The sequence below is a fragment of the Pistacia vera genome, unplaced genomic scaffold, assembly GCF_008641045.1.
Source record: "Pistacia vera cultivar Batoury unplaced genomic scaffold, PisVer_v2 Contig692, whole genome shotgun sequence".
Classification (NCBI taxonomy): domain Eukaryota; kingdom Viridiplantae; phylum Streptophyta; class Magnoliopsida; order Sapindales; family Anacardiaceae; genus Pistacia; species Pistacia vera.
The window spans coordinates 303,315-375,403 of NW_022196548.1; the positions used below are offsets into that span (position 1 = coordinate 303,315).

At 37.6% G+C, this 72,089-nt stretch overlaps 1 protein-coding gene, 2 long non-coding RNA genes and 1 other non-coding gene across 4 annotated transcripts; 1 reads left to right on the forward strand and 3 right to left on the reverse strand.

Moving 5' to 3' along the window:
- The first annotated feature begins 18,681 nt into the window (after positions 1 to 18,681).
- Positions 18,682 to 19,155, forward strand: LOC116113895 (uncharacterized mitochondrial protein AtMg00810-like). The gene has a single exon (XM_031400055.1). It carries the CDS (start codon positions 18,682 to 18,684, stop codon positions 19,153 to 19,155), a length of 474 nt encoding a protein of 157 aa, XP_031255915.1.
- A 5,653-nt stretch (positions 19,156 to 24,808) lies between these two features.
- On the reverse strand, positions 24,809 to 25,611 carry LOC116113887. Its single transcript, XR_004125484.1, has 3 exons — positions 25,448 to 25,611; positions 25,115 to 25,308; positions 24,809 to 25,009 (listed from the first exon to the last, which is right to left on the reverse strand). It is a non-coding gene; the product is annotated as an uncharacterized LOC116113887 (long non-coding RNA).
- Positions 25,612 to 25,744: 133 nt separating this feature from the next.
- On the reverse strand, positions 25,745 to 27,090 carry LOC116113889. Its single transcript, XR_004125485.1, has 3 exons — positions 26,669 to 27,090; positions 26,209 to 26,270; positions 25,745 to 26,023 (listed from the first exon to the last, which is right to left on the reverse strand). It is a non-coding gene; the product is annotated as an uncharacterized LOC116113889 (long non-coding RNA).
- Positions 27,091 to 39,368: 12,278 nt separating this feature from the next.
- Positions 39,369 to 39,475, reverse strand: LOC116113952. The gene has a single exon (XR_004125491.1). It is a non-coding gene; the product is annotated as a small nucleolar RNA R71 (small nucleolar RNA).
- Between the last annotated feature and the right edge of the window lie 32,614 nt (positions 39,476 to 72,089).

The window sequence follows — 72,089 nt, forward strand, 5'->3', positions numbered from 1 at the left end:
ATAAATTGGAATATATGAAAGTAGAGGTACAAAGTACTATTTCATCATACTTTGGGTAGGAATATATGTAAAAAGTTTATAATAAATTTGTGCCATTTCGGTTTTTTTTTTTTTTTTTTTTTTTTTGCCCTTGGATCGGCTTGGTTAATAAATTATATACAATTTTTTTTTTATAATATATTCAAACAAATTTATAAAAAATTTGGGCCTCTTCGGCCCTATTTTTTTTTTGAGGCCCTAGGGCCGGATCTCATTTTCTGACATAAATAACAAGTGTTGAACTAGAGGTCTTATTAAGCTGATTGAAAAATTTGAAGTTCAGTCTCCAATTAATGCACCTCCTTTCCAAGAAATTTCCAGTTTCAAACTTCTGGTATAAAAAAAAAAAACCTTTGACTTTGTCCAGTTGACACGGGAAGCCGGCATATAGGCAATTATCTACATAATCAAGATGCAAAACTTATAATATAATATGACAGTTTCTCCAGTTCATCTATATGTAACTATGAAATACTACAAATTACACTTCAAGTCTCTGACTTACTCAAAGTCTTTTTGTATACTAAAGAAAATAAATAAAAAGTATATAGCACTCCAAGTTTCTTGTTTTCGTTGTTTAATGATTTTTGTACCATGACTACACCACCAATCCATTTGACTGACTTTGTTCACACATTCAACGAAGCATGGTTCCTAATTGTCCACTCCTATAAAATACAAGAAAACCCATCAACAAAACTCAATTCAATTATGAAGCCTTATTCTTTCTACTTCCCCTGCATCTTTGTCTTTCAATGTCTGCTCTATCAGCCATCAAACTGCCAACAACCATACCAAAAAAACCTTATAGATTGCTCCCAGAACCTTTCTACAACCGCAAGCTATTCGTGCAATATTTCTGAAACGTCATGTCAATCCTTCGTAACTTTTCGATCGCGACCACCTTATGATTCACCCATCAGTATTGCCCGTCTTTTAACCTCTGATGCCTCCGGAATAGCCCTCATAAACAATATCTCACCTACTAGTCATATACCTTCAGGAAAATTAATAATAGTTCCCCTTTCTTGTTCCTGCCCTCGTGGTTTCTATCAACACAACACCGTTTACACCATCCAGGACGGTTCTGAGACCGCTTTACTATTGCCAATGACACTTACCAGGGACTAACAAGTTGCCAAGCTCTCAACGGAGAATTCTTTGATCAAAATGTGTTCGTGGGTTACGAGGTGGTGGTTCAACTGAAGTGTGCTTGTCCAAGTACCAACCAGACAGCAAATGGGGTGATCTCCTTGCTGCAATATCTTGTAACGTGGGGCGATACAGTTGAATCAATTGCAAATGTACTTGGTGTCGATAAAGAAAGCATTTTCGAGGCAAACATGATATCTCAAGATAATATCTTCTTCGCCTTTACATCTCTTTTCATTCCACTGAAAAATGATAGTTGTTTAATAAATCCACAGAATTTCTTCTGCTATAATTGTCCTGCTGATTTTCCTAGAGATGCAAGACTACAGGCTTCAACTTGCGATCATGGCAAAAAGTTTCCAGTCAAAATAGTCACGCTATTGGGTATTACTCTTGCACCCAATGATACACAATCATTACAAGACTAGAATCTCCTAATTCCTGATCAGTTCCTTTTAGCATTAATGTCATTTTTAGAAATTCATCTAAATTTTCTTCTAGTGACTTAGAGGCATCCATTCTATAAGAAACAGAGCACCTTCAAGAATGCTAAATTAGGAGCAGATTTCAATGCATACAGAGTTTCGAGTTTACCCAGAGCTCTATTGGTGTGTCAAGCCATCCACTTTTCGCAGAACACTATCTGATAAATTCATGATTATCAGATTGTATGCTTCTTCATCCATCTCTGCTTCTTTTTCGTCTTTCTTCTGACCACTTGGTTTCATCTTTCTCCAGTACTATTCCCCCTTGTTTGGATAAAAGTGCCTTCATCTTTTCTTCCAGGTATGAAATCCATCTTCCCATCATATGGATATCTCTACACGCGTGGTAGTGTTCAATATTTACAATGACAAGACAGCAGTATAAGGAGTACGTGGCTTTGTTACACCAGAAGTTGCCAAATACTGCCAGGCAGTTTTTAAGGTGGTCACGGTATTCCAGCTTATATACCCTTAAACAACTCAAAAGATATTCAAAAAACCCTGATTAAAAGAGAAAACCCCTAAATCTTGACAAAACCCTAATTATGATTTTGCCCTATTTTCGTCGTCCCTTGTGTATGTGACCTAATCTCACGAATTACCCCAGACTCAAAAGATTGATAGCCTAATATCTAGGGACCTTTAAATCGAAAACCCCCAAAAATCTGACAACCCTAATTTTTGAGTTCGTCAAGAGTTGAACGATTTCTAACCCTAGATCGATTTAGACCAAAGGCTCTGATACCACTGTTGTAAATCATACCAATCCTTCAACCTGCAAGATTAGTCACAATACAAAACAGAAACTGCAAGAACAACAACAATCACACAACACAAGATATACCGTGGTTCGCTTGTTCAATATAGAACAAGTTACATCCACGTTGAACTCCAGAATATGGAGCTCCTGCACTGATATTGATCACTTCAAAGATTACAATTTACAGATGAATATTCTTCACTGTCACTCACCGAATCAAACACTCATTCACTTCCCTGTATCCCGCAAATCCTATCAAACCCTAGAGTACTCTATACCCTTTAGGAACCCCTGCCCTAAACAAATACTCAGAAAGATTCACACAAAGAAGACCCAGAATGGGCGTGAAACCTTACCCAGATGAACGATTTTCAGAGAAAACGAAACGAAGACCTAAAACTGAATCTCAACCAAATCGTGAATAGTCCCTTTTTATACTATTGACTTCTGATTGCATTTGAGCCATTGGATTCTCTTTAACTGTGATGGTTGTTCATTTGGAATAATAGACAAAACGACAACGTTTTGTTACGTGGCTAAACGACGGCATGCTTCACTTATTACACCCCCCTCTTAACCCAATAGGCTTGAGCATGCCTAGTCGATGTGGGACTTCAACAATATGTACAGATTTTGCAGACGGTTTGGGAGGCTGGTTTGTGGATGTGTCGCTTCGGTGGCTTGTGTTTCCGTGTCTTTTCTTTTGTTCTTTTGCTTGATTCTTTTGCCTGTCCAAGGATCTTGCCTTTGTAAGGATCTTCTTTTTTTGGACTCATTTTTTCGTTCTTTATAAATCACCTTTTACCCACAAAAATTCTTTGCATTTATTATCCTAGCAAAATTTACAGATGCTACATTGATTATTCTATTAAAAGAAATTTCGGTATAGTTTTATTATAAAGTCCTTCGTCCGTAGTTTTATTAAACAACCAAAAACATCATAAATTGTATTTTGTATTTAAGGAAGAATTTTTAATGGTAATACACATCAACTACTTACCATTTTAATATTCTTTGATTTTGATTCTTACATAAATGAGTTTTAGATTTGATTTTAGTATAATTGCCTCATCTCTAGTTTATGAAACAATCACCAAAAACACCATAAACTTGCTCTGTAATTGCTTCATAATGTATAATCATCTTTTGAGTTGCTTCTTTATTAGTTTCCTGATACTTCATATCTCCCAGGCCCCACACTTGCAATAGTTCTTTGTTGGAGGTTCAGAGTTCACATAATCAACGCTCATCTCATGACAATCTAGATATTCATTGTATTCCTTGGATGATGACTTGGAGAGCATAACCTTCAAGTGGGCGTGATTTTACGTTTAAATTTGGTGAGCATGTAATACATCATACTAGTTTTTTGGTGTGATATGAAGTATGGATCTGACCATTCTAAAACTATATATGTTTTACTGAGAAGTTTGGAGAAACCAGTGTTGTCATACTAGGAAATGTTTTTGGTCCATAAGAGATGATGGATTCTATTTCAGCAACAATAATCAATCATGGGTTAGATGGTATGATTGGTCTTCTGATGTTATCATTGAATAATATAAATAATAACTGTTCAATGTCCAAATAATATCGTTTCGCTTAATTGGTAAAATCAATTTTTTTATTCTGTCTTTTTACAACTTTACGTTTCATATTATAAGTTCGACCTCAATGTCATATCCTCCGCTACAGAATCATATATTGTATGTATCAAGCCGCTGACTTCTAAAACGAGTTGGACTCCATTTGTAAGGAAAATTCCAAGCTTTCTTCTATTGATATCTCCCCTATTCTTCGAAGTTTACAAGAAAGATATAATGGTCTGTTGTATCCGAAACTATACATCACTTTTTTTTTGTGTGAGTTGACTTGACTGAAAATCTCCAAATTTAAATACCCAAAAGTTTCTTGGACTGTTGTGGTTAAATGAACCCATCTTCATTAATATGTTTTCTCTCAATCTTCTCCTGTTTTGCCTAACTTTCAGCATAATGGTTTGCTTACAATTGAGTCATATAACAGACAAACTACATAAAATATTTAAAATACTATATAGTTATCATAATCAATTTACTATCCAAGTGCTAACGTTGATTTTGAAATTTTATTTTTAAGTTTTTAAATTGACATGAATAATAAGGTCTATCGTCAGTTAGTACTCGTATTATGTTTAATTTGTTATACTATATAGCAACTATTCAATAACTTTATGTGTGCATGAAGTGATTATATTTATTGTTTGATTTGTGTTTCATTAGTATGCTTTTGTAGTATAATATGACTCAACCTTTTAGCCATCAAACTTCCAACACCTTGGGATTGAAGTACATGGATAAATTGGAGTACATTATTAATATAGTTAGATGTTGGAGTGAACATGGGGATAAATATATATATATTATTTAAATGAAAATATATTATTTAAAAATTTTAATTAATAATAATAATTAAATTAGCTAGTTGTCAATGTCGAAAATATTTTTGGTGCGTGTTCGATGTATCGCCAACACCATTGGTACAGTGTTCGATGATCTACCAATGGTGGTAACGGCAAAGTCCCCTCGATAGTGTTTCGTCGAAAAAGAATCGGATGATATTTTTCTAGCATCCTTCAGTGAAAAACAGTGGATAGAAGCTTTCATGTATTAAACAAAATTCATAATTGATTAGTTCAAATTTCTCTACTAATTCTCTTGTTAATCTATTTGTAATTATTTTAAATTAGTATTTAATTATATTATTAAAAAAAATAAAGATAAGATACGGTTTGAATCTTAAGTGAAAGATTATGTCATATGCTAATTTAGTATTACATTATGAAATAAATATTTTTTGTATTTATTTAATTAAATATTCAGTTATTAGTGAATTATCAAATAAATATGACATTTTTATATATGCCTGAAAAATAAATTTTTATTGTTTTTCAAGAATTTATATTTCTTTTATATATTTAATTAATTGAAAATATATTTTTTTTTTTTTTTTTTAGGGCTATTCCTAGAAATTAGAATAATTTTGTTCCCTCGCACTATTTGTGGCATCAACCCGGGGGAAGAGGGCAGGGGCGGACGGGTTTGTCTTCCGTGATTTGAGCGCTATAGTAAATTGTTTAAAACTGTGGAATGCGAATATCAACCAAACATGAAAATTAAAAACCCTTATTGATCTAAACCCTCTAGGTGCCTGTTTGAGACCATACAGAGATTTATGCAACAAACATACATGGTCAGGGAACCTTTTATCTTTAAACCCTATAGGTTGACTCATATAAATCTGTTCTTCTAATTCGCCATGCAAGAATGCAGTTTTTACATCTAACTGCTCTAACTCTAAGTCATAATGGGCTACTATAGATAACATCAATCTTATAGTTTTGAATTTAACAACAGGTGAGAAAATTTCAGTAAAGTCTATACCTGCTCGCTAGGTGTAGCCTTTGGCTACCAATCTAGCCTTATACCTTGGTAGATCAGTTTGGTTTATGCCTTCCTTTAGCTTGTACAGCCACTTACAGTCCACGAGTTTGACATCTTTGGGTTTTGGAACCAGAATCCAGGTTTTGTTCTGCCTCAGGGAGTCCATCTCCTCATTCACGGCAGTGAGCCAATGTTTTCTGTCCTTTGAGTTGACTGCCTATTCATAAGAGTCAGGTTTTGTCATCTGGATCTCTACTCCAGCTAGCAGGGCTGTGTAGATAAGGTCTGCATAACTGAACCTTGCTGGTGGTCTTATGTCCCTTCTGGTTCTATCTCTGGCCAGTTGATACTAAGCCAGATCATTTTGTTGGTCATTGTCAATGTTTTCCTCACTTTCATCTTCACCAACAGGTTCAGTATTAGTTGTAGTGTGCTTAGTTTCATATTCTGGTTCATCAGTATTGGTCTCAGGCTCCTGTTGCCTTGTTGACTCCACCTCAAACCGAGTACTGTCTGTTTGCTGTGGTGTCGCCACTTGGTGGCTTGAGGTACCTGCACTGTTATTAGTAACCCTGCAAGGGAACATAGATTCATTAAAAATAACATCTCTACTGATGATAACCTTAACCCCTGGGGTTTCTCTCTCTCACAGCCTATATCCTTTGGTTCCTTCTTGATACCCCAGAAATACACATCTTAGGGACCTTGGTTCTAATTTTCCATCTACTGTATGTGCATAGGTTGCACAGCCAAATACTTTTAGGTGGCTAAGTGAAGGTTTTCTTCCTGTCCATTTTTCTTCAGGGCATATAAAACCAGTTGCACTAGAGGGAGTTCTATTTATCAAAAGGCAGCTGTGGTTAAAGCCTCTCCCCAAAAGGACTTAGGTAGTCCAGCTGTGAAGAGGAGACACCTAACCTTCTCTAACAGTGTCATGTTCATCCTCTCAGCAGCTCCATTTTGCTGAGGTGTTCTCCTAACTGTCCTATGTCTCATAATCCCCTGGTCTTTACAATATGCATCAAACTCAGTGTTATAGAATTCCAGGCCATTGTCAGTTCTGAGTGCTTTCACCTTTTTCTCTATTTGGTTTGCTACTAAAGTCTTCCAACTCTTAAATTTACTTAATGCCTCATCTTTGGTCCTAAGAAGGTAAACCCACACTTTCCTACTGAAATCAGCCACTATGGCTACAAAATAACTATTACCCCCATGAGTTTTGACTCTCTCTGGACCCCACAGATCAGTATGAAGATAATCCAAACATCCCACAGACAGGTGAGTTCCTTTTGGGAAGCTCAGCCTGTGCTGTTTGCCCATGACACAAATCTCACAAAACTCTAAGTCTGATACATTGTCATTACCAAAGTACCCCTACTGTTTGAGATTGCTCATACCAGTTCCATCCTCAGGTGCCGTTTTTCTGCATTTGAAATGTTAGTAGATATGAAAGCAGAATTAACATTCAACTGATAATATTGTCCACTCAATATGTACAGACCATGCCTTTTCACACCCTCAAACAGAATTTGATCATTCTTGTAAACAGTAATGCAACCATTTTCAGCTCTATAGCTACAGCCTGCTTCATCCAGTGTGCCTAATGAAATCAGGTTACGCTTAAGCTCTGGTATGTACCTAACTTTGGTTAACATTATTAGTTTGCCAGTTTTAAGTCTAAGGGTAATGTTACCAATCCCTTGAACCCTACATGAATTATTATTTTCCATAAACACTATTTCAGGTTCACTAGTTATCAGGTTTTGAAACCAGGTTTTGTTATGGCTCATATGAAAGGAACATCCTGAGTCTAGCACCCATTCATTAGCAATTTCAGAATTGGACACAGTAAGGGCTTCAGTGACCTCAAAGCTGTTACTAGAGGATGCTAGGTTACTCTCTGTACTATTCTGCTTTTGCTTCCTAATCCAATCATAGCAATTCTTTTTTATGTGACCAGGTTTGTTGCAATGGAAACACTTTCTAGTCTCTGACTTAGACTTATTGTTATTATAGCCTTTGCCTTTCTTCTTATTCTTAGGCCCGAGGTTTTGTTGAACCCCCTTTCCAGTGTCTTTACCAAAATGACCAGTGTCTTGTTTTCCTTTTACAAAGAGATTATTCCCATTTCTCTTTTGTATTTTTAGCTCTAGTTCTCTGGATTTTAAGCCAGCCATCATTAGATCTACACTAGGGACTGTACCAGTGTACTGTAATGCATTCTTTACTACTAAATATTCATCAGGAAGAGAATTTAAGAAAATCATTGCAAGACTAGAATCTCCTAATTCCTGATCAGTTCCTTTTAGCACTAATGTCATTTTTAGAAATTCATCTAAATTTTCTTCTAGTGACTTAGAGGCATCCATTCTATAAGAAAACAGAGCACCTTTCAAGAATGCTAAATTAAGAGCAGATTTCAATGCATACAGAGTTTCGAGTTTACCCCAGAGCTCTATTGGTGTGTCAAGACCATCCACTTTTCGCAGAACACTATCTGATAAATTCATGATTATCAGATTGTATGCTTCTTCATCTATCTCTGCTTTCCTTTTCGTCTTTTCTTCTGACCACTTGGTTTCATCTTTCTCCAATGCTATTCCCATCTTGTTGTGGGATAAAAGTGCCTTCATCTTTTTCTTCCAGGTATTGAAATCCATCTTCCCATCATATTGGGATATCTCTACACGCGTGGTAGTGTTCATCATATTTACAATGACAAGACAAAGCAGTATAAGGAGTACGTGGCTTTGTTACACCAGAAGTTGCCAAATACTGCCAGGCAGTTTTTAAGGTGGTCACTGGTATTCCAGCCTATATACCCTTAAACAAACTCAAAAGGTATTCAAAAAACCCTGATTAAAAGAGAAAACCCCTAAATCTTGACAAAACCCTAATTATGATTTTGCCCTATTTTCGTCAATCCCTTGTGTATGTGACCTAATCCTAATCTCACGAATTAGCCCCAAGACTCAAGAAGATTTGATAGCCTAATGATCTAGGGACCTTTAAATCGAAAGACCCCCAAAAACTGACAAACCCTAATTTTTGAGTTCGTCAAGAGTTGAACGATTTCTAACCCTAGATTCGATTTAGACCTAAAAGGCTCTGATACCACTGTTGTAAATTAATACCAATCCTTCAACCTGCAAGATTAGTCACAATACAAAACAGAAACTGCAAGAACAACAAACAATCACACAACACAAGATATACCGTGGTTCGCTTGTTCAATATAGAACAAGTTACATCCACGTTGAACTCCAGAATATGGAGCTCACTGCACTGATATTGATCACTTCAAAGATTACAATTTACAAATGAATATTCTTCACTGTCACTCACCGAATCAAACACTCATTCACTTCCCTGTATCCCGCAAATCCTATCAAACCCTAGAGTACTCTATACCCTTTAAGGAACCCCTGCCCTCAAACAAATACTCTAGAAAGATTCACACAAAGAAGACCCAGAATGGGCGTGAAACCCTAACCCAGATGAAATGCTGTTTCAGAGAAAACGAAACGAAGACCTAAAACTCGATCTTTACCAAATGCGTGAATAGTCCCTTTTTTATACTGTTGACTTCTGATTGCATTTGAGCCTTTGGATTCTCTTTAACTTTGATGGCTATGATTCATTTGGAATAATAGACAAAACGACAACGTTTTGTTACCTGGTCTAAACGACGTCGCATGCTTCACTTATTTAACAACATGTTTAGGTGAAATTCAGCTTAGATTAAGGTTGTATTAGTTGCCAACTTTGTTTTTAAAATTTTAAAACTCTGAATGGTTGTTGCAATTGGTAAAATAGTATGCCTTTGTTGTATATAATGCAAGCTGTAGTGTAATGAAAAAAACGTTTTTAACTCTTGTCATTCTCTCCTCGTCTTTTCTTAGAGTTCACTGGCTCTTAAAACCAACAAACGGTATCAAAGCCACACACAAAAACAACCTGAAATCTCTCTTGCATTCAATCTTCAACCTCAACTCAAGAACACCTCCCATCTCAGCCCAAAAACAGTCTGCATCTACCCTCTTATTTTCTTGCATCAGACAAAAAAATTGAAACAATGGCTGCTCAATCAGCCTTGATGTCACCCCCAGTTTTTAATGGGGAACACTACCATATATGGGCTGTAAAGATGAAAGCCTTCCTCTGGGGTCAGGGTCAGGGGCTGTGGCAGTATGTGGAAGAAAACAGGCAACCACCTACATTAGGACCAAATCCTACCCTTAATCAGATGAGTCTGCATGAGGAAGAAACAGCCAAAGCACCGAGAGCCCTTTCCCACATTCATGCTGCTGTAACAGACCTTGTATTCACAAGGATCATGGCATATGAGACTCCAAAAGAGGCATGGGATAAGCTGAGAGAAGAGTACATAGGCAGCACCACAACAAGGAACATGCAAGTGCTAAATTTAAGGAGAGAGTTTGAGATGCAAAGGATGCAAGAATTAGAGAAGGTTAAGGACTATGTTGATGATTGATGAGTGTTGTCAACAAAATAAGGCTGCTGGGAGTGGAGTTGACAGATAGGATAGTGGTGGAGAAAGTTTTGGTCAACCTACTTTTAAGATTTGAGTCCAAAATCTCATCTCTGGAGGACTCAAGAGACATGGGGCAGGTTACACTCACATAGCTGGTTCATGCACTACAAGCACAAGAGCAAAGAGGGCTCTTGAGGCAAGAAGATATAGGTGAGGGTGCAATGATAGCAACTCACAAAACCAAACCAGCTCAAGGGAACAATAAGAGGTATGTCAGTGAGAAGAAGGGGAAAGAAAGGAGCAATGGCCAATGGGGAAAACCAGGTGGGATGAAGGAATATCCATCTTGCTCCCACTGTAAAAGGAAGGGGCATTTTGAAAAGAGATGTTGGTTTAGGCCAGGAATACAATGCAGGGCTTGTAAACTATTTGGTCATATAGAGAAGGTATGCAAGAACAATGGATAGCAGCCCCAACAGCAAACACAAGTGACAGATGACCAGCAACCTGAACAAGGGGCAGAACAATTGTTCATGGCCTCTTGCAGTGCACCACCAACATGCTATGATGGCTGGCTGGTTGACAATGGGTGTACAAATCATATGACACCACATCTATAGGATTTTGATAGATTAAACTCAGCACATCGGTCCAGGATTAAAATTGCAAATGGTGACTATGTTAAAGCAAAGGAGAAGGGAGATGTTGCAATTCAGACCTCCACAAGTACAAAACTCATCTCAAATGTACTCTATGCACCCGAAATCACTCAAAGCCTTTTAAGTGTAGGATAAATGCTAGAAAATCATTATGTCTTGCATTTTGAAAATCATATCTACCAAATTCTAGATAGTAAGGGGTGTGAGTTAATAAGAGTCAAAATGGTGGGAAAAAGCTTTCCCATCAAGCTGAAAAAGATTGAACATAGAGCCTACAATGTAAGAGTGGATGAGTTTGTGAAATAGCATAAAAGACTTGGCCATATTCATTACCAAGGTCTCAAGGAAATTCAGACCAAGAAACTGGTCCAAAATCTGCTAGAATTAGGGGAGAGTAATACCATATGTTAAGCCTATCAACTTAGCAAGTTGTGTAGGCAATCCTTCCCTGCAAACAAAGCCTAGAGAGCAGTTGAAAAATTGCAGCTCATTCACACAGATGTATGTGGTCCTATGGAAACTTTGTCATTGAGTGGAAGTAAGTACTTTGTGTTGTTTATTGATGACCATTCTAGAATGTGTTAGGTGTATTTTTGAAGCAAAAAGAAGAAGTTGCTGGTGTATTCAAGCAGTTTAAGCTGCTGGTGGAAAATCAAGCTGGAAAAACTATAAAAATCTTGAGAAGTGATAATGGTACAGAATATACTTCTCAAGAGTTTGAACAAGTGTGCAAGGATGCTGGAATTAAGCATCAATACAGCAGCCCCTACACTCCACAACAAAATGGAGTCTGTGAGAGGAAGAATAGATCAGTTGTAGAGATGGCTAGAATTATGGTAGCTAAGAAGAGGTTGCCAAAGAAATTTTGGGCAGAAGCTATCAATACAGTAGTGTTTCTGCTCAATAGGCTTCCCACAAGAGCCTTAGATAGCAAAACACCCTATGAAGCATGGTATGGAGTTAAACCAGCAATGGATTGGCTCAAAATATTTGGAAGTATATGCTACATTCTAGTTCCAATAGCAAAAAGGTCCAAGCTGGATGAAAAGACCTTAATTGGCAATTTTATAGGCTATAGTAGTCAATCTAAAGCCTATAAGGTGTATGTTCTAGAAACTAGAAAAATTCAAATTTCTAGGGATGTCAAAATTGATGAGGATGAAGTATAGAGTTGGGAAGAAAATAGAGCTGATGTGGAGACAAAACCAGGCTGGACAAAAGCTGTAGATGATCAAATTTATGATGATGTTGAGAGTGATGCAGAAGAAGAAATTTTGATTAGATGTACCAGACCTTTAGTTGAGGTTTATGAGAGATGTAACGTAGCCTCACTTGAGCCAACATGTTACTTTGAGGCTGCAAAATCAGAAGTTTGGAAAGCTACCATGAAGGAGGAGCTTGCAATGATTGAGAAGAATCAAACTTAGAGCCTGGTGGACAGACCTTAGAATAGGAAAGTGATCCAAGTTAAATGGATTTTCAAGAAGAAGCTCAATCCAGATGGTTCAGTTCTTAAGCACAAAGCAAGGCTAGTTGTTAAAGGTTTTGCTTAGCAATATGTAGTTGACTTTCTGGACACCTTTGCACCAGTTACAAGGCATGACACAATCAGGTTATTACTTGCAGTGGCAGCCCAATTTGCATGGAAAATATTTTAGTTGGACATCACATCTGCATTCCTAAATGGATGGCTGAATGAGGAGATATATGTTGAACAGTTGGAAGCGTACAAAGTCAAGGGAAAGGAAGACAAAGTCTATCTCCTAAGGAAGGCCTTGTATGGCCTGAAACAAGCACCAAGGGCCTGGTACAACAAAATAAATGATCATTTGTTGAGTTTGGATTTTGTAAGAAGTCCAAATGAGCACACATTTTATGTTAGGGAGATTGATGAGGATGTTATGATCATCTCCTTGTATGTTGATGATTTACTTGTGACAAGGAGCAAACCAACTCAACTGGAGGAATTCAAGAGATCCATGCTTGATGAGTTTGAGATGACAGATTTAGGTGAAATGGCTTACTTTCTTGGAATGTAGGTTCATCAAAGCTCAGCTGGAATTTTTGTTAATCAAGAGAAGTATGCAATTGAGGTTTTGAGGAAATTCAATATGGAAAACTGCAAATCGGTAGATGTTCCTCTGGTTCCATATCTGAAGCTAACAAAGGATGATAATGCAGAGAGTGTTGATGAGGGACAGTACCGAAGCTTGGTTGGCTACTTGCTATACCTAACAGCAACTAGGCCTGATATCATGTTTGCAACTAGCTTACTATCTAGGTTCATGAATCAGCCCAAGGAAACACATTTTAAAGCAACAAAAAGAGTGCTTAGGTATGTGAAAGGGAGCACCAACTTTGGAGTATGGTTTAGGAGGTTAGAAAACTTTGGCCTAAAAGGATCCTCTGATAGTGGCTAGGGTGGTTCTATGCAAGACATGAAGAGCACTTCCGGGTATGCTTTCTTCCTAAATCATGGTGCAATCTGTTGGCTGTCAAAGAAACAAGAAATGGTTGCACAATCTACAGCAAAAGCAGAATACATTGCGGCGGCAGCTGCTATGAACCAAGCTGTCTGGTTGAGAAAAATCCTGGAAGATTTGAAGCTGAAGCAGAGGCATCCTACTGTGATAATGTGTGACAATCAGTCAGTTGTGGCTATGGCTAAGAATCCAGTCCATCATGGGAGAACTGAACATATAAAGATCAAATTCCATGCAGTGAGAGAAGCTGAGCAAGAAGGGGAAGTAAAACTGGTCCACTGCAATGGTGATGATCAAGTGGCTGACATCCTAACTAAGGGATTATCCAAAACCAAGTTTGAAGTCTTCAGGATCAGACTTGGTGTTTCCAGAAAAATTATCAAGGAGGAGTGTTGAAACATTGATAATTTGCTGGAAATTCAATTAAGAGTTAGTTTGGTTTTGAATATGTTTTGGCGCCAAACAGCTGCTGCATTCCTCCATGTCTGCCAAAATTAAAGCTGCTGTAGTAGTTGTTTTTAGTGACATGTTTAGGTGAAATTCAACTTAGATTAAGGTTGTATTAGTTGCCAACTTTGCTTTTTAAATTTTAAAATTCTAAATGGTTATTGCAGTTGGTAAAACAGTATGCCTTTGTTGTATATAATGCAAGTTGCAGTGTAATGAAAAAAAAAAAGTTTTAACTCTTTTCATTCTCTCCTCATCTTTCCTTAGAGCTCACCGACTCTTAAAACCAACAAAATGATTACATTTTATTATTATCCCTGATTTCATGTAATTATATTGATTGTATTACCATTTCTTACACTTGTAGACTTGTATAAATTGGATAGAATACAATACTGAAAATATACAGAAAATTCTTCTTCTCTCTTTCTCTTGGCATAATTTGGCGTCCCCGCCACTCTTTGCCTCTACCTCTGATCAGTTTCTTACATGGTATCAGAGCTTCTCTACTTAGCTTCCGCTCCTTAATTCTCTTCTGTCTCTACAAAAGCAAACAAAATCTCTATCAGTTTTCATTTCTCTCAAAATACAAGCCTTGGTTACTATAACCAATTTCCAGAAAGTCATCAACTAAACTACTGAAATGGAAACCAACACACACACTTCAGAGCTAGCCCATACTGAACCATTTTTAACACAAGAAATCCAGGCTTAGGCCACACTGATCCAAATTCAATAAATCGTCCAACCATTACAATCAACCCAAACCAAAACTCCACATCGACCCAAACACTACATCCGACCCACGCCATTTACCATTTCGGGTTACAACCCGAGATCCTACACTTTCCAAATGATTCTGGCCACCACTCTCACCCTGAACTAGGTGATGTATTATTCACGATGACTTCTGAAGGGCCAAATTGTACTCATCAGCCCGCTAACAGGATCTGAAAACTATAGTTCTTGGTCTCGCAATTTCTAGCAAGCATTAGCGCAAAGACAAAGAAGGCTTCCTAGATGGCAGTGTTCCGCTGCCACCAAAATTGCATATTTGCCGTCATTGGAAGAGATGTAACATGCTTGTGCGATCTTGGATAGGCAATTGTCTGTCCTCGGAAGTAGCGGCTGGTTTGCCACCCACAGAGATCGCATCTAAAATGTGGTGCAACATCCATGAGATGTATGGAAAACTTGACTTGGCCAAAGTTTTCACCCTCCGGCAACAACTCACCGAAATCAGCCAAGCAAACTCCACTGTTACAGCATACTTCAACCACCTGTCCACCGTGTGGAATGAATTAGATGCTGCTGAAGAAACTTTAGATAGGCCGCTGACGACTTTTGTTCAATATCAGCGTCTCTATGACCAGCAACGGTAGACCCAATTCCTCATTGGCCCGAATGAATCCTTCTTACCATTCAGAACACAGATCTTGGCCACCTCTCCACTGCCGGGGCTTCGCCAAATTTTCCAGTTGGCTGTCCAAGAAGAGAATCAACGGAAGCTTGCTGTTGATGGTACTTGTCCAGGGATGCCGTCGCATTTGTCGGTGAACATTTGCCCAATGTTGGTGAGCAAATGCCCAACACCATGCTGGCGGCTGAGAAAAGTTTTATGGGTAAGAAGTTTGGTTTGAATAATATGCATAATTCTTATTTTTTATATGATAATATGAAGGGCCAAGATCAAATCCTTAAATCCAATGGCCAACAACACTTATCTCTTCTTTATGGATCTAACGGACCATAAGCTGCCACCTCACAAACATGGTCAACCGGGTCAAATTGGTCCAATAGGCCCAATTTCAACAAAACCGTGAAAAACAAGTTTTTTTTGTGATTATTGCAAGAAACGCAATCACACCCAGGATAAATGCTGGAAATTACATGGGCACCCTACTGACAAATCTGGAAATCTATCCGTCCATCAAGTCAAGTCAATGTTGTTCCTATTGGAAATCAAATTTCTGCACCCATGATCAGCAAGGAACAATACACCCACCTACTTCAAATGATGAATCAAATTCAACAAATGCCCTCAGCTTCCTACGCAGGTACATCTTATTGTTTAAATTCAATTAAATATGATATTTGGATTATTGATTTAGAGGCTACTGATCAAATAATTTGTAACCCAAAATTTTTCACCCACAAATCAAACACATCATCTATCTCCGTTCGCATGCCGAACGGGAGTATAGCACCAGCCACACATATAGGGACTATTCAACTAAGTAAATGCCTAATCCTTAAGAATGTCTTGTTTGTTCCAGATTTCCAATTCAACCTCATTTCCATATCCAAAATTTGCACTGATAATGACTATATTCTAAAATTCCTTTTTAATACATGTGAATTTCAGGACCCTTTGACTGGGACACTAATGGGCTTTGGTAGAGTAACTAGTGGCCTATATTACTAGATTCTCAATGGTATTTCTAGTGAATTTCTCAATTGTATTACAAAAAATAAAATTGTTCAGTGTAATACAAATATCAATAAAAATTCATTTATTCTCCATCAAAGACTAGGTCACAGTGCTTCCATTCCATAACCAAAATGCCCAATATGCCCTCTACCAATGCAATCTTGCATCACCTTTCCCCATAGTACATTTACTACCACACAACCATTTGCTCTTATCCATATCGATATATGGGGTCCATATCACACTCAAAACCATGATGGGTCTAAGTACTTCCTCACCATTGTTGATGATTACTCGCGAGGCACATGGGTATTTTTAATGCAGTCCAAAACACAAACTCTTACTCACGTTAGTAATTTTAGGTCCATGATAACCACCCAATTCAAGTCATCAGTTCAACGGATAAGAACTAATAATGGTCAAGAATTTTTTAGTCATCAGTTTTCCTCTCTGTTTTTGTCCCTTGGCATCCCACACGAAAGCTCATGCACCTATACTTCCCAACAAAATAGGGCAGTAGAAAGAAAACACAAACATCTATTAGAGGTAGCCAGAGCCCTAAAACACCAAGCAAACATTCCAATTAAATTTTGGGGAGAATGTGTGATCACTGCCACATACCTGATCAATCGAATGCCTACTCATGTCCTTGGTGGAAAAAGTCCATATGAAGTATTGTTTGGCAAGGCACCCAATAATAGTCATCTCCGGGTTTTTGAATGTCTCTGTTATTCTGCAATTGTTAAGGCTCATGATAAATTCAGCCCACGAGCCACTCAGTGCATCTTTATGGGATATCCAATGTTACAAAAAGCATATCGTCTCTATGATCCCACAATAGACAAGTTTCTTATATCCCGAGATGTTGTCTTTCATGAAGATAGTTTTCCATTTATTACAAATGATATCACTCCGGATTTGTTCCCAAAGTCACCTATTTCTTGAAGATGAGGTTCCAACAGGTCCCCAGTTTACATTATTCCCTGCCCCTGCCACCAATCCATCATCACCAAAATCTACACCACAACAACAATAACACTACTTTACTTCCACATCTCCACAAACAGTTATCTCTCCACAAAATGACATAACCTCTACACTACAATCAGAATTTCCTATTCCACCTCCTGTTCATCCTCAAAGGCGATCAACTCGCTCCACTCGACCACCTATCTGAACATCTGATTATGTTTGCCCAACCATACTGAATTCCTCAGGTACACCCTATCCATCCTCCAATTATGTCAATTATGATCATCTTTCTCCCACACATAAAGCTTGCATCTATCAGATTTTTGCTGACCATGAACCCTCAAGCTATTCAGAAGCTATTCAGCATATTCAATGGCAAAAGGCAATGGCAGATGAACTGAATGCCCTAGCTCTTAATAACACATGGGATCTGGTACCTCTGCCTAATCACAAAAAACCCATTGGTTGCAAATGGGTATACAAGATCAAATATCGTGTAGATGGTTCCATTGAACGATACAAAGCTCGACTCGTCACAAAGGGTTTCACTCAATGGGAAGGTTTTGATTACCAAGAAACATTCTCACCCGTTGCCAAACATGTTACTATGAGGGCCTTTCTATCCATTGCCTCTACTCAAGACTTGTCTCTACACCAAATGGATGTTCATAATGTTTTTCTTCATGGTGATCTACATGAAGAGATATATATGGACCTTCCATCTGGACTTCACAGACAAGGGGAGAACACAGTATGTCGTCTGTGCAAGTCTCTATATGGTCTAAAACAGGCATCTCAACAATGGAACGAGAACTTCACAGAGGCTCTTACAAATATTGGTTTTGTACAATCCAAGCATGACTATGCCCTTTTCTCCTGGCACAAAGGTGAATCTTTTATTGCACTCATCATTTATGTCGATAATATTTTAATCACAGGAAATGATGAAGAAGGAATCAAAAATTTGAAAATACATCTCAATAGGCATTTTCAAATAAAAGATCTTAGAGAGCCAAAATACTTTCTAGGAATTGAAATTGCCAGATCTCCAACAGGCATTTCCCTAAGCCAAAGAAAGTATGTTCTTGAACTTATATCAGACTCTGGCTTAGTAGTATGCAAACCAAGTGTTATTCTAGTCAAGCAGAATATCAAGCCTGCTACTTAAGAGTATGATTAATGGGTGTCATCTTCTGAAATAGATCCACCACTACAAGATCCTTCACACTATCAAAGACTTGTTGGGCGACTAATTTACCTTACCATGACATGTCTTGATATCAGCTATGCGGTCCATATTCTCAATCAATTCATTCATGGACCAAAACAATCACACATGGATGCAGCAATGAAAGTACTCAAGTACTTGAAAGGATGTCCTAGTTTAGGATTCCTTTTGCCTCAAGATGGAAACTTAAATATCACAGCATATTGTGACTCAGACTGGGCCACATGTCCCATGATAAGAAAATCTCTCACCGAGCTTTGTATAAAACTTGGAGGTGCACTAATCTCCTGGAAGACAAAGAAACAATCAACGGTGTCTCTTTCATCAGCAGAGGCTAAATACAGAGCAATGGCCAAAACAACATGTGAGATCACCTGGATCCTTTGGTTACTAGGAGATTTGGAGGTTCATATCAAAACATATGTTCACTTATACTATGATAACAAAGCTGCAAACAATATTGCAGCAAATCCAGTGTTCCATGAGATAACAAAGCACATTGAGATCGATTGTCACCTCATCAGAGGAAAAATTCAAGAAGGTGTATCAAGACACTCCATATCCGCACTTCAGAACAACTAGCTAATATCTTTACAAAACCACTATACAGTAGACAACACTCTTATCTTCTTCACAAGCTTGGAGTTTATGACATTTATAAACCACAAGCTTGAGGGGGAGTGATGGAATGTGATAAATACAAAGTACTATGATCTAGGATTGATTACAGGTTACCATTATTCTTGGCTTGATTCATGGCATGATTCAAGTGATTACATTTTATTATTATCCCTGATTTCATGTAATTATATTGATTTATTACCATTTCTTACACTTGTAGACTTGTATAAATTGGACAGAATACAATACTAAAAATATACAGAAAATTCTTCTTCTCTTTTTCTCTTGGCATAATTTGGCATCCCTGCCACCTTTTGCCTCTATTTCTGATTAGTTTCTTACATGCCTGGTCACGAAGTTCGATTGAGAGTTCACTCATGACCAACCACTAGCATCTCCTTCCAAAGGATCACAATCACATTTCATATGAGCACCACTCTAAACATAAAAACAACAGTGTTCTTTTATGAATTTTATGTTTTTAATTTTTTTAGAATATTAAAAATGATCAGAAAATGGAAAAAATGAAAACGGATTCAATATGTTTGTCTGAAAATAGTACTTAAAAATGAAAAAAATGAAAAAGTGTTCGACATGTTTGTCTGAAAACACAAATAAAAAAATGAAAAATATGAAATTTAGTACCTACACAACCCATCAAACTATTTTAAAATACCACTTATTTTTATTCGTCTAAAAGAGTTTATCTCAAATATGTCAATTGTTGATTCTCGTTTGTAATTTTGTATTAAATATTTTAATTTGAAATAATTAATTTGTTTTGGAAGTAAGAAAGAGAAAATATAGATAAAAAAGATAATTAATAATATTTTATTTAAAAAACAATTTTAAAAAAAATTAAGGTTTCCACAATCTATATCCTTCCTAACTTTTTTCTAATTCTCACGGCTACAATAAGCAAAAAATGCTAAACGAACATGTTTTTGGCAAGTATCATTACAATGAAAATGAGAAGGATAATTAAAATTCATAAATGAACAGGGCCTTGATAACTTTGTTAGTGAGATTATAAGAAAACACCTGTACAAGCCGCCATGAAGTTCTTGTTTTAACGTCTAGGGTTTTAATGTCCAAGGAGATGGGCAAAGGAGAAGAAAAGAGAGATAAAAGTAAGAGCAAAAAAAAAAAAAAAAAAACAGAAAAAAAAAATTTGGATTAGGTTTATTTAATAAGACTATTACTTCACCTCCCCTTAGGTTTCAGCTTAGATTATTCACACCCAAAAGGTATGAAAAATTATCCAATACCTCTCACTTTAGTAGCTCTGACCTGCCCAAAATTGAAGGAATCGGAACCAGCCAATTCCTTCAATTTGGAATCGGAATCGGAACCGACAGTTCCGTTCCTAATTATTTGGAATCAGAACCGGTTCCGAGTACTTGGCAACTAAGAAATCTTTATTTGCCTTTTTTTTCTCTTAACATCAACTAAGAAATCTTGAGAATACATGGAAGTATTATTAATAAAATTGAGAAATTTTTAATAATTCTTTTTGTATCTTCATTTTCTCGAATTTTTTAACGTCTTTGTAACCTTACAATGTGTGTTTACAAATAAATGTTAGAAAAAACATGAGAAAAACTTCCCATCAAATCATATATATATATATATATAACATTATTTATTAAACATTATGTGATACCAGGTCTTTCTTTAAAAAAAATCTTATTTTTTAAAAAATCAATAAATATTTAGACATCAACATGATTAATTTGTAATCTCACAATTTTATTTAAGTCAAAATCCTCAGTGAATTAATACATTAAAATATGTAATTCTGAATATTATTAAATAAGATAAATGTATTTATATCTTGAGAAAATGAATAATATGTAATATGACAGCTTGTCATACTGTCATCAGAGATTTGGGAAGATTAGGTTAGGGGGAGGCTTAGTGGTAAGAGAGATAAGGGAGCATGTGAGGAACACGCACCATGCATTTTTTACATGACATGGAAAATTACAAAAGACCCCCACTCTTTAATGTTTTTCATATTAGTCTCGGTTCTCGGTTCCGACTCTGGTTCTTGACTGCAGGAATCAGAATTAAAACAGCATAGTGCCAGTTCCAAATTTTTGGAACCAGAACCAATCTTGTGACGGCCCACCGGTTTGGATTCCGATCGGTTCTTTTACACACCCCTACCCTTTAGAGGTTAATGATGGATTCTATTATCTTGTGAGTTTCATTTATACCCCTTTAAGATCAATTAGTATCCAACTCATCGACTTCGTTTCAAAAGTATTAAAAACACCCCTACTATTAATGATATTTTAGGGTTCCAAGCAATTTTAAAGTTAAAAGTCTAAATTACCCCTTCCATGACTTACCGACTTAAAAAATATTTTTTATTCCTCATTATTTTTATAAATCATTTAAAAATATTTTTTTTAATTATTGTTTAACTAAAAAACTTAGTTATACAAAAATATCGTTATTTTTATTTTGTGTTAATTAAAATTACTTTAAGTTTTGATTATAAATGATCTAGCCTTTATTTATAAATTTCAGAACATTCTATCACAATAAATTTGTTTTAAATAATTATTGCGAACTCCCTAGTTATTTCCTCTTTTTAAATTGCTACTTTTAAAAAGTTACAAGTTTTTTATGTTCTAACGAAAGTTTTTGAAAGGAAAGTGTACTCTTAGATGGTGAGGAAATTTAAACAGCATCATGTTAAGAGGAGGATTTTAAATAATTTTGTAAATATAGGAGGGTTTTTGAAATATACTCCTAAAATTAGGATGCCATTAAAATATTTGAAGGAGTATTAAGTACCTCCCCTGAGGTTTCAGCGATTATAAAGTCCCACCCAGTGTTCCAGAAATTCTCCACCACTTCCCCTCAAGTTTCCACTTTCCTCACCCCCGTCCCCTAGGCATTGTTTTCTACCGATATACTGTAACAGTAAATGTTAAAAGTCAATAATGCCCAAAGTGACAAAATCTATTTGGTTGTTATGGTTTTTGTTAACTAAATATATGACACTTTTTTCTTGAAAACTAGTAGATATAACCTTGAAAATAAACTGATTATATAAAAAGTAGTACGGGATTATAACTTTAAACCCCCTGAGGTTTGGTAAAGAAATGAAAACCCATTCATGTACCAGAAATTATGCAAATCCCTCTATTGGTTGTCAGTTTTGTTGTTTTTCACATAATAGGGGTAAAATGATAATGCCTAACTGACGATACCGTACCACCACTCAAACCTGAACCTAAAACACAAACCTGAGTACCTGACCCATAAATATTAATAATTAATGAAAATATTAAAAAGTCATAAAAGTAAAAAATTAAAGATTAAAGATTAAAAATCTGGTCACTCTCTCCTTCCCTAGTATTTACTTTCAAAACATTAAAATGCTTATATCACCCAACAAAACAACTCAAATCTATAAAATAATTTAAAATAAAAAATCATATACTACCATGTCCAACCGTGGCTTGGCACGCTCAGTAGCGTCGTGGTTGGCAAGATCGCAACCTGACCTAGTGCCGCCAGACCATGGTTGGCCAAATCGTGACAAGCCTTGTGTTGCCAAGCCACGGTTGGCCAGATCAAGGCTTGGCTTATGCCGCAAGGCCGTGGTTAGCTCCCTTTTTCTCCTCCACCCCTTGAACATTTTTTCTGTTTTTGTTCTGCATGTTAATATTTATTTTTTTTATTTTTTATTTTTTGCTATAACTGTTTTAATTGTGGGTTTATGATGAGTATTTGAAAACATATTATTGCTACTGGGGTTTTGAGTTGAAAATGTTGTCATGGTACTATGGAAAAAAAAAAAAAAAAAAAAAAATCTAATGATGGTTGTGATGGCGATAATCTACTGATGGTGGATGAAGAGTTTGTGATTGTGATGAATGTGCAAATGGGGTTGGATTAATTAATTTTCATTAATTAATATTAAGGTCAAAAATCATTTTCTCACCCTAGGTTTAGCGAAATCACTGTTTCCCACTCACTGAATTGGAGACTATCAAAGTTTCACTGAAAACCAAACACCATTAGTTTAAATGTAACGGTAGAGGGGCATAATGGTCATACTACATGTGGTCGCCAGAAGTAGTGTAGGGGCTGAATTTAGGGCTGTTGCTTATGGAATTTGTGAAGTATTGTCGATTAAAAGAATATTGGAAGAATTGAAGATCTCTAATCCATTACCTATGAAGGTGTACTATGACAAAAAGGCTTTTATTTCTATTGCACACAACCTAGTGCTCATGATAGAACGAAGCATGTTGACTTCGATAGGCACTTTATAAAAGAAAAGGTGGAGAATGGAATGGCTTACATTCCTACTAGTAAACAATTTGCGAACATACTCACAAAGGGATTGTCAAAGAAGCAATTCAAAATTTTAATTAGCGAACTAGCTTTGAAAGATATTTTCGAACCAGCTTGAGGAAGTGTGTTGGAAAATATCAAAGACAAAAGATTTGTTGTCTATAATTAGATTAGATTAAATGTAGAAAATTTGTATTTGCTAATTGGAATATATGTTATTATTATAGGGACTTAATAGTTGTACATGACCGTAGGATTTTTAAGAGGCTAGCTTTGTGATTATTTCTTCCCTCATTTGATTTTCCTTGTAAATCCTATAAAAACCTAATGTGTATATCAACTTTGAAGGAGAATCATATGACTTTGATTCCAATCTTATAGTCTTTAGTGAGGCTTTCAGTATTTTAGCTATTCCTTAAAGGACGTCAAAGAAATTTATTGTAATTTCTTAGATTAGTTTTTTTACCGTCCCACCTTCATCTAAAACAACTATTTAGATTTTATTTCGCCATTATGTCTTCGTTGCAGAAAAAGATTGGAGGACCTTTGGGGCTTTGTTAATGTAGACTACATTTTGTCTGTGATTCAACAAAAATGGCATATGGCCACTGATCCTAAGCATGGATTTGACTGTGCAAGATACTTTGTTCAGCAGCATCCTTACAGTTTTGCTGCCTGGAACTGCTATTACGGAGTAACCTCCAGGTATACGATAATGTAATATGTTGTTTTGCAATAGCTTGCTGAATTTTATCAGTTTAATCAACTTACATCAATGGCTCTGTCTACTTGTCCTTGTGATCCAAGTATGCTATTTTTTCATTTAGAGTGTTCAGATGTTATCACTACAAGAAAAAAGACCTTTCTTGAAAGGTATTACTGACAAAAAAGGGGTACTAATAACCCTTTTTGAATTGTCATTGTAACCTCTATCAAAAAAGGGCCATGATAGCGTTCGAACTGTCAAGGACCTTTTGACAATTCGATAATTGTTAAAGATTTAACAGAATTTTGACTAAATCCTTGACAGTTATCACTCTCAAAGATTCAGCCGAATTTTTCAATTTTTTTTTAGAATTTTAGCCAAATTGTTGACAGTTTTCACACTGTCAAGATTTCGTTTGTTAATATTTTTTTTTTAAATTAGTTAAATTTCTTTATTATTATGAATTAAATTATGGAATAGTCAAATGAAATGCTTCATAATATTTATTCTACCAACAATTATTACCACTCAACAATATGTAACAAGACATTGAACAATTGATCAAATGGTACATATATTATTGTTGCTCTGCATAAACAAAATTGAACAACAGTAACTATTTTACAATATTGCATACAACAATGAAAAGTAATCAATTCTGTAATGAAAAGTTTGATACATAGTTTTTGCCCTCATTGGTCTCTGACATCATTGAAACAACAATAACTAAAAAAGTTATTTGAATGTAGAGTATATTGAGAAAGGAATTGGCGTCTATCTTCGCAAGTGCACCTAAGTTTAAAACCATATCTACAAGTTAAAACAGGAATATATGCTGAATAATAGAACATACTGAAAACAGGATAGCAATATGCAAGAAAGAAAAACATAGCCAACCTTGTATAATCTGACACGACCTAATCACATACTCCCAGGGCGAGCCATCCGGAGCAAAGTTGTGATATACCATGGTCTCTTCATGTAGCCGCTTATTAAATAAAATCAACTTAGGAAGCACAGACCTTGGGAGATGGATACAGTGAACTACGTATGGAAAGATAGTCACTCTCCACCAACTCATCAACATATACCTGAAACAAACAAACCCCCAAAAAAAAAAAAAAAAAAAAAAAAAAAAAAAAAAATGATGACATGCATTAATGCCAGGTTAATCATTCAGTTTCTACATGTATAAATCTATAGCTGCAATGACAATTTTGATAAACAAACCTTAGTGAACCGATTGAGAAAGGACCTCGGGAGGCCTTTCCTACCACCACCCTGATAAGAAGGATTTTGACATGCTAAATCTCTGAAAGACGGTGGACACCTAAAAGTTAGACCTAGCTCTGGAATGAAGACCTCACCACGATGATCCAAAATAGCATTCAAACCCTAATTAAAAATACAATTAATTACTACCATCAACATGTAACACAGAAAGTAACTAATAAAAACAAGTAAAAGCAACAGAGATAAAAACACTGCAAGTAATAGAATTAATAAGGTTTAAAAGCAGTGCCTCTAAAACAGATTGTGGAGCAAGATTTAGCTCATCTAGCAACACCCAACAACTTCTCATTGCGCTGCTTAAGCTGGTCATCTATGCCTCTTGCCACCACATCTCTAGGAGCAAGCTCAGCTCTTTCATCATACAGGGGCATGAACCGTTCCATGCCCAAGTTGTAAGGAATGCCTCCATCTCCCCTGACGGCTTCAGTGATCAGAAATGCATTTTCTCGACTTTTGGTTGGTTTGATGGGAAGGCCTTCATCAGCTAAGGCAGTTGGGTGGAACTGAACAGACCTGAGAAAAATAGTGATACAACAATTTATAAAACTCTTGGACAGACGAAACAAAAGCTCCAGTAGACTGATTTATGTGCCTTATAAAGTATAAACAGAAAAATCATTCCATCTTCAGTGGTTTTCACAATATGACTATATATGACATAATGAGAACTAAAAGAAAATTTTTGAAAGTAAACTTACTCCATATTGGAAATCACCGCTTCAGCTCTGTGGGCCATAGCCATTCCATCTCCAGTGGCCACCTATAAAAACAGATGAAATATGATGGTAAATTAGGTAGCGGAGCAACCTTTCTTTTTTTCCCTCATAGGAAACTGCATAAAATTTTATTTATTATTAATTCCTAATTATGATGAATAAAGAAAAGACATATCTCTAAGTTCAGTAGAAAAGCCCGAAGAGAAACCCAAAGTCTAACTTATCCCATAAGGAAAAGTTTTCCTTCCTGTGGTCTTCAAATATTCTTCGATTTTTCTCCAGGGAAACAACTCAAAAAATAATAATCACTACACAGCCCACCTCAACTGGGGAGCCAAAAAGCGTTGACCATAACTTAAAAACATTAGGGCAATGCAAAAAATGATTGCCAATACTCTCAGATTCTCTCTTACACATAGACAGTTAAGAAAGAAAAACCGACTTTGATAACGGAGGGTTTGTTGTCGACGGATAGATATGCCCAGCCCCACCTGATGCTAGTAAGGTCGCCTTTGAAATAAATCGTATAACCTGATATTGTGACAAAGGTAAAGCATCAGAACACGATGTGAAGTTAGTTTGGAAACTGTTGCCAAAATAAAATGCAAGATCTATCGCAAAGTGGTGTTCAAAAACAGAAATATTGGGGTCATTAATAACTGCTTCTAGTAGAGCCCGGTCAATCTCTCTTCCAGTCATATTGCTACCGGGGACTGAAGAAACAAGTGATGGAAGAGATTTGGGCGATTTAGCGGAGGAGATTTGGGTTTTTGGCGGAAGTTTTTTTCTTGCCCTAGGTTTGACTTGGTCGAAATTTGGGGGAAAATGGGTTTTGACAATGAACTTTGGTGTTTTGGGCGGAAAGAATTTGCCTTAGCAAAATTTTAGGGTGGGAACGGGGAAGCCTTAGCCAAATTTGAGTTTATGGTTTTTTTTGTTTTTTTTAACTTAATTCTTAACTGTGAAGGAGTAAGAATATAACAGTCAAGGAATGAATTTCATTTTTTTTCAAAATTCTTGACAGTTAAAAATTGTAAAGGATTAAGATAATAACAATCAAGGAATGAAATTGAACAACTTAATTTTTACAAAATCCTTGACAGATAATAATAGTCAAGGATTTGCTATAACAGTCAAAGATTGTCTTAAATCTTTAACAGTTGAAAAAGGGTTAAGAAGTTGTCAAGAAAGACCTTTTTCCTTGTTGTGTATAGATGAGCGCAAACACCTTAGGTGCATTTATTTTAATGGACATGACACAACCTGCAAGCTTCAAATATTACTTGAGAGCATGCTGATTTTTTAAACTAATATTTTTAGTACTTTATTGATGGGTTTCCTTGAATGTCATAGATTGGGGAAAAGCCACTATAAGCATTCCAAGTTTCTTCAATATATGCAAGCCAAATACGAAGATTGTGCACCATCGCTTATCATTTCTGGGCATCACTTTACCTTCGCTAACCATCATCAAGATGCTGCAAGAGAATACTTAGACGCTTATAAACTATTGCCTGAGAATCCATTGATTAATTACTTATGTGTGGGTATGTTCCTCCTTCCCCTAGAGGGTGGAAACATATTGTTGATAATTGAAAATGATTGTTGACATATGTTGAACTTAAAGATTCTTCAAATTACAATAGAACAAGAAACCCTAAGTTTCTAATCAAGCAATATTCACAACGATCAAGTTATAAGAATAATAAGAGCATAAAAGGAAGTACAGAAGACAAAAAAATTATAGTGGTTCGGTAATCAATTGATTACCTACATCTACTCTTCAAGGCAGTAGGGAATATTTACTATAATAGAAAGATGTTTACGGAGTTTATATCTCCTTCTTTACATGAAGAACCCAAGGAAAACCCCTCTGCAAATCACGCAAATCGACCCCATGTGCCTCACCTCTCATACATCCAAATACAATGAATTAATTGACAATTTATACACAAGAGAAAAGAATAAAAATGTAACAACTAGGCTCACCATCCCCGTTTGATTTCATCCTGCAATCTTCAAGGCTCCACCTCAACCATTTTGCAACAACCTTTCTCTCTCTGTAACAAAGAGAGAATAATCAAGAACAGAATAGAAGAGTGTCAACCTGAAGCCAAGTTAGGTCGCCTAACAAAATCCCAATTGGGAAATCCCAATTGGGAAATCCCAATAATGTCCCTCCCATTCTTTAAATTGTCTCTGACCACACATATTAAGAGTTGACTCCACATGGGCACAAATCAGGTGCCACATCAACACAAATCTCTACCTTGGCATCTGATTTCCTTATTCCCTACTGCCCTGGAACATTTCTTCATTTTACTCAATATAGAGCAGGCCCCTGAAGAGCCTTAGTTTATCCAAAGTGACTACTTTGGTAAACATGTCTGCTGGATTTTCCTTCCCAAGAATTTTCTTCACCTTGATAACTTTTTCTTCAATCATGTCTCTGATAAAGTGTAGCCTCACATCAATGTGCTTCGATCTCTCATTAAAAACTTGATTTTTGCACAAGAAAATAGCACTTTGGCTATCGCTTTTGATTGGAACTTGTGTTTGATTGAATCCCAGTTCATTGAGCATTCCCCTAAGCCAAATTGCTTCATTTGCAGCTTTTGTGATTGTCACATACTTAGCTTCTATAGTCGATAAAGTCATAATAGCTTGCAAATTTGCTTTCCAACAAACCAGATTATTCCATAAAGAAAACACAAAACCAGTCATTGACTTCCTATTATTAGGGTTTCCAGCATAATCAGCATCAACATACCCCATAATAAAATCCTGTAAGTTTTTCCCCTTACTATACACAATTCCAGTTGACATTGTTCCCTAACATACCTTAGAATCCATTTCCCTGCTTCCCGGTGAATTTTTCATGGATTACTCATAAACCTGCTCACATAGCTTACTGCAAAAGTTAGAGTAGGTCTTGTACAGACCATTAAGTACATTAGGCTTCCTATTGCATTTGCATAAGGGATATTAACTATTTCCCTTTTCTCATTTTTTGAACTAGGATACTAATTCAAACTTAGTTTAATATGTTGTCTCGTTAGTGTTTTGACAGGTCTACAATCAAGCATATTAAATCTTCTAATACCATTTTTAGCATACTCCTTTTGAGATAGCATTATTCTCCCTTTTTCCCTATTTCTCTCAATATTCATTCCTAGAATTTTCTTAGCCTACCCCAAATCTTTCATTTCAAACTATTTATTCATTTCAACCTTAAATCTAGTAATTTCAGGAGCATCTTTACAAGCCAACAACATATCATCAACATAAAGTGCTAAATAAAGGTAACAATTACCATATAAACATTTGAAATAAAGGCAGCTATCAAAATTACTTCTCCTGAAACCAAAACTGATCATACAACTATCAAACTTTCTATACCATTGCCTAGGTGACTATTTCAATCCATACAAAGATTTCTTTAATAGTATACTTGGTTTCTTGAACCTTTTTCAAAAATTTCAGGTTGTTCCATTAAAATTCTTTCTTCTAAACCACCATTCAAGTAGGCTGTTTTGACATCAAGTTGCTCTAATTCAAGTTCAAATTGGGCTACCAAAGATAACTAAACCCTAATGGTAGTATGTCTTACCACAGGTGAAAAAAATTTAGTGTAATCTATCCCCCAACCTGTGTAAAGGCTTTTGCAACTAACCTAGCTTTAAACCTAGGTGCCTCTACCCCTGGAATTCCCTCTTTTCTTTTGAATACCCCTTTACACTTGACAACTCTACTACCCTTACGTTTATTAATAAGAACTCAAGTCTTGTTTTTCATCAAGGATTCATACTTCTCTTGCATAGCTAACCTCCACTGCTTAGAGTCTCTACTTTCCATGGTTTCTCTAATAGTCTTAGGTTTATCTTCTATTTCTTCAGCAACTTGAAGGGCAAAAGCAACCATGTCAGCCTGTGAAAATCTCTTCTTTTGCCTATCTCTAGCTAACTGGTAATTTTGAAGTTTAGTTCCTTCATCATGAGCTAGATCATCTTCATTCTCTCATAAATCAGATTCCTCATCTTGAGATTCCAAATCTTCTTGCTGATAATTTGACTGCAGATCACCAACATTATCAAAAAAAGCTTAATCATCCATTTCAAACCTAACGACTTCAGTATTCATCTTATCAGTCTTTTCACTCAGACCACCCAACTATTCTTCATTGAACTTGACATCTCTACTAACTATACATCATTTCCTAGCAACATCCCAACACTTATACCTTTTTATCCCATTAGGATATCCTATGAAAATACACCTAATGGCTCTAAGATGCAACTTATCAGACTTTTCATGCACAAAGATAGTATAGCCAAAGACCCTCAAACTGCTATAATCAGTTGGATATCCAGTCCATCTCTAAATAGGTGTTTTGAATTCAATAGCTGAGAAATGAATTCTATTGATTAAAAACATTATTGTATGAGTAGATTCTGCCTAGAATTTGGCTGGGAATTTGGCACAAGACTACAGGCTCCTAACCTTTTCCAAAATAGTTATATTTATCCTTTCAGCCAACCCATTTTGTTGAGGAGTGTCCTATACCTTAGGATTCCACTATCCTTACACAGTTTATCAAACTCCTCATTGATGAATTCTAACCCATTATCAGCCCTTAACTTCCTAATTTTTTTCCCTATCTAATTCTCTGTGGAAAATCATATTTGTCAAACTTATAAATTGTATGTGTGCACATATGTTCTACGTGCACATTAATTGCCAGACTTGAGTCTTGGCTTGTTTCGTTTAGAGTGTATGTGCACAACAGTTTGTGCTTTTTCTCTTGATTCAAATATTTACAGCCAAGCATGAGTTGCATGTCTGATAAAGTGAAAAAGATATTGTTTATCTTTGTCTCTCACTTTTTAGGACCTTTTACATGTGTCATAACATCCTTAAGTGGTCCTAGGGACTAAAACACTTTTCCCTATTTGCTTTGTGGTCCAAACCAAAAGAATGAAACTTTTCTTATTTGGACAAACATGCGTTAGTCCCTTGTTGGCTGACCTAGCACTATATTGCTAAGTCCCTTGTTGGCTGACCTAGCACTATATTGTTGAGTGAGAAATCCTTCATTATATAACACCTCTTTCTAGTGTATATGAATTAGAACCTTTTGATACATTGTTTCATTTTACTCTAAAATTTCTTAAAGTATTTCTTCTTTTAAGGTTCAAGGTTCATTTCCATATTTGTGCCAAAATCTCACCATATCAAACACTGTCTTGATGACTCTTGGAACGTGGTTCCTTTGCTGATGCTAGTGCGTGGCGTCGATGCTTGAAGCTTGGAGGTTTACAAGCTATTCACGTGTGTGTTTCCAGCATAAAGAAGGTCTAAGGAGTTGCTACACGTTAAGGATTTAGAGTGTGGTGCTAAGTGTAAAGTTGATCAAGGATTTCTTTTTACCGTAACTTAGATAAACTTTAAACTATATCTTGTAATGTGTTTTTAACTTAGTGGATTGCTTCGATTTGGACAAGGTCCCATGGATGTAGGCTAAAAATGGATTTAGCCGAACCATGTATGTGGTTGTGTTCTTTATTTTCCGCACTTGTGTTTGATGTGTTCAAATCGAAAATGTTTAATCTACTTGGTAAATATTCCACTGCTCTTAAAATGGGTAACCACACACTATAATGTGAGTTAAATCTCCAACTCTCTCCCCAACATTCTCAATCATAACTTTCCACTCCCTGAATTTGCTAAAGGCTTCTCCTTTACATTTCAAGAAATAAATCTACACCCTCATAGAGTAATCATCTATAATGCTAATGAAGTATTTACAACCCCCTAAAGATGGATATTTGGTAAGTGATGCGAATTTCTTACAACATACAAAACTAGCAAGTGCACTAGTCGCTCAAGTAATAAAGTGATGGGTAGGATATCGTTCCCACGAGGATTATTAGCAAAGCACTAAGTTTCCTAATGTTATCAAGTTGAAGCAATCGAATTCTTTGGATTGGTGGGAGCAAATTTTAATTAAAAACAACAATGAAATAAAACAAAGAATTAAAAACTTAATTAAGAAAGCAAGATGAAACACGGAATATCAATTCAAGCAAAACGGGTAGGGTTTTGACTTTGTTTGGATTTTTATGGGTTAAAACCTAATAATTACACTATATTCACATTCATGCGCAATGGTTGTAAATCGAATTCACTGATATGTTAAACATACTCTCTCGGGCTATGTTAAACATACCCTCTCGGGCTATGTTTTCCTATTCATCCTTATTAACAATCCGCACCCAACAAATTGAAAGTTAATAATTCTAAACTCATTAGGCACAAGAACCCTATAACGATTTCATTAATTCTTGAATCTATCTCTAGCATCCAATACTATAATGGTGATTACCCAAGAAGCCTAACATGATTCATTTCTCAATCTCACCATGTTCATCACATACAACATTAAAAATCAGAGTAACACACAACCAAAGCATATTCATATGAAAATAACACAATCAAACCCTTAACCCATTTAAAATCCAAACTACCATCAAAACCCTAACCCAAAAGAGATTAGTTCATAACTAAATCAATAACACAAAAACGAAAATAGGAACTAAACATGTTCAACATAATGAAAACGAGAATAAAGATTAGAAATCTCCCCAAAAGATGAATCCTCTAGTTGGAAATCGAATCCTCTTCCTTTTACAATCCAAATCGCTCAAAGTTCTTAGAAAAAAAAATGTAAAAGTAGCTAACCCTAAAAAGATCAAGACCCCTGGGAAAAAGGCTAACTTTTTCTTTTATACTTAGTAAAAAAAAAAAAACAGCCAAAACACGCACAACACGAAACTGTGCGTTTAACAAAAATGGAATAAGTGACTGTCGCCGCGGCGAAGAATGAATCAGATAAGTTCGTCTCTGGCCTACTTCGCCATGGCGAAGACATTTCCTTCGCCGGGGCGAAGCTTCTTCCTGAGTTCTGAAATTACAGAACTGCCACTCCGCTTGCTTCTTCGCTTAATTCATCGATTCTCGGTGCTCTTCCTTGGAAACAAGCTTCATCGTACTTAATCCTACTCCGGAACTCCCCTATCTTCTGATATCCGCTAATTTCTAAGTCAAAAATATCCAATTTTGTGCTTATTTGCTCAAAATGTCCATTTTAACCTGAAATACGAAAAGTAACGAATTAAGAACCAATTTAGGTCAAAATGCACTGGAAAGTACCTGAAATCCGACAAAAAGATCTAATAAAAACTGTATAATTTATGGATTATCAGTAAGCCCTCATACATTTGAATGGACATAGTCTAGGATGGACTTAGAATAGTGTTTTCCCACACTAAATCTAATTTTGGTTATCTTCCCATAAATACAATGATCACAGAAATCTAACTTCTCTACTTGTCCCCTTCTAAGACCCTTTGCTTGCTCAGCTCAACTAAACCCTTCTCACTAACATGTCTTCTGAGATAGAGATACAACTGCTATTCCAGTGTTGGTTGATCCATTTAGAACATACAACAGATTCTTCTTCTCACACTTCATCACAACTAAGGACCCTTTATTGACTTTAAGGACTCCACATTGAGTCTTATAGCTATACCCATTTGAATCAAGACTTCCTAAGGAAATTAAATTTCTTTTTAACTATGGTATGTATCTAACTTGTATGAGCAACTTTGAACTGCCATCATGCAAGCTTAGCCTTACATCTGCAATTCCTAAGACTCTATATACAACATTGTTACCCATCAAACTTTTTCCCGACTCCAATTTTTTAAAATTCAGCGAAAAAAAAAAAAAAAAGAAAAAGAAAAACTCCTCTTGGAGTCATACCCAGAATCAAGGATCCACTCAGCATCTATTTCCTTTTCAAAAACCACCAACACATCAGAACTCTCATACCCATCAAAATGTATGGGTAAATGTTACCTCACTTTCCACCTCAAATATTTTAAATTTATGCATCGACGAATCAAGGTGTATGATGCTGTAATTTTGTTCTTTGATGTTGGGTAGGTGCTCAAGCTGAAGCATTTCTCCTGGTAGGTATAATCAAAAGCTGTTACTGTAAGTATTCAACATTTTGTGGTAATTAACACTGATAATATAATAAACACCATTCAATTAAGTTTTGTTCTTACCTGTGTGAAACTTTAGCAATTTAGGAATACTCTCAATTTCTTTTCATTTTTTATTCAATAAATCTCCTGTTAAGAAAGATTTTTATGTCAAGAGTCATAGAAAAGGTATATAATATTATATTGATTAAATTTCATTGTATTTTAAATATTTATATAAAAGTTAATTAGTCACAATTCACTATTTTCAATTTGTTTATTTTTTCAATAAAAATAAAAAACTGAAAAGAACAGAAAAAGAAATAGGACATGGTAGTCACATTTTCTTTTCCTCCTTACTAAATTAGCAAAGCACGATTAGTTTTAGCTGGAATTCAAACTGCATGTATTTATTGGTTCAGAGTCAATGATGACTATTGCCCAAAGTAGAATTCAGAGTCAATGAAGATTGTTGACCGAAGTGGAGCTGCAAAACGTTACATTATGCTATCGTTTTGCAATGCTGTGAAAATGAATTAAATAAAGCCATGTACACTGTCGTTTTCAATGTAATGAATAAGTTAGTTACTGTAGCTGTTTTGTATAAATATGGAACTAAATCCACATTTGTATTTAGTTAAGAATCAATGAAAAGAATCCACTGATTCACCAAATTGCTCTCTGTCTTTCATTCTCTGTTTTTCCATTTTTTCTCATTTTGCTTTGCTTCAAGATTTACACGGTATCAGAGCTTTGACTTGTGTCAATGGCTAAAGCTTCATGATCCTCTTCTTAGTCGCTTAATAGCCTTGAAGAGCTGATACAAGCTGCCACAAATCGTACAACATATGTTCTTGCTTCAACATTACAAGTAATCAATCCTAAACTCACAAGAAACAATTATAGGTTTTAAAGTTCATAAGTCCTACTTACAGTTGGTTCTCATGAGCTGGAGGATCATCTTTTAGGACAAATTCCATGTCCACCACCACTCATTTCTTCTGATTCTAGAACTGATAGTGACCTAGGTCAAATTGGAGGTGATGAAAGAATTAATCCGGCCTATGTCTTGTGGAAACGAATTGATAAGTTCTTGGTGAGCTGGCTACTCGCTTCGATCTTAGAAAGTATGTTTGCTAATGTGTCAAAATGTCATTTTTTAGATCTGGCATGTTTTAGAGAATTAGTTTATAACAGACTCCAAAGCTAGAGCCCTACATCTAAAGAATCTACTGCAAACTACACAAAAAGGAAATCTGGCTATAAGTGACTATGTTAAGAAGATGAAGGAGATTGCAGAAAGTTTGTCAGCTACTGGTTTGATATCACAGATGAGGGACTCTTGCAGCATGTGTTGGATGGTCTAGAACTTGAGTACGATGCACCAGTTGTGACTCTTACCTCTCGCCTTGAATCCAAAATTGATAATGTTACTCTACAAGAGGTTCAATTCCTATTTCAAAATTACGAAATTAGACTTGAGAGGTTCAATACAGTTGATTTGTACAATAGTTCTACTAATACAGTGACTGTTATACATACTGGTGGTTGTGACAATCAACCAAGTAAATGGAGTTTCCAACCCTTTAAATCTTCACAAACACTTGTTCCCTCACTAGCCTTACCTGGCAATCCCCATTATAATCATCCCTATCCTACACAAAATTACACTTCACAGCAATATGGTCAACCCATAGTTACTCCATTTTATCATCCTAGACCTTTTGGACTAGTAGTGTTTGGCAGAAACAGAGGAAAAGGAGATGGTCAAGGAAAGATCATTTGTAAGCTTTGTAACAAGATAGGACACTCAGCAACATAGTGCTATCATCGGTTTATTTCTACTTACAATGGCATGTCAACTCCTCCTGGCAACATTTCTCAGCAATACTCTGGTGGTTATGGTGATTCCTTCTCTACACAACAACAATATAACTCAATTTATCCTTATTTTCATCAAGGCAATGTTCAGCCACAAGTTTCTAATTCTCCTTCTCACACTACACCTCATACTAGTTCCAGCAATACTAATTAACATGCTGCCTTTGGAGTACCAAGCCAGCAAATATCTGCAGGAGGCAGTCAATCAAATTTTGAGTCTACTAGCTCAAGACATCATGTCTCTCACACTCCTGGCTTTACTATTAGTCATTCTGATGGCTCTTTAGGATCTTCTCACAATCAACAAGCTCTATCTACTTCTCTTGCTACTTCATTTACGCCTATTGATCCAATTTGGTTTATGGACTTTGGAGCCATAGACCACGTTGCATCAAATTTGAGTCATCTAAGTGTAAGCAAAAATTATGAGGGTAAAGATCAACTTCAAGTTGGAAAAGGTGAGTTCCTAACCATTTCTCACACTAGTCACACACTTTTACCTATCACATTACACTTTAAGTGTTTGCATCTTAAACACAGTTTATGCATACCAAAAATTACCAAAAACCTTCTAAGTATTTCAAAATTTACTAGAGATAACAATGTTTTAGTAGAATTTGATGCAACTTACTGCGTTGTTAAGGACAAGTCAACCAGGGCCATTTTGTTGCCAGGGGAACTTAAATGAGGACTTTATCAATTGAATGTTCCATACTCAGAACCTAATCCTTATTCCACAATTCCTTCAGTTGATTTTGGACAACAGCTCATTTTTCTAGCCTCTACTAGGCATGTGTCTACTTTAACCAATGTCAATCAACTTGTTGACAACTCTGTTCAGTAATCAAACTGTATTTCCACTTTACTATTGCCACCTATTATACCTACGTTAGCCAAACTCAACACTACATCCAAGTGTCTATCAAATGTCAATAAATCTGATATAGGAAAACTTCAGTTCAATGATGTTTCATTTGATTTTGAGTCTATCAATGAACAATCTGCTGTCTTACATTGTAAGAGCACTTTGGTTAATAAAACAGGACCTCGTTCATTAAAATAGGTGTGTTCATACTAACTGTGATTTTCCCGCTTCTACATGTAATGTTGCTGCTTGTCATGTTTGTTTTCATGCTACCTCTGCTGTTAATTCTATTGCTATACCTAAACTTTGTTGTTTCTCTGCTGATAAACATACGAATAATTATATGGTTTGGCATAAGAGACTAGGTCATTGATAATCCTAGGATTATACAGTTTTATCTAGGCTTTTTGACCGGATTTTGGGTACTTCTTATGTCGTTTTTGCCTGAATTACAACTTAATTTCATATGTTTTATGTTTCAGGCCAAAACGTGCACTTTGAGCAAATAAAGAGCGGAATTGAGTTTCTGGACCCAGAAGCAAGCAAATCTCAGATTCGGAGAAGTTTTGAAACGGATTTGAAGCACTATGAAGCTTGTTTCTGTTGGAGAGCACCAAAGATTGAAGATTCAAGTAAGGAAGAAAGCGGAGGGAAATTCTGTAATTTTAGAATTGTTCAAAACAGTTTGCTGCGGTGATAAACGCTCGGGAACTCATTGCCGCGATGAAGTTTATTCTTCGCCGTGGCGAAGTCAGTAAGTTCCAGTTTTTATTAAAACGCATAGTTTTGTTTTAGGCGAGTTTAGGTTTTCTTGGACTGACTATATAAGAAAAACTTAGCCATTTTATTAGGGAGTTTGACATTTTTGGGAGAAAGAAGAGAAGATTGGAGATTAAACTCTTTAGATTCATCAAATAGGGAAGATTTTTGTTCTCTTCTCTTGATTCCAACATGTTGAATTCATTGTTTACTGTTTTTATTTCTATTTGTGTTAATTTTAGTATGAACTAACTCACTTTGGGTTAGGGTTTTGATGTGATTAGGATTTTTATGTTTAATCAATAGATTATTGTTGCTTTTACATTCTATTATTGTGTGATTATTCTTGTTTTACTAAATTTATTTGTTGAACATGATGAGATTGAAAAATTAATCATGCATGTGCTTCTTAGGGTAATCGCCATTGTTGTATTGAACGCTAAAGATAGGTTTGAGAATCAATGAAATCAATTTAGGATTCCATTAGCTTAACGAACTTGGAACTACTAATCTTTAATTTGTTGGGTGTAGAAGCTTAATAGGGAAAAGTAGGAAAACATAGCATGAGAAGGTATGTTTTACACATTAGGGAGTCTGGTTTATAATCCGTGCATGTGAGTGTAGAAGTAGCATAATTTGTAGATTATTTCATAAATTCCTAGTGAAGTCAAAGCCCTAACCGTCTGCCTTAATTAATATTTTCTCTCGAATTAGTTTTACTGTCATTAATTAGCCTTTTAAGTACGTAGTAAATGTTGTTTTCACTTAGCTTAAAATTCTCGCGCAAATCCAATATTTTTCGTTTTCTCCAACTTGACAACAACTAGGAAAATCAGTGCTTAACAAACAATCCTCGTGGGAATGATACTTTACTTATCACTTTATTACTTTTTGCGACTAGTGCACTTGCTATACATTGCATGTTGTAACTTCAACGCTCCAAGTTTTTGGCGCCGTTGCCGGGGATTGATTTTGTGTTAACATTGAACTTTTCTTGTGTTAGCTAGATTGGAGTTTAATTTTAGTTTTAATTGTTTTCTAGTTTAATTTTGCTGTTTTTCTTTGTTAGCTTGTGATCTCGCGCTTTCTTTCTTTCTGTGTAGTTTATGCAAAAAGCTAGACGTCATCCAGTGATTCCTATTGATCCAGAGATTGAAAGAACTGCAAGAAGACTTAACAGAGAAAGAAGAGAACGAGAGGCTATAGTCATTGAGATGGCGGAGAATAGAACATTGAGGGAATTTTCAGTACCTACAGTCGATGGCAGTGGTCCAAGTATAACTAGGCCACCAGTGCAAGCCAATACTTTTGAAATAAAGCTGGTGATCATCCAGATAATCCAATAGTTGGTTCAATTTAAGAGAGATTTGAAGGAAGATCCAAATTCACACATTGCAAATTTCTTGGAGATCTGCGATACCTTCAAATCAAATGGAGTGTCAGATGACACCATCAGATTAAGATTGTTTCCTTTTTCATTAAGGGATAAAGCAAAAGGATGGTTAATGGCATTACCACCAGGAACAATCACAACCTGGACTGAATTGGTCCAGAAATTCCTTACTAAATACTTCCCTCCAGCGAAATCTGCAAATATGAGAAACGATATTACATCGTTTCTACAGGATGAGACTGAATCACTGTATGAAGCTTGGGAAAGATACAAAGAACTGCTAAGAAAGTGTCCACATAATGGGTTTCCAGTTTGGATGCAAGTCCAAACGTTCTATAATGTGTTGATGGTTAATGTGCAAATGATGGTAGATGTAGCATTTCAGGGAGAATTGCAAAATAAGACACCGGAAGAAGCTTATGAGTTGCTTAAAGTTCGAGCGAGTAACAATTATCAGAGACCGAATGAGAGGATGCAGTCAAAGAAGCCTATGGGTCTTCATGAAGTTGATGCTTACACGGCCATTTCAGCCTAACTTACAACACGTCAAAAGCAATTGGGAGGTATGCAAGTGAATTCTATTCAAGCACCTCAACTGACTTGTGATTTTTGTGCAAGTAACCACGTGAGCAATGAATGCCAAGTAGAGAACACCTTTGCTTCAACTTCATCATCATCGGAACAAGTTAACTACTTGGCAGGGAATTAAAGACAACAGAACAATCCTTATTCCAACACGTATAATCCTGGTTGGAGATATCATCCAAACTTGTCTTGGGGCAATCAAAACTAGCAGAATCAACAGAATAACCAATGAAATCAAAGAATAGTGTCAAACAATCAAGTAGGGGTGAATAATTAACCAGGGGAGCAAAGATTGTCAAAATTGGAGGATATGTTTGTGAAATTCATGCAAGAGACCACAGGTTTCATGAGTGAAACTAGGGCAAATTTCAGAGGGCCAATTTCAGAAACCAAGGGGCGTCCCTTCGAAACTTGGAGGTATAGGTGGGGCAATGAGCAGAAAAACTCAATGAGCGACCATAAGGTTCCCTACCAAGCACCACAGTGACAAATCCACGTTAACAAGCAAATACAATAACGTTACGGAGTGAAACAGTCTTGGAAGAGGTGGAACAAACAGGGAAAGAAGAGAGCCTACCAAAAGGCAAGGAAGATTCTGATGAAGAAGTTGACGAAGAGTTCATTGTTAAAGAGAAACCAACCAGTCCTAGGGAAGATGAACCAAAGCGGGAAGAGAGGCAAAGACAAAAGAAAGAAAAATTATCATTTACTGAGATGCCACCAGAGTTGGCATATCACACCCCTCCTGTGCCTTTTCCTCAGAGGCTCGGAAAGAAAAATCAGGATAAGCAGTTTACAAAATTCATTGAGATATTTATTAACATTCCTTTTGCAGATGCCTTGCAACACATGCCAAGCTACGCAAAATTTCTCAAGGAAATTCTGTCAAACAAAAGGAAGTTGGAAGAGGAGGAAACAATGATGCTTACAGAGGAGTGCAGTGCCATTCTACAGAAGAAGCTGCCACCAAAACTCAAGGATCCAAGGAGTTTCACTATCCCTTGTGTTATAGGAGATATTACTTTTGATAGAGTTTTATGTGATTTTGGTGCAAGCATAAACCTAATGCCTTTTTATGTTTTCAAGAGACTAGGGATTGGCGAAGTGAAGCCAACGACCATTTTTTTGCAGCTTGCAGATAGATCCATCAAGCATCTGAGGGGTATAGTTGAAGATGTATTGGTCAAGGTGGACAAAGTCATCTTTCCTACATACTTTGTCGTGTTAGATATGGAAGAGGACAAGGAAATGCCTCTCATTTTGGGGAGACCATTTCTTGCCATCGGAAGAGCCCTAATTGATGTGTAAGAAGGAAAATTGCTTTTAAGGGTTCAAGATGAAACGGTGACATTCAATGTTTTCGAGGCCATGAAATTTCCATCAGAGTCTGATTCATGTTTTAGTGTAGACTTGGTGGATAGATTAGTAGCCGATGCTATTGAAGAGAACACCACTTAACTACCTTTACAAGCTTGCATTGCCCAATAAAAAATAATAGAGTTAGATAAGTCGACAAAGAATGAGTGTGATAGACTTTTGGAAGCACGTCAGCCAATTACCACAAGTCAAGATCCAGAATTTGAAGAATTTGACATTGAAAAAGAGAAGGAAAAAGTAAGAACGAAAGAACCTCCAAAACTTGAACTAAAGCCTTTACCTTCTCACCTCAAATATGTGTTTCTTGGTGAATCAAAAACCTTTCCAGTGATCATCAACGCAGGGCTGAGTAAATTAGAGGAAGAGCGGTTGAATCCTTCTACGAAGGAAGTGGTGAAACTTTTAGATTTGGGTGTTAAAGGAGCACAAATCAGCAATTGGATGGACCATATCGGACATTAGGGGTATCTCTCCATCTTTTTGTATGCACAAGATACTCATGGAAGATGATGTCAAGCCTATAGTGCAACCAAAACAGAGATTGAATCCTTCTACGAAGGAAGTGGTGAAACTTTTAGATGCAGGCAATGAATTGATACCATGGGTGAGCCCGATGCAAGTGGTTACAAAGAAAGGAGGTATCATGGTGATTAAGAATGACAACAATGAATTGATACCAACTAGGACAGTCACATGTTGGAGCGTGTGCATTGATTATAGGAAACTGAATGAAACAACAAGGAATGATCATTTTTCACTTCTTTTCATCGATCAAATGTTGGAAAGATTGGCAGGGCATGCCTATTATTGTTTCTTGGATGGTTTTTCAGGTTATAATCAGATCGCCATTGCTAATGAAGATTAAGAGAAGACGACATTCACTTGTCTTTATGGCACCTTTGCATACAGAAGGATGCCTTTTGGGTTGTGCAATGCACCGGCCACATTCCAGCGATGGATGATGTCAATTTTTGGAGACATGGTGGAACGGTTCATAGAAATCTTCATAGATGACTTCTCTATTTTCGGTTCTTCTTTTGACAATTGTTTATCTAATCTCTCATTTGTTTTACAGTGATGTCAAGATACAAATTTGGTTGCAGGATGACATCTTACATATACCGGATGATGTTATTGATGACAATGATGTTGAATGGCTTCGCTGTATTGTGGGTTATTTCCCGGGGTATTCTATGCCTTTTCATGCTGTCCGCTCAATTGCCTTCCGTGCATGGGAAGCTGCAGGGTTGGAAGATGTTATGTCCACAGGTACTGGCTTCTACATTTTCAGATTTAGGGATGAGGATGCGGTGCATTCAATCCTTGAGAGAGGGCCGTGGATGTTTGGGGGTAAGTGTATTATTCTGCAACAATGGCATGCTCAGTGTAATTTTGATAAAAGTCGCATCTCCGAGTTCCGGTATGGGCTCGTTTGCATGGTTTGCCTTATCCTTTGTGGTCCCACAAAGGATCTGCATGGTTTCCTCTATGTTAGGGTCGACCGTTGTCTAGTGATAAGACAACATCAGAGCGGACCCGTTTGGATTATGCTCGGGTAGTGTTGAGAGATGCTACAAGCCCGAGACGTCAATTGAATTTCAGTGCTGGTTATCTGCAGAGCCTATTCAGATTACAGTGGAATATGAGTGGACCCCTAAGAGGTGCCCAAATGCTGTGTTTTGGTCATGTTTGTCACAGCCAGAGGTACCTACTGCAGCACACTCAGGGTAAGAATAGATAGTTACTAGTTTCTAGAAGGCACCAGGGAAATCAGTGCAATCCAAGAACTGTGAGCCTTTGAATCAGCCAGCCACTATGATCCCATCAGGGAGAGAGACGAGGGATAGAGAGGGATATTTAGTGCCATCTACAGTTTCAGTTCCGAGTATAGTTAGGGTTGGGGTTTCTTTGGCTTTGGTCCCATATCAGTAGACTGTTCGCGCTAGCAGAGGTGAATTTTCTGGCTCTGAATCGGGGTCAAATGCTGATTCCCCTTCCTATGGGACGAGCAAGACCGTATTATGGGATTTACAAATTGCACAGAAAACACCAGTCCTTTTGAGTCTGGGAGGAGGCAATCTACCTCTTCCAACAGGTATGCCTCGCTTGTTTTGCATAGTGACGATCTCCAGACACCAGATGCTACCTTATCTGGATCAGTTTCCTTGCCACCCCTGGCAAAGGGGATAGGTCGGGGAAAGCAGGGGCTTCGCCCAAGTGATTTCTTAGCTTGTTTCTATCCCAATTCCAATGAGGGAGTTGGAATATTAGGGCCTTAACGGCTTCTCGAAACAACGCGCTGTGCGGAATTGGATTCTGACTCTTCTTTGGGTTTGATTGGTTTGTTGGAGACTAAGGTTGAGCGTCTCATTTACAGTCAGTGGTCTCGTCTGTTTGTCCTTCATGGCAGTTTTTATCGAATGCGACAGATTCTATTGCTTGCCGTGTTCTGGTATTGTTGGACTCTTCTCTTTACTTGTGCATAATCTTCATTGCTCTCTTCAGGAGATTACTTGCAGGGTTACTCATGTTCGAGGGGTTCTCATTTGGGATTACTTTTGTGTATGGTTATATGAACTGGGAATCGCCGCAATCTGTGGGATTTCCTTAGGGATCAGTCGGCAGTGTTTGATTTAGAGGGGCTCCCGTGGCTTGTGTGGGTGATTTAGCCATCTGGGAGCTTCTGACAGAGTGGGTGGTGATCCTGAGTGGTATGGTTATATGGATGATTTTGGCCAATGTATCCATGATGCTGAGTTGATTGGGGTTCTTTACTGGGCTTCGGTATACTTGGCATAACGGTCAACAGGGCGATGGGTTTATTTTACGAAAGCTCGATTGGGTCTTTGTACGCTTTCTTTGTTCCTTGATCGACCAAGCACAGTTTTAGAGTTCGCCTCGAGATTTTCAGATCATAGCTCTATTATCGTCCGGTTTGGTCCCCGCCGTGGCAAGGTACCATCCCTTTTAAATTTCTAAATTTTTGGGTGATCATGCAAATTTTAGGATATGTTAGGCAGTTTGGGACGAGCCTCTTGTAGGCAATCCTTGTTCCGTCTTACGCAGAAATTGGGGCTAGTGAAACGGAAGCTAAAAGCTTTACTATTCGGGTTTCCAGTCATATCTCCAGCAGGGTAATTGAGGCTCGAGCTCGGTGGGCAGTGCCCAGGGAAATTTGGATCGGGACCCCTTTTCTACTGAGTGTATCTCTGAGGAGAGGAACTTGCCAACCAGTATTTCAGTCTTTGTCGAGATGAGGAGGCTTTCTTTCAAACGGTCTCGTGTTCAGGGTTGCACTTAGGGGATCAGAATACTAAGTTCTTTCATAAGTGTTGATCCATAGGCAGGTTCGGAACCGCATCCACGGTTTGACTGATGGGCATGGTACATATTACTGACAGTCAGGGATTGGGGCGTTTGGCGGTGGGTTTTTCAGGATCTTCTTACTGCCCCTAGTCGACTTCAGATTGCCGAGGCTTCAGGTATTTTTCTGGTGATTTCTCCTGATATGATTTCTCCATTGACTGCTCCTATCACTGATGATGAGATTAGGATTGCTTTATTCTCTACCCGGATGATAAATCCCCCGGCCCGGATGGATTACATTTTGTTTTTTAAGCGGGCATGGGATATTATTGGTACAGATTTCAGGGATGCAGTGAGGCATTTTTTTGCTACTAATGAAATGCCAAGAGTGTTTAATGCCACCAGGATGCTTTGGTTCCTAAGGTGGAGAGCCGGGTCGTATGACAGACTTTAGGCCGTATCTTGTTGTAATGTACTTTACAAGTGCATTACTAAGGTGATTGTGAATCGGTTTAAGTTGTGCTTCCGGATATTATTGGGGTTTCCCAGTCAGCTTTTGTCCGGGTCGAAGGATTTCTGATAATATTCTGCTGGAAAGAGCTTTTGCGGAATTACCATCTTGGGGGTACTTCACCTCGATGTGCCCTTAAAGTTGACATTCGGAAAGCTTTTGATACTGTGAGTTGGGAGTTCATCCTTTTGGGATTGTGTACTGGGGGTTTCCTGAGCGTATGGTGGAGGTGGATCATGACATGTATTTCTACACCGTATTTCTCTGTTGCCCTGAACGGAGAGCTTCAGGATTTTTTAGGTCCTCCCGGGGTGTGCGCAGGGGGACCCTCTTTCTCCTTACCTCTTGTGTTGGCTATGGAGGGGTTAGCTGGTATTTTTCGGGAACCTCTCACATGGTTTTCAGTACATTGGAGATGTAGGCAGGCAGCTATTACTCATTTGTGTTTTGCAGATGATTTGATGGTGTTTTGTATAGCAGATGCTTCCTCGTTAGCTTGATCAAATCGGCCTTGGATTATTTTGCTAAGGTTTCTGGATTAGTGACTAATCAGAGAAGAGCAGTTGTTTCTTTCTGGAGTTACAGATGAGGAGCAGATTGGGTTACAGTCTATCATGGGTTTCCAGCTGGGCCAGTTACCGGTAAGATATCTAGGGTTCCTCTAATCTCTACCCGCCTTCGACACTCTGATTGTAGGCCTCTGTTGGAGCGAATTCTCTTCGGATTAGGCTATGGACGTCGGCACTTTGACCTATGCAGGTCGACTATAGTTGATAAAGTCGGTATTTTCTCCATACAGGTTTATTGGTCCTCCATGTTTCTCTTGCGCAGCTACAGTTAGACGGATTGAGAGTATTTTGGCCTCATTTCTTTGGAAGGGTACTTCTCTGTCCCATTCTAGTGCTAAGGTTGCATGGTTTCTGTTTGCTATCCATTGACGGAGGGGGCCTGGGGATAAGAGGATCCAAGAAGGAATAGGGCGGCTATTCTCAAACATGTTTGGAGGCTACTTACTGATAGATCTCCTATATGGTCTTCTTGGGCCCATTCGGTTCTCCTCCATGGTCGGTCCTTTTGGCATATCCGAGTTACTTCTGGGGCTTCATGGGCTTGGAGGAAGATTTTACTTAGTAGGGTTTGGTGCCGGGACTTTTGTGACTTGTATTGGAGATGGTAGGGACACCATGTTATGGCGAGATCATTGGCTTCCGCAGGGTCCTCTGTGTGACTTGCTCCCTTTAGAACTTGACTTCCACTGGGTTGCCGTGGGATGCTCGGGTTTCAGACATTATTCGGGATGGTTTGTGGGACTTTCCTTCGGGCAGTCCAGACCTTCAGCATATCTGGGACTCATTACAGTGCAGCCTTCAGCGAGTCATCCTGACCATATGTGTGGAAGGGCCATCCATCTGGACGCTTCTCTATGATTCAGCCTGGAATGTGTTGCGAGACAAACGAGATGTGAACTCGATCATCATCTCCTGTGGTTTCCGGGCATATTCCACATCACTCTTTCATTCTCTGCTCGCTCGCTCTCTTGGTCGGCACACCATGGATCGGCTCAGCTCTCATGGTGTCATATACGTCCTCCCGATGTGTTTTGTGCAGATCAGCTACAGAGACCCATGACCATTTGTTTTTAGATGTGATTTTCCAGTTATGTTTGGCAGGAGGTCACTACCAGGATGCTTTACATGGCCTACCTCCTCCTGGCTCCTCTGCTTCAGTGGGCTAGTTTGCATCTTCGACGAAAAGGTGACTTCAGCCACCTTCTTTCCCGGTTAGTCCTTTCAGCCACAGTTTATTTCCTTTGGTTTGAACGGATAATCGCGTGTTTCGTCAGCATTGTAGCTCCCGCAGAGATATTGTATTAGCTATTTGTGATCTAGTTCGGGTCAAGATTTTGGGTCTAGCACCTAAGTATGAGATCTCGCCTCAGCTCCGTGTGATGGCATCTTCCTGATTAGTTTGAAGGGACCTGCATGCTCTTTTGTGTCGGTTTATGACTTTGTGTTTGTGGTGAGCCTGCGTGCTCTTTTTTGCCGGTTTGTGGCTTTGTGTTAATGGTGAGCCTGCGTGCTCTTTATGCCGGTTTGTGGCTTTTTTTATGGCATCTTCTTGCTTTGTGGGGAGCCTGCGTGCTCTCTTTTGTTGTTCATGACTTTGTGGGTTTTCCCACGTGTTCTTGACTGAAAGTTATCAGCCATCCTCTTGGGGTATGCCCCTCGTATTTGTATATTTTTTTGTCTTTTATACATACTTACCTTATCCAAAAAAAAAATTGTTTGATGTGTGGGGAATTGACTTCATGGGTCCTTTCCCAATTTTTTTTGGAAATATGTACATCTTGGTGGCTGTGGACTATGTGTCAAAATGGGTGGAAGCAGTTGCATTACCTTCCAATGATGCCAGGGTGGTGGTTATCTTTGTGAGGAAGAATATTTTCTCAAGATTTGGAGTGCCACGGGCAATTATTAGTGATGGAGGATCGTATTTTTGCAATAGGCAATTTGATGCTCTTTTGGGAAAATATGGAGTGAAACATAAAGTGGCCACACCATACCATCCTCAGACCAACAGGCAAATGGAACTGTCGAACAGAGAACTGAAAAGAATTTTAGAGAAGACAGTTAACGCGTCCAAGAAGGACTGGTCACGGAAGTTGGATGATGCATTATGGGCACACCGTACTGCATTCAAGACTCCAATTGGTATGTCTCCGTTCCGGTTGGTATATGGGAAGACATGTCACTTGCCGGTGGAACTTGAGCATAAGGCATATTGGGCAGTCAAGCAACTGAACATGGATTTACAAGCTGCTGGGGAGGAAATGATGTTGAAATTGAATGAACTTGACGAGTTTCGTCATGAAGCGTATGAGAATGCCTGGATTTACAAAGAAAAGACCAAGATGTGGCATGATAAGCATATCACGAAGAAGAACTTTGAAGTAGGTCAGAAAGTTTTGTTGTACAATTCTAGACTTAGGCTCTTTCTTGGAAAACTTAAGTCTAGATGGTCCGGACCCTTCATAGTTACCGAAGTCTACCCATATATTGATGGGGTGATGAGTTGCAAGTCACTACCTGTCAAACTCAACATCACAGAATGAGGACTTGAGAAAGTTGAGCTTCCGACTATAAACAAGTGCTTCTTAGGGGGCAACCCAAGTGTTCTCTATTGTCTGTTTGTTGTTTTGAATTTGTTGAATTGTTTTATTATTTAGAATAAAATTAATTTTGTTGTTTTTAGTGTTTTAGGTGAATGATTGAATTGTGGCGAAAAGTGGAATTCTCCAGTTTTCGCCATGGCAAATTTATTCTTCGCCGAGGTGTTGTATTCCCTGGAATTTTTAGCCGTGGCGAGAAATTTTCTTCGCTGCGGCATAAACGGTATTGCGCAAATGAGCTAAGGAAATTTCGCTGCAACGAGTATGTTCTTCACCGCGGCGTAGTATACACTATAATTTTTTGTTGCGACGAGAAATTTTCTTCGGCGCGGCATTGATTGGGTTGTGTAATTGAACAAAGAACTTCGCCGCGGCGAAGTCTGTTTTCTATAAAAGTCGCAACATTTTTTCATTTTTTGCAAAAACTTTCAAAGCACACCCAAGAGCCAAACACTTCCACCTTCAATCCAGAGATTTTCCAATGCATTTCCTTCCCTCTACTCCACTCCTTAACCCTCACAAATACTAAATCAACTCACTTTGTCAACAATTTTTGCGAAATTTTGAAGAAAATTTTGGAAACCGTAGGTTTTCCAAAATTGAGGATCTTGCAAATTAGGCCGAAATTGGTGAGATTGGTGGTGCATTCATCGTGGGATTGGTAAGATTTCGAGTTCTCTAGCCTTAAATTTGATCAATTTCTATTGTTAGTGCTTTAAATTTGAGAAATTGATTGAATGTGTTGAGCTGTGAATTTGGGTGAAGTTTATGGTTTGATTTTGGTTTAAGAAGTGTGGAGTTTGATTTGTTGGTCGTCGGGGAAGTTGGGTTTTTGATTTTGAAGTGTTTTGATTGAATTTGGAAGAGTGGTGATTTGGGGGTGTAGATGCAATTTTTGAAACCTTGGTGTGTATTTAGGAGTGATTGTGGTTAGTAGCAAGAGTACCTCAACGTTGAATTATCAAGTCGAATTTTTAGTTTGGGGGTCGGTTTGAGTGATCACAGTGAAAACCAAAATGCCGGTCAAAATAGCTGCTAGGGGTAAAGCAAAACAAGTCGACAATAGGTTTGTGAATGAGAAGGCTTGGCAGCGTTATGAAGGCACAATTGTCAAACCGGTCATCACAGTCACAAAATTAAACCTAAATATCATAGTTAACGGTAAACAGGGTCGAATCCACAGAGAGCAAGACTAACGACCTAATGTATATTTGAGTTAACGAAAGAGAAATTGGCAAAATGATTGATTAAAACTAAGGAAACAAATTAATTGCAAGAAATTAAAAACATCAAATAAATTGCTAACTAAACACATATTAAAAGCGTTGTCGCTACGGGTTCGATTTGACTCAAGACCAACTCTCACAATTCCTCTCCTTGCTTTTCAATTTCCTAAACCTACAAGGCTAGGCAAATCAATAAAATGGCTTTCGACAATCTAGGTATAATCTATCCTGTCTCCCTGTCGTCTTAATTACAGATCGATTGGTTAAAAACTATCATCGACTAACCGAAAAACGCTAAACCCTTAAACACCACTAGTTGGTACAACATTAACAAGTACAACCTATCAACCTGTATCATCCAATCAACTAATTACATAACAAAAACATTCCTAGTAAAAATGATATTAAACGCTACTACAACTTGATTGCAATCAATACCGAAGCAATTTAAAGTCATAATCAACATTCAATAATCTCAAACCGACATTCAATTATGCGAAAAGTATATATCAATAAACGTTCTTAATGGACATTATCAATTCAACACGTCGAGCATCAGAATAATATTAAAGCATCGCAAACAAACTGAAATGAAAACAAATAAATCTGAATACAAGAAACTTAACCAAATGTCCAACATTCGGGCTTATCCAACTAGTCGAGAGCTGATGCGGAGATCAATGGAGTCAATCTCGATCTCGCCTACACCGTAACAGACAACTAGGAACTCAGCTGCTCATGGTGGCGATGACGGAGGCTGAAACGGTGGAAACGAAGCTAATCATGGCGGAGAGGAGGTAACCGACAGTGATATGATGCGAAGAAGGGCTGAAAATGACCAATGGAAAACCTGAAATATGAACAGTCGTACTCGCCGTAAAACGTTAATTTTCTAGCGGGTCTTTTGGAAAATGGTGGCGGAAATGAGATCCGAAGGTACTGATGGAAAGCTCTGATGATGGGGCGTTCAGATCAGGTTCTGGGGAGGTGAAAGGTCGCCAGAAATGAGCAAGATCTGGGTTGGAAGATGAAGAGGAGCGACGGCAAGATGGAGGATTCCGACGGTTTTCGCGGCGGCTGAAGCTTGGGATGTGTAGATCTGGCTGTGGGGAAGGGAGATTAACCTTTAGGGACCCCAAACGTCACTGGAAAATGGTGAATTCTGGCCTGGAATGCGAAGAGTCTCGATGGTGAAAGGTGAAACGTCGCGGTGGTGGTGCGTGATTTGAGGTGGTGATGGCGGTTGATGAAGGTCGGTGCACGGGGAAGATGGTTCGTCGCCAGAGGGAGACGAAGGGTCACTGAAGCTCGCCAGAAAACTGGGTCAACAGCCTCCTCTATACGCGACCTTTTGTCTTCTTTTTATAAACAAACTGAAACAATATCACTTTGGTCCCTACACAATTGAAAATTAACAAAATCAACCCTTATAAATATGACAGTTTACCCCCTAAACAACATAAATGAGACAAAATCACCCCTAATCCATAAACCACAACCTAATATCAACTCATATCCTTTCCAAAATCATTCCAAACACGTTAAACTCATAAGAAAAATATTACGAAGCGATTTTCGTGAATAAATTCATAAATTCTTTAATTGTCTCAATATACTTCAATTTAATCACACATGGGGTATTTTTATCAACAAAATAAAGCCACTTTCATGACTCTAACACACTCCCCAACTTACTCTTTGCTCGTCCTCGAGTAAAGTAAAAGGAACTCTTTCAACATTCTCACTAAACCATACACAACCATTTTCATCAACACTTAAGGCATTCATCAAAAGGTAAAGTGAAGAATTTGAACCCAACATGCAAACAACACAATCCTAAATAAAGAACTAAAGTTTCTATCAAGATTTGCCTATCTCCAGTCAAGCTTCTCAAACACACATTTCATATTCATATCACAATGTTAAAATGTCATGCTAAACTCCCCAACTTATGTACATGCAACATACTGCTCATTTTCCACACAAGATTTTGACATATAATTTCTTTTTCATTCATCACCTTTTTTTTTTTTTTTTTTCTTGTCTTAACTTTTTAAGCTTTCTAGAAGGTCCGTGTAACGGGCTTTAGGTCAATGACTCCCAAACCAGATGGCTATAGGGCACTAAGTGTAAAATACTCCTCGAACTTACTCACCCGAACCAACCAGGCTACAAGTCAAGACTTTATTTCTTTATTTCTTATAAAGCTCATGATCTATATAATGACTTATTAAGCTTTCTAGAGGACCCATGTAACGAGCTTTAGGCCAACCGCTCCTAAGCTAGATAGCTTTAGGGGATTAGGTGTAGAACACCCCGCGGGCGTACTCACTCGAGTCAACTGGGCTACAAATCGAAACCAAATCATCAAGCAACATTTAAGCACCTTTAACACACGCAAAATAATAAATGAAACTTTGCTCCATGGGCATGTAAGGTATGTGGGAGACTTGCATAAACACTAAAACACATGACCTTTACACAAAACAATGTCTAACCACAATTATGGAAAAACCTAGCACAAAACAGAACCAATAGTTCAATGTTTAAAAACATGTTGTAACAAACCATTTTCAAAAACCTCACAAAACCTTTCAACTAGCACCTCAATTGCTTCTAAAATGGTGATTATGCATGAATTTATAAAACTTTTTTAAAAATAACTCACTTTAGTTCACTTTTACCACTTTTGGACTTACAAGAGTAAGATTCAACATATTTTCAACAAAAAACAACATCACCATGCCACAAAAATTTAAGCACAATCCATTCAACACACAATCTCCACAAAAGCATCATCAACAATACTTCCCAAAATTATGATAATCTCTACAAAAGCATCATCAACAACACTTCACAAAAATATGATCAACAACATACTCCAAAAAATAGAAATCAATCAACACTCCCCAACTTAAAATGTCATTGTCCTCAAAGAACCACAACAACAAACATCCTCCCCAACTTAGCATCAAATGATCTCAAATGCCAATATGATCAATAATATTAAAATCGTCCAACATATTTGGGAAACAAGAAATCTAACAATAACAGTATATAAGGTGGAGAGATACAACCTAAGGAACAATGATGGGGTTGTCACCAACGGAGTTCATGGAGCATGCATACGCGAAGCCTTGGACTAGTTAATGAGTTTCCAAACATGACAATTCCTGCAAAGACAAAAACAACAAAAACATAAAAGCAATAAAAACATATTTACAAAGATGGGTTGCCTCCCACAAGCGCTAAGTTTAAAGTCTTCAGCCAGACTAAATGCAAACATCAAGTTCAAGGTGGTTGAAACGTTGGCGGTGCCTTACATGACCCTCGCCATTCAGCAACAAGTAGGGTATCACTAGGTCCCAAGAAGGCATATTTGAATTTAATACGCCATTTCCATGTGCACAAGTCTTTTAAGAACTTAGCATAGGCAGGTATGAGCTTAATGACCTCTAGAAGTGGAATACCAATTACCCCTTGTCTAAACAGCTCGATTATTTCCTCCATCCTAGTAGTTTTCTTAAAGTTGGATGCATTATTCAACTCTAGGTATTGAGGACAAGGTTCTATCGGCATGTCAAATGCAAGGGATGGTTCTTTCTCCCCAACTTCCTCATTTTCATGTCTCGGCACACCTAACTCTATGGTTGGTTCTCTTTCACTCCTCTCGGCTTGGTTTTCCTCTAAGTTCTCTTTCTTTCCAAACTCAGCATATAATTCCCTCTCAAGCCTAGTTTATTCATGGCATCCCATTTGGTGAGGTGCACCATTGGGATTATCTACAACTTGACTCAGCAAATGACCTTCCTCTCTCTTATAAATCGCTTCAGCTATTTGACATATTTGGGTCTCTAGCTTACTAATAGATTGGGAATGGGAATGTAATATCTGATAATGCTGCTCCAAGTCTTTTAACCTAGCATTCATGTCATCTTTTTGTTCCTGCATAGTCTGGAGCATTTGAGCCATCATTGATTCCAGTGGACTGGGCTCTAGAATGGGCTGTTGGACGAGAGGTGGGATCCTAGGTTGGGTGGGTGGTTGGACTGAATACATCTCCCAATAATTGTCCTGTTGATTGGAAGAACTATATGGCATATTATGGGAGACATTCTGAGATTGTTCCTGCTTCCATGCAAAATGAGGATGGTTATGCTACTCACTATCAAATGTGTTCGAATACGGATCATTCCGTCTCTGGAAACTGTGTGCATCTTGCACTTGCTCCACAAAAGTGTAGGGAGCTGGTTCCTCAAATGTGTACTCAATAGTTAAAAGGTATGAAGGCATAGAAAAGACATCCTGACTTGCCTACTGGGAGGTGGTTGCCTAGAAGCTTGCCCTTGTATGGATATGAACGTGTCAAATTGATAGGCTAAAGACTCCAACTTGGAGTCTATATCGTCCAAAGGAGAAAACTCATGAATGCCACCATTCCTCGGCGGCTACCCTATGATAGGAATCCTAGAATCTAGATGGGTGTGCATGGGATACAGATTATCATCCATCCTACGTGCTTTCTATTTTCAAATCCCAGGGTACTAAAATTGGTTGAAATGACTATCTACCAAGCATTCATCAACAAGTGTACCAAAGGTTCCACCAATAACCACAACATCAAAATTAAAAGAAAAAGAACTAAAAGCAAATTAAAAAAAAAACACATAAAGAAAAATAAAGCTAAATATGATAACACCCTAAAAAAAAATCCACACAATCAACAAACTAACCAACAGTCAAATAAAAAGAAATTAGTACTGAATCAAAAACTAAATCCTATGAATAAAAACAAAATATGCAAAACTGATACAAACATGCAAACTAAATGAACACGAAACATGCAAATATCACACAAACGATTAACAAGCACTAAAAAGAATTAAAGCTAAAAAGATTAGAAAATATCACAATCGGGTCACGCTTAAACTTTGATGCACATGACACACTGCCACATTTCCCCAATTGTGCTCTTCCTGCAACAAACGCAAATGAAACTGTCCTAATGAAAATTAAAGAATGTAGAAAAATTAGACTTGAAGTATTTACAAACCCAAACACACAAAAAGTCAAAAGCACGTTGCTCCCCGGCAACGGTGCCAAAATTTTGTCGAACCGGTCGTCACGGTCACAAAATTAAACCTAAATACCATAGTTAGCGGTAAGCAGGGTCGAATCCACAGAGAGCAAGACTAACGACCTAATGTATATTTAAGTTAACGAAAGAGAAATTGGCAAAATGATTGATTAAAACTAAGGAAACTAATTAATTGCAAGAAATTAAAAACATCAAATAAATTGCTAACTAAAACACAATACTAAAAGCGTTGTCGCTACGGGTTCGGTTTGACTCAAGACAACTCTCATAATTCCTCTCCTCGATCATCAATTTCTTGAGAAGTATATTCTGTACCATTATCACTTCTCAAGATTTTTATAGTTTTTCCAGCTTGATTTTCCACCAGCAGCTTAAACTGCTTGAATACACCAGCAACTTCTTCTTTTTGCTTCAAAAATACACCTAACACATTCTAGAATGGTCATCAAAAACTTTTGGTTGTTCTTGCTTTCCTTTTCTTAAAGCTTTTAATATACATAAGTTTAATTTTCATTCATCTAAATGTGTGTTTGTGGGTTATAGTTTAATACATAAGGGATATAAATGTTTGGGTTCTGATGGCAAGTTGCTCATTACACCTAGTGTCTATTTTAATGAAAATGAATTCCCTCTTTCTAGTAATCAGCCCCCTATTGTTAGAGTAAGTGCCCTAGAGCCAATCAATTATTGTAAAATTAACTTTGTAATAAATGTTTATTTATCAATAAAAGACATATTCTACTGTATCACATAAATCATATTATATGTATTGATATATGCCTTAGGATGGTAGAACCGTGACGAGGATATGAAGTGTTTCAAATCTTGATAGTGAGAACCCTATGATCACATATAGTGGCCATTCTAGAAACGTTCGTAGCCCCAGTATTATTCTGACCAAGGACACAGATAATACGGTAAGGCTATCATAGTGTTGAACGACCCTATCGAAAGGCAGTGACTGATCTCACTTGTCAAGGTTGTTTGCTGACAACTTGGTGCAACGCATGGGTGCTTGCTAGAGGCAAGTTCACTGGACAGACCCACCAGAGGATTCCATATGGATGGTAACCCTAGTGTCTATGGAATAAATCCTCTAACAGATGGTGGTGCATGTGATCCTTAGACTTTAGATCACTAGAATCCCTTGTGCACCAATTGGTGTAGTTTGACACTAGCCTAACATAGTTCTATTTAGAGCTATCAATACGGTAGTGATTGGCTACATTGAGAAGTGTATCGAGACTATGGTGGATCGACAAAGGATTCATCACTCTTGGGTATGGGAGAAGTTATCTCACTGGGTAATTCAGTAAATGCAAATGACACTAAATCTGTGGCCACAGTGGGATTGAATTGATGCTCAATCCAATTTAATATTCTTGTCATTGGTCTAGCAATTGAATACAAACATGTCGAGGATATCTGAGGTTGACACTATTTCTATACCTTAGTCTCGATGAGATAACAGTTGATGAAAGGATTTGATTGCACGGTAACCATACCGTTGACAGGCTGCGGTTTCATTGTATCCAAATCTATCGGGTGGCCATGACGCCTTGCTAGGGGCCAAGCTTGGTCTATGTATAGTGAGACGATTAATTGGTGTTAATCGCGATACTACACACTGTCGATATGATAAGGAGCCTATGAGTCACACACTTAGAAGATAATTTAAGAAACAATTTGTGAGAAGAGTATTTTCGTCTTTTAGGACGAAAGGGTATTTTGGTAATTTCAAAGTGTAATTAAATTTGCTGAGGTTGTTGCTTGTATTTAATTTTAATATTAAAATTAAATTAGTGAGATTATATTTAAATATATCTTTGTATATATTTAATGAATTATTATTTTAATTAAACGTTAATATATTATTATATATTAATTGATTTTAATTATAATAATAATTAATTAATTAAAATACCATAAAAGGTGTGTTTGGTTGCAAAGGTAAACTAGGGTTGGAGCCCATGGCTATTCCTAAGTGTAATAGGGTTTTAATTGTTGCACTATATAAGTGCAACTTAAAATTAAAACATTAGCAAATTATTTATTCAATTAAAACCCTAGCCACCCTATCTGTCTCTCTCTCTCAAGAAGAAAACTTTTCTTGTTCTTTTTTCTTGATTCTTGAAGCACTTGATTGTTCTAGCAAAATAATCAAGGGTTTTGAGGATTATCTTCGTGTGGATTTCTATGAGTGCGATCATACTTTGGATCGATTGGCGAAAAATCACGTGAATAGTAGACGGTGAATAGCACCGTGAATAGTATTCCTGTCTGAAATCAGAGATATTCAAAGGAGCCTCCAAACGTACGTAAGTATTCTAATCCTTAAATGGATTTACTTTATACAAATTTTTGTTTATAAACATGTAAATGGTATAATCTATACTCGGACGTAGGCAAAGAAAGGTAATTGATTACCGATTGAATTTTTGTTTTGCGCTGTGTATGGTAGATCAATTACTTACAGTGGTATCAGAGCCTCGGGTATTAGATTATATTGTTTAATTGATGTTTGATAACATGTTATTGCATGATTTGAAGTGTTTTTTAAATCTGGAAAAATTCTGTATGTTGAATGTCTTAATTAATCAATTGATTAAATAATGTGTTGATTGAATGTGTATTGGTTAGTTGGTATCCTGGTTGAATGTTTAAGCATTTGATTTGATTTGGATCTGTGTCATTATGTGAAAAATTGCAAAAGACCTTACTATGCTTGATTCACTATTTTGTGGCGTTAGCCGCGGCGAAATAACACTTCACCATGGCGAGATGTAAAAAGTGAATCTGGCCGCGGCAAAATTCCAGAAAAGTAGATCTAGCCGTGGCGAAATAAAACTTTGCTGCGGCATAAAACTCTCTGGAACGATTTGTGTTTTCTGGAAGTTCATGGTCGCCATGGCAAAATAAAACTTTGGCGTAGTGACCATGTGTGTGTGAACTTCACCGGGGCAAAGAATTTCTTCGCTATGGCAAGTAACCTACTATTCCATTTTTGCTTTCTGTTTTTTGCATAAGGGTTAAATTGCAGTTTTTTGAACCTTTAAAGCCAATATTCATTCTGCATGTTTAAGGTGGTAACTTGATAATTCAACCCACCCAATTCAAAAGTTGATTGTTTTTTAATGTATGCAATGTTCTTGTTTGATAATTGCACGAAGCCCGGTACATGAGCCTTAGACCTATTATTTATTGTTTATTGGGTTTGTTTGTATTTTTTTATAAACAAATAGGACATGTGTGTCCTGCCTCTCTCTCTCTCTTAAATCTCCATGTATTTCTTCTCCTCATCTCACTCCTCTCGTATGTAACGCGAGGTTTCTATTTTATTGATGTAAATTAGAATGATGGCTAGGCCGTTAGATTGTGTGATTGGCTTGTTGGCTTACTTCACATTTGAGGTTGGTAGTGGGAGCTACCAGCTGGTGTAGATTAAGTTTGTTGGCCTACCTAATCAACCCATTTTGGCTTGCTCGCCACAGCAAAGGTTTGAAATGGACCAGATGGGATCTTAGTCCACTAGGAAAGCCAACGGGCTTTCTTGAGTCAATAGTGAGGGCTATTGACTTGAGGAAAATAGTGGGAATATTTTTTAATAAAAGAACATATTAAGAAATAATAAACATTATATTGACTTTACTTTTCAGAATTGTAGATTCACTTAAAAATGAGCATTATGAACTTGCAACCGATAATCAAGGAAGAAAACAAGTTGGATGGATCCAATTTCTCGGACTGGTATCGTAATCTTTAGATTATACTTAAGTCCAAAAAGAAATTGTATATCTTTGATAATCCATGCATGGTTGAGCCTAATCCTGATGCCACTCAAGAAGTAAAGGATACTTATCAAAAGTTCCTTGATAATGCTGATGGCATTCAATGCTTGATGTTAGCATCGATGACACTAGTGCTGCAAAAGCAGCATGAGAATATGGACGCTACTACCATCATTCTACACCTCAAGGAGCTTTACGAAGAGAATGCTCGACATGAGAGGTATAAGGTGTCAAAAGCACTGTTTGGAAGTCACCTGACCGAGGGAGCCCAAGTTGGCCCTCATGTGCTCAAAATGATCGAGCACATGGAGAGGCTTAAGACTTTGGGATTTGAGTTGGATGTAGAATTACAAGTGGATTTAATTTTGCAATCCTTGCCCGACTCTTATGCACCATTCATAATGAACTTCAATATGAACGCTATGATGAAAACCCTGTCAGAGCTTTTGAACATGCTAAGGACTGCAGAGCAAGACTTGAAGAAGTCCAAGCCTGTTTTACTGGTAACTACCAATAAAGGAAAGGGTAAGGGTAAGGGTAAGGGAAAGGCCAAGGCCAATCCCAAGCCCAAGCCTAAAGGACAGGATGCTCTCAAGCCTGCAGGTGGCGTTGGGAAAGGTGGGAAGGTAGTCTACTTCTATTGTGGCAAGCCTAGCCACTGAAGGAAGCACTGCAAGGCTTTCCTCGCAAACAAGAAGAAGTCAGATGCTTCGACTTTAGGTATGTTTATGATTGAGACTAATTTTTCTCCTTCAACATCTTGGGTCATTGACACAGGATGTGGTACTCACATTTGTACTGATGTGCAGGGACTAAGGCAGAGTAGATTGCTCACCAAAGGAGAAGTGGACCTACAAGTTGGAAATGGAGCACATGTGGCTGCATTAGCTGTAGGGACTTATTGTTTGTCTTTGCCTTAGGGCTTATTATTAGAACTCAAAGACTATTATTTTGTACCTGCGATTTCTTGAAACATTATTTCAGTATCTGCTTTGGATAATATAGAATATCGTTTTGAGATTTCTAATGGATTATTGTCCTTTAGTTTGAATGGTATTCTATTTGGAATTGCAAGGTTATATAACGGATTATATGTTCTTGATTTGAACAATAAGGATATTCTCAATGTTGAAATTAAGAAAGCTAAACATAGCAAACAAAATCATGCATACCTCTGGCATTGTAGATTAGGTCATGTTAATCAGACCCGTATTGCAAAACTTCAAATGGATGGAGTTTTGGACCCTTTTGACTTCCAGTCATTTGATGTATGCAAGTCATGCCTTCTAGGGAAGATGACCAAGTCACCTTTCACAGGATAAAGTGAAAGGGCTACTGAACTGTTAGGCATCATCCATAGTGATGTGTGTGGTCACTAACAATTGAAGCTAGAGGTGGATATTCCTACTTCATCACATTTACTAATGATGTCAGTAGATATGGTTATGTCTACCTCATGAGACATAAATCTGAAGTCTTTGATAAGTTCAAAAAATTCAGGAATGAAGTACAGAATATGTTGGGCAAAAGTATTAAAGCTCTTCGATCAGATAGAGGAGGTGAATACTTAAGCTCAGGGTTTTCTGAATACCTGAAGGAATATATGATAGTATCACAACTCACCCCTCCGTATACACCCCAACACAATGGAATGTTTGAAAGGAGGAATATGACCTTACTTGACATGGTTAGGTCCATGATGAGTTTTAGAGATTTACCTGCATCATTCTGGGGTTATGCCCTAGAGACTGTAACTCACATTTTGAACCGTGTGCCATCAAAGTCTGTAGACAAGACTCCATTTGAACTATGGAATGGGCGAAAGCCCAATTTGTCTTATCTAAGGATTTGGGGTTGCGAAGCTTATGTTAAGAAATTGACTTCGAACAAGCTGGGCCCAAAATCCTACAAATGTATATTTTTTAGGTATCCTAAAGAGACCAAATGATATTATTTCTACCATCCAGAAGAGCACAAAATTTTTATTGCTCATATTAGTGTCTTTCTAGAAAAAGAATTTTTTCCTAAGAAGTACTAGTGGGAGAAAAGTAGAACTCGATGAAGTTCTAGAGCCACAAGATATACTAGACGAAGGACGGGAAGATGTACCACAAGCAGTGGTTGAACATTAGGAGGAGGTTACTCCACAACTTATGGATCAAAGTAAACCACCTCAAGTAGCATAGGAGCTACGTAGATCTGGGAGAGTACGCCATGAGCCTAAGAGATACGATTATCTCATGACTCAATATGGTGACGTATGTGTCTACCAAGACGATGAACCCAGAACTTACGAAGACGCTATATCAGATCTAGATTCCGTTAAATGGCTTGAAGCCAGGAAATCTAAGATGGACTCAATGTACCAGAACCAAGTATGGTCTCTGGTGGAACCACCTGAAGGGGTAAAACCCATAAGGTGTAAATGGGTGACATGGATGACAAGGTGCACACTTATAAAGCACGACTGGTTTCCAAAGGTTTCAAACAAATTTATGGTATTGACTATATGGAAACCTTTTCACTGGTTTCCATGATTAAATCCATCTGGATTATGCTTGCAATTGCTCCATATCATGATTATGAGATTTGGCAAATGGATGTCAAAACGACTTTCCAAGAGGATGTGTATATGACACAACTCAATGGTTTCATTCTTGATGGGCAAACTAAGAAGGTATGCAAGTTTCAGAGATCCATTTATGGACTCAAGCAAGCTTCAAGGAGCTGGAACATTCGTTTTGATGAAGTCGTAAAAGAATTCGGTTTTATCAAGAATGAAGATGAGTCTTGTGTTTACAAGAAAGTGAGCGGGAGCGCAGTGGCATTCCTAGTGTTGTATGTCGATGACATACTTCTAATTGGGAATGATATACCGAACTTGCAATCGGTAAAGACTTTGGTTATCCAAGTGCTTCTCCATGAAAGACTTAGGAGAAACAACCTACATCCTCGGAATAAAGATCTACCGAGATAGATCACGTAGGTTGCTTGGCCTAAGTCAAAGTACATACATTGCAAGGTACTAAAGAGATTCAGTATGGAAGAATCCAAGAAGGGATTTCTTTCGATGTCACATGGTGTATGCCATGTTATGTAGTCGGATTGATGTCTCATGTGCGTTAAGTACTTGTAGTAGATATCAATTGGATCCAGGTGAGCGTCACTGGATAGCTGTCAAGAACATCCTTAAGTACCTGAAGAGGACTAAGGACATGTTTTTGGTTTATGGAGGGGAAGATGAGCTCACTGTAAAAGGATACAGTGATGCTAGTTTCCAAACGGATAAAGATGATTATCGATCACAAACAAGGTTTCTATTTTGTCTCAATGGGCCTATAGTGAGCTGGAAGAGCTCCAAGCAAAGCACTGTAGCAGACTCTACAATGGAGGCTAAGTATATTGCATTATCCAATGCGGCCAAGGAGGTAGTCTGGATTAAGAAGTTCGACACCGAACTTGGTATGGTTTCCATGATTGTTGATCCGATAGATGTCTATTGTGACAACAATGGAGCAATTACTCAAGCAAAAGAACCACAGTCTCACTAGAAGTCCAGACACATACTCAGACGTTTTCATCTCATAAGAGAAATGGTTGAGAGGAAAGATGTACAGATCAGTAAAGTGCATACTGATGACAATCTCGCCGATCCACTAACGAAGCCTCTATCACAGCAAAAACATGAAAAACACTTAAGGTCATTCGATATTAAATACATGAATGATTGGCTATAGTGCAAGTGGGAGATTATTAGAGTAGGTGCCCTAGAGCCAATCAATTATTGTAAAATTGACTTTGTAATAGATGTTTATTTATCAATAAAAGGCATATTCTACTATATCACATAAATCATATTATATGTATTGATATATGTCCTTAGGATGGTAGAACCGTGACGAGGGTATCAAGTATTTCAAATCTTGATAGTGAGAACCCTATGATCACATATGGTGGCCATTCTAGAAACGTCAGTAGTCTTAGTATTATTTTGACCAAGGACAAAGATGATACAGTAAGGCTATCATAGTGTTGAACGATCCTGTTGAAAGCCAGTGACTGATCTTACTTGTCAAGGTTGTTTGCCGACAACTTGGTGCAACGTATGGGTGCTTGCTAGAGGCAAGTTCACTAGACAAACCTACCAGAGGATTCCATATGGATGGTAACCCTAGTGTCTATGGAATAAATCCTCTAACGGATGGTGGTGCATGTGATCCTTAGACTTGAGATCACCAGAGCGCCTTGTGCGCCAACTGGTGTAGTTTGACACTAGCCCAACGTAATTATATTCAGAGCTATCAGTATAGTAGTGATTGGCTACATTGAGAAGTGTATCGAGACTATGGTGGATCGACAAAGGATTCATCACTTCTGGGAAAAGGAGAAGTTATCTCACTGGGTAATTCAGTAAATGGCAATGACACTAAATCTGTGGCCACAGTGGGATTGAGTTGATGCTCAATCCAATTTAATATTCATGTCATTGGTCCAGTAACTGAATACAAACATGTCGAGGATATCTGAGGTTGACACTATTTCTATACCTTAGTCTCGATGCGATAACAGTTGATGAAAGGATTTGATTTCACAGTAATCATACCATTGACAGGCTGCGGTTTCTTTGAATCCGAATATATCAGGTGGTCATGATGTCTTGCTAGGGGCCAATCTTGGTTTGTGTGTAGTGAGATGATTAATTAGTGTTAATCACGATACTACACACTGCCGATATGATGAGGAGCCTACAGGTCACACACTTAGAAGATTATTTAAGAATCAATTTGTGAGAAGGGTATTTTCGTCTTTTAGGATGAAAGGGTATTTTGGTAATTTCATAGTACAATTAAATTTGCTGAGGTTGTTGTTGTTGCTTGTATTTAATTTTAATATCAAAATTAAATTAGTGAGATTATTTTTAAATATCTCTGTATATATTTAAATGAATTATTATTATTAATTAAAGGTTTAATATATTATTATATATTAATTGATTTTAATTATAATAATAATTAATTAATTAAAATACCATAAAGGGTGTGTTTGGTTGCAAGGGTGAACTAGGGTTGGAGCCCATGGCTATTCCTAAGTAGAATAGGGTTTTAATTATTGCACTATATAAGTGCACCTTAAAATTAGAACATTAGCGAATTATTTATTCAATCAAAACCCTAGCCACCCTCTCTCTCTCTCTCTCACAAGAAGAAAACATTTCTTGTTCTTCTTTCTTGATTCTTGAAGCCCTTGATTGTTCTAGCAAAGTAATCAAGGGTTCTGTGGATTATCTTCGTGTAGACTTCCGTGAGTGCGATCATACTTTAGATCGATTGGCAAAAAATACCTGAACAGTAGATGGTAAACAGTAACCGTGAACAGTAGATAGTGAACAGTATCCGTGAACGGTAGAAGGTGAAAAGTAATCATGAACAGTACCATGAACAGTGTTCCTGTCTGGAATCAAAGATATTCGAAGGAGCCTACAAACGTAGGTAAGTATTCTAAACTTTGAATGTATTTACTTTATACAGAATTTTTGTTTATAAACATGTAAACGGTATAATTTATACTCAGATCTAGGCAAAGAAAGGTAATTGATTTACCGATTGAATTTTTGTTTTCTGCTGCATATGGTAGATCAATTACTTACACCTATATCAAACACTACTCATTTGTCCCATACAAACATAGTCCCTGTATCCAGTAACACTGTAAACCCTCATATTTCACCTTTACCTATTGTCATTATGACCATTCCCACTTTAGTTGGTATGGTCCCCATTCCCACTACAGCAATTGATTCTTAAGACATTAGTCCTACTCAACCTTTAGCTGGGAACACTCATTCTGCTCCAACTATCTCTTCTAACAACATTGGTTTCAACTTATCCTCATCCATTATCTCCAAAAACACTTCAGCCATGTTAGCACCAGATTTGTCACCTTTTCAACTCAGCCCACCTACTGAGTCTTCACTTGCCACACTTAGTTTACCTTCTTCATCGGTAGATTGTTCACCAAACAAAGTCAACTTTCCTTCAAACACTACCTCAGGTTCTCCACCAACTTGTTTGCTTGAAGTTGATCTAACATCCTCACAATTTTCTGACACTTCTACTCAGCTGGTTCCACCCAACGCAAATACTCACCCTATGATTACAAGGTCTAAGAAGATTGTCCAATTGTCAAGTTTCAACGGCCGGAGTGTTTCCACTTTCTTGCTTACCATAGGTTAGACTTCTATAGAGCTTGAACCTTTGTTAATAGCTAAAGCTTTAGTTAGCAATGCTTGGAAAACTGCTATGTAGTCTGAATATGATGCCTTGGTTAAGAACAATACTTGGACATTAGTTCCCTTATCTCCTAATTTGAATATTGTAGGAAACAAGTGGTTGTTTAGGGCCAAATTTAATGCTGATGGTTCTTTATAAAAATACAAGGACAGGCTTGTTGCTAAGGGCTTTCAACAAACACCGGGCCTTGACTATTTTGAAACATTCAACCATGTTATCAAACCATCAACAATTTGACTTGTACTCACCTTGGCTATCACTAATTGGTGAGATGTTCAACAGATAGATGTCAACAATGCCTTTTTGAATAACATTTTGGTTGAAAATGTTTACATGAAGCAACTTGTTGGGTTTGAAGATCCAGCTCTTCCTACCTCTATATGTAAGCTCAATAAAGCTCTATATGGTCTCAAACAATCCCTAAGGGCTTGGTTTGATAAACTGAATAGGCTCTTCAGGATAAAGGGTTCACAAATTCAGTTTCTGATTCGAGTTTGTTTACCCTTAAACAAACATTAGGTTTTATTTATGTTCTTGTTTACGTTGATGATATTTTAGTTACTGGCTTCGATAATGCCTACATCAGCCAACTTCTAACAGATCTCAATGATCAATTTTCCCTAAAAACACTTGGTTCTTTGAAGTGTTTTTTAGGACTTGAAGCTAACATAACAGAAGCTTGAATTCATTTGAAGCATACCAAATATGCTTATGATCTTCTTGCTAAAACCAACATGTCCGAGACACATCCTTATTCTAGACCAATGGCTGTAGGAACCAAATTGTTCTCTACCGATAGTGAGCCCTTCCAAAATCCTACTTTATACAAAAGTATTATCAAAGCTCTCGAATATCTGACACTTACACGACCAGATATTTGCTTCACCGTGAACAAACTTAGCCAATTCTTACATGCTCTAACGGATCTACAATGGCAGGCTTGTAAAAGAGTTCTTCAGTGTATTAAAGTCACCTTAAATCATGGGCTGTTATTTCAACCAGCAAGCTCTTTACAAGTTGAGTGTTATGCTGATGTAGATTGTGGTCGTAGTTTACAAGACAGACTTACAACCAGTGGTTTTTGTGTATATTTAGGCCCTAACTTGATTCAGTGGAGCTCTCGGAAACAAAAAGTTGTTGCACTTTCTTCTACTGAAGCAGAATATAGGGCCTTAGCTCATACAGCTATTGAGATTGCATGGATGCAGAGTATTTTTTCTAAAATTGAACTATAGTTTGCTTCCACACCTGTCATTTGGTGTGACAATGTTAGTGCTGAAGCACTGGCAGCCAATCCAGTATTCTATGCCTGCACAAAACACATTGAAATTGACTCTCATTACATCAGAGAACAAGTATTAGCTAAACGAATTTCCATTCAGTATGTCCCTTCTAAGTTGCAAATTGTCGATCTGCTCACAAAGGCCTTGTCTATTACTCAATTTGCTGATTTAAGAAAGAAATTGAGAGTACTATCCTCTGAAGAGCTTTAAAGTTGAAAGGTGATGTTGAGTAGCAGCAGATATTGCTTACTATTAAGCTTCCATTTTTTATTATTATTATTATTATTATTTTTTGCATTGCTACTGAGAGGTGATGTTAAGTATTTCTGGCTTGATGTGAGTTTCTAAGTTGTTGAGAGTTGATGTTAAGTAGCAGCATATACTGCCTACTATTGTGTTTCAAATTTTTTTTTTTATTTTTTTTTTTTTTTCCCATTGCTGTTGAGAGGTAATGTTGAGTAGCAATAGATATTGCCTATTGTTGTGCTGCATTTTTTGTTTTACATTCTGGCGTGATGTGAGTTTTTGAGTTGTTGAGAGGTGATGTTGAGTAGTAGCAGATAGTGCCTACTGTTGTGCTACAATTTTTTTTCTTGCATTATGCAGATATTACCAAAACTTAGGTGTTTCTTTGATTGCTTAAAGTCCATGATGATGAAATTCTTAGTTTTTTGGTTTGTTAAGAATTGGCAGCTCAATTGAATGAGCTGCAACTTTTGTTAGAGAATTGATAGAAGTAATCAGAGGTAGTTCTATTTGAGAAGGCATATTGGTTAGAGAGTTGATAAAAGTAATTAGAGTAATAAGAGGTAGTTCTTTTTGAGAAGGCACATTGGTAAATTGTTGATATCAGAAGGTAGTCTCGTTTGAGAAGGCATATTGGTTCAGAGTCAATGAAGACTGTTGACCAAAGTAGAATTCAGAGTCGATGAAGACTGTTGACTTAAGTGGAGTTGCAAAACGTTACATTATGCTGCCGTTTTGCAATGCATTGAAAATGAATCAAATAAAGCCATATACGCTGTCGTTTTCAATGTAATGAATAAGTTAGTTACTGTAGCTATTTTGTATAAATATGGAACTGAATCCACATTTGTATTCAGTTAAGAATCCACTGATTCACCAAATTGCTCTCTATCTTTTGTTCTTTGTTTTTCCATTTTTTTCTCATTTTGCTTTGCTTCAAGATTTACGGTATTGACCAACAACTTTTTCCTACCCAAATTTTCCAAGTCATGTATTCGCTTTAAACTTATGGAAAAAAAGAAAGCTATAAAGACAATTGCATCGGTAAAATTACAAATATGAAGTATATAGTCGATATAATACTTGTTTTCAGTTAATAGATCTAGACTAAGCTTTGATTGATTGTTTCCAATTAATGCATTGGTCCTGATTAGGGATGGATTTAGAAATTAACTTCAAGGAGGGAAAATTTAGAATAAAATAGTATACAACATGAAAAAAAAATAATAATAAATGAGTGGGATCAAATCTAAAAATATTAAAACAAATACAATTTAATAAAAAAAAAAAAAAAAAAAGAAGAAAATTAATGGGGTTCACAATTAGGCCCCACTCATTATAAGTGTGCCTACCTCGGTTTTGATAAACTGGTGTTAAGTAACAACTGAAATAGCTTGCCATCCTTCTATCCATGAGCGTTATTTTCGATAGAGGTGATTGCCAAACATATCCAAGAATGTTGTTCTAAAACTCCTATAGTCATGGAAGATCAACTTGGTAGTTAAAATTGAAGATAGATATTGACAACAACATGACTTTAGATTGAGTGCATAGAGGTAGCAGTGAGACACTAATCTTTCTTGTACTTTAATTTCGCAGATACATTTACGATAACTATAAAAATAATCCACCAGATAAGCTCTCGAAACAAATAAACTGAAGTAAATGGTGTTACCATATGTATATGTAGTATAAATCAATATATTCTTAGGATAATATCCCAAAATATATAGCCTCCTTTTGTTTGTGATTTCATACCATATGTTGATGCATGATTTTGAGACCAATGACTCACACGTGCAAAGTGCTAAGCTGACCTTAGAAATTACACATGATGTGATTTTGATAATCTAATGCAAAGATCGAAAAGTACATGAGAAGTGATTTTTATAGTGGTTGGGATGCTTAAAGCGAATCCTACATCCACTATTTCTTTTATATATGAGAGATTACAAGAGGTCGCATATAGCGAACAGCAAACATAGATACAATAACTATATTAAGAGTGAATATTAAGTCAGTCTCTTTCTAGTAGGTTGTTCTTGCTCTAAAAATATAGATTACAATCAGAAAAATCAGCCTCTTGAAAGTGAGAGGGAGTCCTCTATTTATAGTAGAGGAATTCCAGGTAATGATTACAGATATGCAAGTTGGTAGGTGTAGTGCAAGTCCTTCCTTGCCTCCTATTGACTGATAACTTAAGAGATATTCTCAAATTATCCAGGGTTTGGACAGGTGTGCGGCACCTTATCCACTTGTAGACAAAATCTGAATCTGCCAAGTTGATGAGAGCTATGTTTGTTCTATTTTGGAGTGACATGGCAACTTTTGGTAGGCGCAAAGCCTTCCTGAACCCTGATTGATGCTGGCTGATTACAGCTTATGTCAGCCCTGATTTTTTAGGCATAGTAGGAACTCCCCAGTTCATTAGGTTCAAAGATTGAATCTTAAGAACTTCAAGATTATGTCGCGATCTAATCTGACTCGAAGAGAAAATGTTCAAACTAGTAGTTGAGAACAACCATATTATTTACAAACGATATGAGGCTGATTGCTTGACACGACCAATGAACTGAGTACAGGTTGCGACATGGATTTTCAAGAGTTATACAAGCAACCTACAGTGATCAACCCAAAAGGTTCAACGACTTATGTTGGATCATGCTCAATGCTATAACAATGTATCTTGAGCTTTATCTGTCATTCGCGACCTAAAAATACTTAGGACATTTTGCTGTCGAAAATTGAGAACCACTTCACTTTGAGCTTGATATATGGAGAAGAGTGTTCGTTCGAACGATCTCTTCAGATGTTATCCGTAGCGCTTGACAGCTGTTTAAGTCAATGAGATAAGCGTTATCTGACAAACATGTCTCTACAAAATAAGTGTCAGCCATGAGCATTAAATGCAAGACATGCTGAAACGACATTCCCTTTTTCAACATTAAATGCAGATGAAGGCGCATTTAATGTGGAGGAGATAATCATGTCGACGTTTCACGATTTCGATAAAAGGAAATGCCGATTGATTTCTACAAAGTGTGGGGGTTAATCTTCGCATGGATTGATGACAGGTGGTCACAATCAATGGTTAGAAATGTATCCCTCCCAAACATTGTTTATAAAGGAAACCAAACATTACCTTCTTCCCTATAAAACCCCAAGTCCACTTCAAGTTTTTCATAGAACTTTCACTTTCATAGAGAAAAACAATGTTTTTGCACTCAAGAAATTAGTTCATCCTACGACAGAGCATTCATCCCCAGCAATCAAGAGGTAAAGAAATTTCTTCTTTTTTGTCTTTTTCATCTTTGTAAAAAGCTTAGTTTTTGCAACAATGGTGGGTATGAACGTCTGATAGACGTAGATAGTGAGCATCCTCTAGTAATGCTTTGGAAAGAAACACTTTTAAAAGTGGAAAACTAGGGCGTAGATCTTTGGAAAATCTCCCTTAAAGATTTTTAGGGTTTTTAGGGATTTTAGGATTTCCTTCACTCTTTTAAGTCGTCGTATGAGGCAATTCGTATGGAGACTAAGTCATCCCTATATGTCACACATTTTCAGACTTTGAGAGTAATGGATGCTCCCCAAGAAAGAACGGCTAGAGAATGAAGCTCGTGACCACCAAACACCTTAGCGGGTCCCAACCAGGAGATGTTATCGACAACCACGAGGGAGGACATATATAAGGTGATTGACCAATACGTAATCAATGTAGACATCATCCAATATAGGTCATACACTGCTCAGGATCCTCCCAGGGGAATGGCTGCGATCTCGAAGTCAATTTTCAAATGTTTAGGTCGATTCTTGACCACTTCCAGATCGCGCCATTCCAAATGACGCCAAATGCGTACATGATAGCAGTCGCTATGTATATCGCATTTGGCGAACACAATTTACGCGAGCCAACAACAGTGGAACTTGCCTGTGCCTATTACCTTAAGAGGGGTAAAGAGAAGGACTCATAGTACTTCTCCAAAAGAAATACTATTGAGGGAGGGATATTTGATTACCCGAGCAATGTTGGGGCTTATGGCACCAAATTTTTCTTCTTCAAGTATGATAGAGTCTGTAAATTTGGGGAACCGAGTAGGTTTTTCCTTTTAATCTTCAGACTTCCTACCCTTTATCTCTAACTCTTCTTTGATAAATGAGGCTAATGAATTTTTTGCTTTTTTGCAGAAAACAAAACAACCAGGTTGTTCACTTTAGCTGACTTTAGCCACATCGAAGCATTTGGTCAACTGTCCAACCAAAGTTGTGACGCCAGACTGCTCGTCACTATCGCCAACCATCCGAATTGGCTAGAGCGACCTACAGCGATATCCCTATAGGAGGGATTCACATTGGGGAGCAACGTAAAGAAGCTCCCCAGACCATGGTTACTCGCGCATCGAAGAAGAAGACCGTGGCCAGAAATCTAGGAAGAGGAAGCAACTACCCACCGAAGACAACTCTGAATCCGAACTAGAGGCTTTGGGGTGTTGCTAGACACACTTCAGCCCTACCAAGTCTCTACCCTGAGGACTTCCTCGAGGGATGTTCCTGGGACATCGGCTACACCCAGGAGTTCGTAAAGATAAAAGGGAGCGACAACAACTGCTCAAGGGAAAACATACAGACAATAGGGTCGACAAAGTGCTTGCTTCATTGAGGCTAGACTCGCCTGTTTTGGATCTACTATGGAAACTACTGGATCACTTGCGTTCGATGGTTTACACCCTTTTGGAGTGCCAATTGGCCATAGCCTTCAAGGGGTTTGTGAATTCTCGACCTGACAACCTGGTGGCCACTGCATTTCAAATGTAGAGTCAGGTAAAGTGACTGATCCTCTTCAAGGTTTCCTCCATACAAGTCAAGCCTTTAGCTTTTTAAGATCTCAAAAAAAAAAAAAAAAAAAACCCTAAACCGTAAACTTTTTACTCCTTCCACACAGTCCTTACTCGCCTTGATTATGGCTCAACAGAAGATGGACATCTATTCTGCCGATCAACTCCACGAGTTGAAGGAAGAGAATGCTAAGCTAAAGCAAGAACTAGCGGCTTTAGATGCAGAGTTAAAAGCTTCCTACATTTGGTCGAATGTATACATGACTGAGAGGAATTCTGCTATACGAACATCAAAGTTCCAGAAGGTTGAGCTTGACAAAAAGGATGACGAGAACAAGGAGCTTCAGCAAACAGTGGCAATGCTCACCAAAGAGCTGATTCAAAGAGAGAAGGAGCTACAAGTGAGCACTGATCGTGAAAAGGCAGCAGAGAGGACCCGAGCTGAGTTATGGGAGAATTGAGAAAGGTAGCAGAAGGCACTGCAGGCATATCTCAAGCTGGCCCAAGGGCAAGTCATTTTGTTGACCAGCAAATAGGGCGACAGAACTCGAGCTTGAGAGGAAGGCCGTTCATTGGGCAATACAAGCGATCTATTGCTTGTGGTCGAGAAATCTAGAAATGGATATCTCCAACCTTACTAACGAGTACCAAGAGATTCTCATCTCTATGCTAGAGGTTGAAGAGCAAAGGGAACAAAAGCTTGAAAGATCCAGCATGCATGAAGAGTGGTGGAGATGGAGAATGAAAGCATGAAAGCATGGATTAAAAAAAAAAAAATGGTGGCAGAAATGGGATCCGAAGGTACCGATGGAAAGCTCTGGTGATGGGGAGTTCAGATCAAGTCCTGGGGAGGTGAAAGGTTGCCAAAAATGAGCGAGATCTTAGCTGGAAAATGAAGAGGCATGGCGGCTATTTGACAGATTCTGGCGGTTTTTACGGTGGCTGAACCTTGGAAGTGCTGGATCTGGCTGTGGCGAAGGAAGATCAAGTCTTGGGGAGCCCAAACGTTGCCGAAAAATGGCCCAGCACGGCTGGAATGCGAGGAGTTGCCAGAAAACGCGACGTGATTTGCGGTGGAGATGCGTTATCACGGTGGTGATGACAAGATGGTGATGATCTGAGCATGAGGAAGACGAACCGTTGCTGGAGAAGCTCACCAGAATCTGATCGGAGAAGGTGAAGGGTTTCGGTGGGCGGCAGCCACCCAAT

Excerpts from the sequence above, each read along its gene's own strand:
- LOC116113895 (XM_031400055.1), top strand. The coding sequence starts at position 18,682 with ATGGATGCAGCAATGAAAGTACTCAAGTACTTGAAAGGATGTCCTAGT.